Below are 61012 nucleotides of genomic sequence, written 5' to 3'. Positions count from 1 at the left end.
AGAAATGAGACGAACAGACTCATGGGTTCAAGAGAATGGGCTAAATTTTGGGTATTTAAATTGAGGGTATAATAGTCATTTTGGCCATGAGTAAAATTGTAATTTGGCATAAGGTGGCACTGAGGGTGGCCGAATAGCATAACTCTATTTCAAGGCTTCATATTCACTAAGAGAAATAGTTTGAAGAGTTGTCTCGAAAGCCCTAAAAGCCTTGGATGGAACAATATCCTGAAATCCTAAATTATGAGGGTTGTTAACATCAAAACCCAACTTGTAATATCTATTACCTATGACCTAAGACCTTGTGCAAACCATTTTTCTTAGGCTTTTTGATATGTTCCAACAAATAATTTTAATTGTTGTCACTATAACATAACACTAATTTATAATTACAAAATCCTTAATCAAGCTGTTTTGGTTCCTACAAGACATAACACAATCAAAGGACATAAGAAAATCATTGTGTGAACACTCCAATACTTAGTCTGACACTTAAATTTGTAAAACACTTGCAAGTAGTATTGAAACTAATGTGAAAGATATACTTTTTTTGAAATGAGAGTTAACTTATTTGTAGAAGAGAGTGAAAATTCGTGATAAGTATCATTGATATTACGAAATTAATTAAGATTAGGACTTTTACGAATAATGCCTATCCTTTACGAAATTCTCAAAGGAATTTTCGGATATCATAGTTTATTATGTTTGTATTTTACTATTGACCTTCTCGTTAGAAGAAAAGGTTTTTAAAAGATTGAAATGTCTCTTGTAACCTTTCTTATTGGTTTTCTCCTCAAGGTTGTTGACAATCTAAGAACAGCTGACAATCTATCTCTTGGAGATTGAATTGTTGATAGTCTTTTGGGACTATCCACAATCTCCAAGTTTTGAAGTGTATAAATATTTTCTTTCTTAGATTTGAATTTTGTCTTTAGTGACCTTGATCTTTGATAGATCACATCTCATTTAGTGTTCATTTGTCAACAATGCAAAAATTTTGCTACAACAAAATTACTTAATGTAAAAAAATAAATTTTTAATAATTAATTTAAAGAAAATAATTTAGCATTTGTTATATCCAATGAGAAATGATTTAAGTGTTGTTACACGTATTTAACATGTGATTAAAAAGGTGTTTTTCTTTTATCGTTTATTATTTACTTTAATTACAATATATAATTATATATGAAAATACAATTTGAAAATCTATATTATTATATAAGCAAATAATATATTTTAATAAAGTGACTTATAAGAATATCTTTTATGAATTTGTTTAAAAAATAAAAAAAGATTATTCATAAAATTTGAGCTCATAATCTTTAATTGTAGTATACTCAAATTTATCACCCCATTAAATTCAATTATTATTTAAATTTTATCTAAAAAATATAAAAAATAAATTATTAAATAAATCTTTATTTATTTATTTTTAAATTACACACACGCACATATATAGAGCACGAGTCATACTCCTAGTACAACTATATAAATATACTAGGGAATGCCCGTGCCTAAAGGCACGGCGTAAATAATATTAAGATTAAATTTTGAATAAAAATAAAAATTAAAGTTATTGTATAACGTTGTATAATAAAAAATAAAAAAATTGAATTAAAAAAAATGCTCTATAATCTAAAGAGAGAAACGCTCCAATCTCACTTCATTTGACAGAAACACTCAAATAAAAAGAGAAACGCTCATTAATTAAAAATTTGACATAAACGCCCATTAAGATTTGAAATGCTCATTTGACAGAAACGCTATATATATGCATTTCTGTTAATCTATATGGATTAAACATTATCTGCAAAATGAGTGAAATGGGAAGTGGAGTGAAAATCAATAGAAAATAAATCTTGCATTAAATATTAATGCAAATAGAGTTCATTTGAGATGAGAGCATTTCTCTCAAATAGATTAAACATTAAGATCTTGCATAAACATTAAACATTAGATTCCAAACGTAACTCGAATGAGCAACAAACACACAAAATATATTTACAAACATTAGATTCCAGAACACAAAATATATTTGCAAACACAAAATATAAAAAGGAAACATTATATTGCTTCTATGCATACATAAACATTAAACAAAGAACAACAAATAGAAATGTATACATAGATTTGCAAACATTAGATTCCAAACTGAAAACATTAAACATTTGACAACTTCTTTCACAATCTAATAATGAGCAACAAACACACAAAATATATTTAAACAACGAACATCGTCATTTCTGGCATACATTACATACATACACAGAAATACATACACATATGTGGCGTTGGCAGGGGCGACGGGGACGGCGAGGCGAACTGCACTGTGGCCGGGTGGCAGCGACGACATGTGTGAGCGACTGCAGGGGCGATGGCACACGTGTACAAAAAATTAATAATTTTAAAATATCAAATGTACAAAAAATACACTAAATTAATACACTAAATTAAATACACATAATTAACACATACACTAAATGAAATACACTAAATCAAATGTACATAATGAATAATCAAATACACATAATTAACACATACACTAAATGAAATATACTAAATTAATAAACAAAACTAAATTAAATTAACATTAAATTAATTTACACTAAACTAAATTAAATTAACACTAAATGAATTTACACTAAACTAAATTAACACACACACACACACACGTGTATATCTATATAATACACTAAATTAATACACTAACATTTTAAAATATCAAATGTACACCAAACGTAAAACAGTATAAAAATTACACAAAATAATAGGATAGAAATAATGAAATGTACATAAATTAACACACATATTTGTGTACATAAACAAAACTAAATTAAATTAACACTAAATTAATTTACACTAAACTAACACTAAATTAAATTAAATTAACACTAAATGAATTTACACTAAACTAAATTAACACACATAATCAAATATACATTAACACACACGCGCGTGTAATACACTAAATTAAAACATAAAACAGTGAACTAAACTAAATAAAACAGTAAATCTATATAATACACTAAATTAATAATTTTAAAATATTAAATGTACACAAAACATAAAACAGTAAATTAACACACACACGTGTTTATCTATATAATACACTAAATTAAACATAAAACACTATAAAAAATACACAAAATAATAGGATAGAAATAATGAAATGTACATAAATTAACACACATATTTGTTTACATAAACAAAACTAAATTAAATTAACACTAAATTAATTTACACTAAACTAACACTAAATTAAATTAAATTAACACTAAATGAATTTACACTAAACTAAATTAACACACATAATCAAATGTACATTAACACACACACACACACGTGTAATACACTAAATTAAAACATAAAACAGTCAACTAAACTAAATAATAAACTAAATAAAACAGTAAATCTATATAATACACTAAATTAAACATAAAACACTATAAAAAATACACAAAATAATAGGATAGAAATAATGAAATGTACATAAATTAACACACATATTTGTTTACATAAACTAAAATAAATTAAATTAACACTAAATTAAATTAAATTAACACTTAATGAATTTACACTAAACTAAATTAACACACATAATCAAATATACATTAACACACACGTGTAATACACTAAATTAAAACATAAAACAGTCAACTAAACTAAATCTGTATACGGAAAATAATCAAATATACACATAAACTAAACTAAATTAAATTAACACTAAATTAAAATAAAGACCTGGAAGTGAACACCAAATACAGAAATCTATATATATATATATATCTATATATAGAGAGAGAGAGGACCTTGGAAGTGGGCGGCGGCGGCGTGGCGGGGGGCGATGGTAGTGCGCAGACGCCACGGCGACGATGGCGTGGGTGGGCTACGTGGAGGCAAGAGAGGGAGAGAGACAGAGAGAAGGGGGCGGGCGAAAGGCGACGACGATGGGGTGGGTGCGTAGGGGCGGCGACGACGATGGCGGCGAGAGAGGGAGAGAGACAGAGAGAGAAAGATGGCGGCCACGATGGCCGCGGGCGAGGGGCGGGGACGATGGCCATGGGTGAGAGAGAGAAGAGAGAGGGAGAGAGCGGGCGAGGGGCGGGGACGATGGCCGCGGGCGAGGGGCGGCGACGATGGGGCGGGGTGAGAGAGAGAAAGAGAGAGGGAGACAGAGATGCAGGCGAGGGGCGGGGATGATGGCCGCGAGTGAGAGAGAGAAAGAGAGAGGGGAAAGAGGGGAAAGAGAGAGGGACGATGGCTGCGGGCGGGTGGGAAACAGAGAGTGAGAGAGAGAGAGACAGAGGGGGAAACAGAGAGAGAGGCGTGATGGGATGGTTTTGGGCGGGCAGCCACGCCGGTGGGGGGGGGGGGGGGGGGGAGGGAGACGTGGATGTCAGCCGTTGATTGATCTCAACCGTGGATCTCAGCCACACAAAGATAGATTGTCTCTACACATTTTCAAAAACAGTCTTACCTTATTATATAGATTCTTATATACGTGTGAACATATGATTAAAATAATTAAAATGTGAGAATTTAATAAACGCGTCTGAAATTTCGTCAGTAGAAAGTAAAAACACGCATTTAAAATGTAAACTATTCGGCCAAAATTATTCGAAATTAAAAGTGATAATTGTCTGGCATAAATGCGGAGGAGTAGATCCTGCCAACCTGTAACAACTTTCCCACAACCCTTTCCGTCAACGTATGGAGAGAGAATCAGAGATATAAATGTTTCTGTTCGCACTATCAAACCCTCGTATTTCCATCTCAATTCTCTCAATTACACCCCGCCAAATCCCTAACTTCGAATCCTCCAATTCACCGCCCAATCTCGCCCAAATCATCTCTTTTCACAACCCCCCCCCCCCCCCCCCCCCCCCCCACAAAAAAAACCAAATCTAGGGTTTTGCGATCCCCCAATTGTTAGATTCCTCCCCGTGTTATTGCATTAGTTGTTTATTTGATCTGGGTCTGGACCGTCTGGTTTGTTTTGGTTCCTTCTTGAAGAGCAGGGAAAATAAAGCTCTGATTTTAATTAATTAATGGTTGATGATTCAGGGCTCGTTTTCCAACTCGCTTTCGTCATCGAATTCGAATAGAAGGTAGTGTAAACGATGCTTTGTCTCATTGAATTTTTTTTTTTTTTATATTAACGGTTTCTAATATTTCTTTTTCACTCATGCTGCGCTGTGATGTGATCTGAATTTTCTAGGCCCTAATTTGTCCTTTCCTAAAATCCATGCAATATTTATTGTTGGTTTGGTTGTTGCTATTTTTTTAATCCACTGTAATGGTAGAATAGGTCAAGGGATTGATGGTTTGAGGAGTGAACAGCGGCCTGCATCTGTTCTTAAAACTGGAGTCATCGAGATGTCGGTATTGAATCGCAACAGCATTAATTTGATCAACTGTTTCTTTCACTTCGCTGAGTGGCATCCATTGGAATAGCGATGGTGCTTGAGCCCACAATCTCTGTGAACTAGGTGAGCACATATACAATCACTACATGTATGTAGTTAACAGACCCACCTCTCCAGAAACATATTTACAGACACAAATTACTAAAATTTTACTTGGTTCCATTTCAAAGTGGAATTTGCTGGGAAACCCTGATTACCCAGTCTTCTCTTTTTCAATTCTTATAGGTTTTTTGTGTTTGGGAAGACCGTTAGATATCGCAATTTGCATTTAATCAAGCTGGTTTTTTGTCTTTGAGGTTGTATTGATGTTGGGATATTGCTTTTATTTTTCTTCTTCTTTTTCAGGTTCTGAGATTGCAATTTTTATAGTAAATTGCGATTGTCACTTGAAGGCTGAAGCTTTTCATGTTTAACAAGAGCTATTTATTTGCAAGAGTGGCTGATATGGGCTGCTGTGGTTGTTTTGGATTTTCGTTTGCAAGAAAATTCAAAAGCCTGGCAAGGTTTAACATTCAGCGGGGCAATAATGCATCACAGGCGTACTTGCTGAATGAGGAACCTGAAGAAGAAGATGATTGTTCATATAATGGTGATGTAACTGAGACAGGACATGAAGAGGATGGAGAGCTGAGAAGCCCTACTAAACGTTCCGAAGAGATTATCACGTATAGAATTCAACATGGATTGATTTGTAGGGAATTTCCTGTTAAGGAAACCCACAAACTTACACGTTCAGAGGTAACTAGTGGATGCAATTTCTCTTTTAATTGTCTTTCTTTGAAGTTCTAATGCTCAATTCAACAATTTGTTGTCGTTGAGTGCATTTTACATGTCCTATTATATGCTGCATCTGCACTGAAGAATCTGTATCTACTAGTAAATTTGCCAATATTGAAGGTTTGGAAGTTTTGCTATTCTAGAAAACTTAAGTATACCAAGGGAGAGAATCTGGACGGTGCACAAGGGAAGTTTGGGGACTGGGAATCAGACCAGCAGAGAGTTTGGATTTTTGTTTCCTTAATTTGGCTGTGATGTCGCTTTGCCCTTAAATGTTGCCACCTGTGTAGAAGTTCTATTGTATTTGGTTTTTTTATTCCATTTTATATGTATAACAACTTCCATATGATTTTCTTACTGCTCTGTCTTATATAGATTCACTTTGAGGGGGACCTCATTCCTGATTACCATTGATCAATTTTCTGCCTAAATTATATATATATATATATATCTAATTACCTGACAAGAACGAGTCTTTGCCCCTGTATTTCTATCTTCTTGTTTGGGTCTTATACCATCCCCATGGATTAGTTTCACAAAGTTACACATAGAGAAGTTGGGGAACCATAGTCCCAGCTGTTTGGGCTTGTATTGAGGACAAGGGTGGAGTAGTGCCCCCATACCTCCATTAGTCCTTGCTTTGTGCCACAGCCTAGTTCTATCTCTACACAATTCCCTGTACGAACTGGGGTACCCCCCAGCCCTAGGGTTGGTTGTTTAGCCCCCTTGTGGGTAGTCAGCTTCTCAGGGGGTTTCATGGTGCCCCTGGGCGATTGACTTCCTTGAATTTAATGTTATTTTTAATTTTCTTGGGCATTAAATGGCTGGATTCTTGGCCATTAAATGGCCTCAAATTTCCAGGCTATTAACTGCTTGGCCACAAAACGGCCTTATATTTTACCTTTTTTTATTTTTCAAACTATTTATGAGATATCTTCTATTGCTTCCATCGACCTTACATTCCAACCCTTGGGCACCTATATGGCTACGTTTCTATTCCTATGATTCTTACACTCATCATCATTTGCCCCCTTGACGTGTACACACATGCCTTATACATCAACTTCAGGCCATGTCCATTAATGGAGGTGAGCTTGCACCTTCCATCAATCCCCTTTCTCACGTCTGTGGTCTGTAGGTAGCCGTGCCATGTCTACTTCACCTCCATGCCTTCATGCCCTTAGGTTTCCATGTGTCCTCACCCAAAGCACCTAACACAAACATACTTGCTTATATACTTAATTCATGTGTAGAAAAGCAAATGTCCAATTTGCCCGCTACAATAATCCTACTAATTTTTGACACTAAACAAATTTTCCACTTATAATTTAATTAATTTTAATTCAGAATTGTAATGCCACATGATCCTTAATTTTCATTAATTAAAGTCTAAATTTAGGTGTTCTGCATGTGCCGTTGCACACTTTTGTTAGTACTACTATAGGAACATTAGGGAATAGAAAAGTTTATTGCAACCTGTCATGTACCTAGGGTTTGAATTGGAAATTGGAAGAATCTAATGGAATTAGGACCAAGAATAGAAGGACTGGGGGAAGAATTGGACATAAAGAGGGAGATAATAGATAGAAATGAGGGAGAGTTGCAGACAGAATAGAGAAAGGGAGACATTAGAGAGAAAATTAGAGGGATCGAGAGAGAGATCAAAGGGAAATTGGGAGAGAATTGATGAGAGGGAAATAACTGAATTCAATTATCATTCAAACATGTCCTACAAATAGTCTTTAGTAGCTTTATATAGCTACTTTGTAGAAATAACAAAGTAACAGAAAAATACAACTAGAGGAAAATACAAGTAAAATTTAAAACAGGCTAATTACTGTTCTAGCCCTAGTAAACCCCCCCCCCCCCCCTATTGTCCTTAAGAAATGTCAAACGTCCATAGCTTCCAATATGCTTTTTCCTTCTCTTCCATAGCTTGGATGGAGAAATTTTGAAAAACCTTTGTATGCATAACAAATTTGCAATAGCTCTCATGTACACTTAGAATGGAATACAACCAAAATCAATCACTCTCCGTTAGTCATAGTGCGTAGCTAAAACTTGTAGACTACTATTCTCACCAACTTTCCCTATCGCAACTCCTTCAATGTGGGCTGGTTTGAGTCCAAAGGATTGGCTGACCGTGACCACCACTTCCTTTAATATTTCATCACCATTAGTGAAATTAAGGACGTCAGATACGCATCTTTAGCTGCAGTTAATGTGCTTGAACAACCCAATTGTCTCTTTGTTGCAAAAATATCTACAATAACCTCTGGATATTGCAATTGAGAAATGTAGACTCGCTTCGGGTACCCAGACAACAGCTGTTTGAGAGCATCAAAATTAAGAGTTGCTGCAACACCAATTCCAGTCATCAATCCATCCTTCAGTACAGTTGATAGAAATCCTAATTGGCTTGCTGGAGTAAGGACAAACACAACAGTAGGTGCTTTGTTCTCACTTCTCAACCACTAAACTTTTGACTTCTCCAACTATCTCCTGTAGCTTTCCTCCAGCTACAAACTGCCTCCAAAATTCTTTACAACTTTGAATATGCTCTTTACTGACAGGATTCTTGTTAGGTTCATAACTCTCAAAAGACTTCCCCAGGCTACTACACTGATTGTAGCTTCTGCTTCGACCTGTAATAGTCATCAATAAGGATTGCATACTAGGACATGCCTTGAATAATTGTGATTCTAGAGGTTGAGCAATCAAAGTTCTTATATTCAAAATCTTATCATGCAGAACACGGATGCTGTCCATCTCTCTTCTTGTCTCCATCTTATGATTGAAAGAGAAATCAAAATCTCTCTTTTTAGCGACTACATCCTACTCTATTAAGACATCTGTTTCAATTGCCTTTGTTAAAATCAACATCAAAAGCTGGGTTGCACCTTCTGAAATTTGACTTGCATCTTCTGAAATGACATCAACATTGTCACACTGCTTAGGATCAGTAAGATATCCTCTTACTGGTGTTGTCTTCACTTTCTCGTTGCCTGTTTTAATTGAAGCTAAGGAATCCTCAGCTTTCCCAAAAACCAAATCTTGTACATTAGCTGATTCTGCATATATTGGACTAGGCACCGGGGGTAATGCAAGGGACTTTGTTTCCTTGGTCAATCCATCCAATAATCCTTCATCTTTCTCTTGCCAGCTCTCATTAGGTACATCTTGATGTATTAGCTATTCTTCTGGTTGTGTAATGACTGTAACCGAATTCTTGTTAACTGGATTTTCCTTCAGTGGAGTTTCAATAATATTTGCAATAGGCAAACTGCCTTCCTTTGCAGCATTAATTGCAAATATATCTCCATCCACATCAACTCCATCATTTGAATCAACCTCATCCAATGGTGTCGCAGTGATTATTCCTACAACTTTCCTGTCTAGACATCCTGATTGCATAAGAAGAGATGAGAAAATTCTGCAAATTCCTCAATGGCTGAAACATTGCCTCCATTAGGACTTTCATCCCTAACATGATTTGTAGCTAGAATATCTGATGAATCAATATTCCTGTCCGGAATATCAGATGCATGAAATCTATTCTCCTCGCCAATCTCATCTCCAATCTGATTTATAGCCTGCATATCCACTGAATCATCAGCTTCTTGCAATTGTAAAATGTGGTCTACATGGATCTCCTTGTCTAATTTCTTGTCACTTCAGTTTGTTCCTCATATTCCTGTAAATCAGAATCCTGTGGGAGGACTCCAGCATCGACTTCCTCACCTTTGATTGATTTTTCAGTTTGAACTTTCCAATCCAATGTAGGTAATTCAACTTTTTCTTCTTTATGTTTGCCGAAATATTCCAGAGGCTCACTTTCAACAATTTTCTCCTCCAAAAGTTCTTTGTTACGATCGTTTGTTCCTAATGATTGATTGTCTGAATCAGTCATCTCTAGATTAAAACTTCTGAGGTAGTCATCTAAAACATCTCCTTCCGACTTATGGAGGAATTTAATAGCTAGAATACTGAAATGATACATCTTAGACAACATTATGAAAAACTCCTGCATCTGCTCACGCATCACACGGCCTGTTTCCTCACACATTTCGCGTATCACACTGTTTGTTTCCTCGCGCTTTTGACTGTACTTATTATCAAATTTCTTTCTCGTTTCTCGTGATTCAAGATGAACTCCCCATGATTTCTATTGTATCCAATTGAAATTGTTGCATTCTTTTGTTGCAGTTGAAACTCGAATTGTGTCGTGCATGCATTGTCAACCACAATAGAAATCTCACGAGCATGACAAGTTGAAAGCCAAAGAACAAGAGCTCTGTACATCCTGAATCCCACACTTTCCGTGACCTATTCGGCTTTAGATTAAAATCACCGCCGATCTGTCTCTGTCTTAGAATTTACCGAGAACCGATAGAAATTAGCAGCCTAGAGTGTCGAAAATCAACGAGCAGGAGAAGTCGGAGGAATCTGCCTCTCAAAATGGAATCTACCTATCATGACCGTAGGGGTAGTATGTAATATTGTAAAAATGATAGTGTCTAAATGGGGAAGTCAGTTGGTTAATAGGCGGGAATGGAGATTGTACAATGGCTACTTGTTAGGCAAGGTAGTTAGAAGAATTGTTGATGTAGCTAGAGGTCCTATGAGAGGCATCGTTGAGATAAATGATCAATTCCTCTCTTTTTCTCTCCCTCTCTCTCTCTCATTCTCACACTCATAAACTACAAATTTGCTAGCCCTAACTCAAAGGCTTGACAAAGTGGTATCAGAGTCGGTTGGTTCGGTGGTGAGAAGTGGTGATAGCAACGGTCAATTGCCGCTCTTGTGTGGAAGGAAAAGAGCCAACAATCGCGGGGCCCAGTGTGATTGAGGAGCAAGAAGCTATGGCTGAAGGAACACGTCTGAAGCAACTGGAGGTTAGGTTGGAAGCCATGGAATTCGATATGACCCATACCCAAGATGCCATGCGCTAAACGTGGGAAGAACTAGTCGATTGGAAGGAAGCCATGCAAGTGGCATTGGAAAAACAAGAAAATGGTCCAAAGATGCCAAGAATCGGTCCAAAGGTGTCAAGAAACGCTAAAGTAACAAGGGCAGAGGATCAACAATATGCTAAATATGTTGGCCTCTCTACCCCAATTTCGGTTGTCGCCAGTATTTTTGCCAAGGTTGGTGTCAGAGCTGATTTTGCCGCAATAGGGCAATCGATTGAGAATGGTAGGAGTTTGGAAGAAGTGGATCAGCAAATAGTTTAAGAAAATTTGGGAAGAAACTTGCAACAGCTTAAACACGACCATGCACCCATGCCAAAACTGGAGATACTCATGTTTGAGGGAAAGAACCCAAGGTGGTGGCTAAGGAGGTGCGGAAGATTCTTTCATTTCTACCGAATTTTCGAGGATCAGAAGGTGACTCTAGCGGCAACCTATCTGAATGAAGTAGCAGATTTTTGGTTCCAAGGGTGGGTCCAAGATGGAGGACTACAAGGGGGTTGGAGAGTTTTTTTGGAAGGGCTTTGTGAGCGTTTTGGAGAAAAGAAAATGACAGATGTTATCGAAGAATTTAGTAAGCTAAAGCAAGAAGGTACTGTCATGGAGTAGTTTGGTCGCTTCTCAGAGTTGAGATCGATGGTATGTGCCTTACAGCCCGGACTCACTGAATAGTACTTGGTATCAAGTTTTGTTAGCGGGTTGAAGGAGGAGTTACGACCCATGGTCAAGATGATGACACCAACGACCGTAGGGCAGGCTGTAGAAAAAGTAAGGCTTCAAGAAATGACCTTGGAGGGAGGACTGTATGGTGGAGGGAGTTCGAGGCCTTTGCTCACATGGCCTAACCAATCAGTTGCCTTAGGCAGTAGTGAATGGTAATGGGGGAAAAGGGAATTTGATAGAACAAAGAAGGCAATTGGGGTTGTGTTTCAAATGCGGTGACAAATATGGCCCTGGTCATTAGTGCAAAAGACAATTGATGAAGATAGAGGGAATTGATGGGGACGAAGAAGGAGAAGAAGAAGAAGAAGGGTTGCAAGGAGAAGAAGAAGTGCAAGGAGAGGAAGGAGGGGAAATTTCCTTACATGCGTTGAAAGGAAGTCCGATGGGGCAGATAATCAAGGTGAGGGGCCAGGTGGGAAAGCGGAAGCTAATGGTGCTAATTGACAATGGAAGCACTCACAACTTTCTTAGTGAAGCAACAACTACAGACCTGAAGTGTTCTCTGGCAGCCACGCCTCCTTTGTCTATCACTATAGCTAATGGTAGCCAAATGTACAACCACTACAAATGCTTGGGGTTCAAATGGATTATGCAAGGGCAAGAATTTGTGGCAGATCTAAAGATTCTAAAATTGGGGGTGTGTGACATCATCCTCGGTGTGGATTAGATGAGGACAGTGAATCCCCTAACTTTTGACTTCAATAAATTAGAAGTCATGGTGGTGATTGAAGGGAAGAAGTTGACCTTATTGGGCAGCCTAGAGTAGGGAGAATGCAAGCTAATTAAAGGTGAAAAGTTGCAGAAGATGATGTTGAAGAAGTGGGGGTAGATAGCACAACTCTATTCTATAAGAGTTGCGGAAATGGAAGATGACAAGAAACCCATAGAGGGGTCTCAGCCTATAGACTCTCTTGATGCACAGATCGCAAATAAGGTACAATTCTTGGATGACTTGCATTCAATTTTGGTAGAGATTAAGGATCTATTTGCGGAACCAAACTCTTTGCCACCCCAAAGACCCTTGGACCATTCAATTCATCTTAAACCTAACTCAGCTCCTGTCAACATAGTCTATAGGTATCCACCGATCTAGAAAACAGAAATCGAGAAACAAGTTAAAACTATGTTAGATTTAGCTATCATCCATCATATAGCCAAAGCCCCTATGCTTCTCCAGTCTCATAAAAAAAAGGATGGAAGTTGGAGGTTTTGCATAGATTACAAACAACTCAATTCCAACACCATAAAAAATAAGTTTTCCATACCCTTGATTGATGACCTATTGGATGAGTTGTATGGTGCAAAAGTGTTCTCTAAGCTGGACTACCACCAAATTCGTATGGCACCATCTGACATACTGTCATGAACCTAGGGTTCATAACGGGTTGAAATTGGCAATGGGAAGGATCCGATTGAATTAAGGTCAAGAACAGAATGTATAAAGGGAAAATTGAAGAAGAATGGAGGAGAAATTAGAGAGAATTGAGGGAGAGCAATAGAGAGAAACAAGAGGGAGAAGGGAGAGAATTGTAGAGAGAATCAGGATTTCATTTCATCAATTCATGCATATCCATCTCCTCTTACAATGGGCCTTTTTATAGGCATAGGTAGCTCCTTAACTAATTCCTAACAGCACCCATGTGCTCCTAACAAACAACCAAATATCTCCTAATAAACTAATATAAGCCTATTACAATATTACCCCTTTATTATATCCCTATCACAATATTATCCTTCTAATCCTCCTAGGAACAAGACAATCCCCCCCCTCTTGAAATGTTTCTTGTCCCCAAGAAACTTATTATCACTTAGCCATTGCTTTTTTATCCAATGCCCATCTTCACCTAGTGGTTTCTTGTTCGCCTTTTCTTTTTCTTATCTTGTTTTTCCCTTTTCTTTTGCCTTCTCTTTTCTTTCTCTTCAGCAACAACAACATTATGGCTTGCTGTAACATTAATGGAAACATGAATGAGCAAAACATCAAGGGTCTCTGTCCCTTCAACAAAGAAATTCTTCCCCTTCTTCCTTTCATCTTGTTTCGCTTTATCCTTCAACGTCCTCCATTGCTCAAGATGCGCCGTCAATCCTACAACCCCATCCTCCAACTCTTCGGGTTGCAATGTTAACTTTGCTTTGTCTTGTGTGCCCGTGCCAATAACATACATGTAGGATGTTCCAAGCAAAGTGCCCGGTGCAATCCTTTGTTCTTTCTCTTTAGACTCCTTATTTTGTCGTTTCAGGAGATCAATGGCATCAGGAGTCTCAACACTAGTGGCAGTGCTTAAGAGATTGCCAATTGATTGAATGTCATCCTCCACTTTCTCCTTCCTAATCTTTTATTTCCTTCTCCATAGCCAAGACCAAGGGAGTAGTATGTTTAGACCCTTTCATATTTTCAGCAGGGGCCTCCTCTAGCGGAAATACTTTTACTTGCTGGTAGCTGGAGTATACTAAGGATTTACTTTCAGCAAGGTTGTCCTCCTTCGGCTGCTTCACTTTAAGGAATTCCTCCTTGTTAAAACTCCCGAGATAATCATTGAAGTATTCAATGGGAAAGTTGTAATGATACTTCTTGATTAGTATCATTGCAAACTCCTGTAATTTCTCGCGGAACATGCGGCCAAATTTCTCGCACTCTTCATGAATCCCATTGCTTGTTCCTTTGTTCCTTCGGCTAGACTCATTCTCAAACTTCTTTCCCCATGTTTGATTCTTTCGGATACACTGCTGCTTATCCTTGTTGCTGTCAACTGAAAATGCAGCCTTCTTGGGCTGCCATTGAAGCTCCATTCCAGCTGAAAATGAATCATTCATCTGCTGGAATTGAGGCTCCAATGGTCTCCTACGTGCACTGCTTCCCAAGGCTTCACGAGCAGGGCATTCCATTGAAAATGCAGCATCCTTCGGCTGCAATTCAGACCCCATGGCTGACATCTCACGAACATGACACTTGGAAGACCAAGGGATAGGGGTTCTATACATACCGCTGTTCTTCAAACAAGCTAACCAAAATTCAAAGCCGAAATTAACCGTTGTTTTCCTTTGCCCACAACCTCAAGCACCAACAATCAATGAGCTGGATGAGCTGGAAGAATCCACTTCTCACATGGAATCCGCTGAATTTATTGCGCCATTCTGATTTCTTTGCCTTCCACTCAAATCAAAACTGTAGCCAAGAGCTGCCATTACCCAATCACCGTCCAACGCCTACTTCACTGGCCCCGAGAATCAATTGGATTCGAGAATCTGTTGCGGCTTCCGACGAGTTCTTTGAATTCTCAGAAATCACCTTGAATCTCTGCTTGATCAATCCCACAGAGTCATCGGAATTGATTCCGAGATTCAACAAAAAATCTCCTCAAAGCAGTTGGCAACCTATAATCTGCTTTTGTGGTTTACGGCTAATGAGCGCCACCTCACCCACTGCTTCAAGAAGTCGCCTAGACTTAATTCGCCTCAAATGGAATCCGCATGGATCTGGGTTTGCTTCGCCTTCAAGTCTGGAGTGTCACAACATCACTCCTAGTTGAAGTAGCTCTAGTACATGGTCAGATGAATAAACCGTCGGGAGCTCGTTTGAGAGTTGGTTTGACTGCTTTGCTCTCGTTTCGGTAATGGAGGAAGAAGGGTGAAGTAATTGAAGGCCACTCGATTAAATCAAGCAGAAGGAGTCGACGACCAAGGAACTGCTCTCGCCTGGTATTTTCGAAATCTCGTAGCAACTACAATGGGTTCAAGAAGTCACCCAGATCTGCTTCTTATCGTTTGGGTCGAAATCACTGACCAATCAAAGCGGCAGTACCCTACAGAACTGTGGTCGGAATTCTCGATCAAAATCGCAACACCCAGCTGCGCCTATGGGAAGCTTATCGGTCTGGACTTCCGGTCTGGTTGCAACTCTTTGGGCCGTCCGCTTCACCTGTGATGGACTCACGCTTCCTTGGACAATCGCAACCCTCTGGTTGTCTACATCAACACCTTCGACAGACTCCTTACTCACTGCAATCCTAACGACTGGCTGAGGATCATCAGTAGATTGTAGCTTCTTGAATTGGCTTGGGTCGCTGACCCTGCTCGTTGAATAGTTAATAGGGTTTGACAGAATTCCAGCGCTTTGCCTGGATCGTTTCTGGAAGATGGCTTGTTCAATTGCTAGAATTCTGATTCCGTTGAATTCACCAGGCCACTGGAATCGTCTGGGCTAAGTTGCCTTTTATGCAACGACTTGGATCTAGCCTTTAGAGAACAATCGCCCAATTCGCTCTGATCTGCTATGTGAATTTGTTTAGTTGGAATCAATAGAATCGCCTCAAGCCTCCTCAACCTGGGCCTCAATCGTCGGAAGTAATTTCACTGATCTTCAACTCGAATCACAACCACAACCAAGGATGGATTGCTTCGATACCATTTGTCATGAACCTAGGTTCATAACGGGTTGAAATTGGCAATCGGAAGGATCCGATTGAATTAAGGTCAAGAATAGAATGTATAGAGGGAAAATTGAAGAAGAATGGGGGAGAAATTAGAGAGAATTGAGGGAGAGCAATAGAGAGAAACAAGAGGGAGAAGGGAGAGAATTGTAGAGAGAATCGGGATTTCATTTCATCAATTCATGCATATCCATCTCCTCTTACAATGGGTCTTTTTATAGGTATAGGTAGTTCCTTAACTAATTTCTAACAGAACCCATGTGCCCCTAACAAATAACCAAATATCTCCTAACAAACTAATATAAGCCTATTACAATATTACCCCTTTATTGTATCCCTATCACAATATTACCCTTCTAATCCTCCTAACGCCTCTGTCACTTTTCAAGTCTTGATGAACTAGATTTTCTTACCCCATTTGAGGAAGTTCATCCTTGTTTTCTTTGATGACATCCTCGTCTATAGTTCCAACTTTGACCAGCATCTAACACACCTCCGCACTACATTTGAGATCCTTCAGTCTCACCACTTGTATGTTAAGCTCTCCAAATGTACTTTTGCTGCGAAGGAAGTTGAGTATTTGGGTCATATTATTTGTGGTGAAGGGGTGAGGACAGATCTAAAGAAAGTTGGAGCTGTGATGGAGTGGCGTAGGCCTAAAACAGTGAAGCAGTTGAGGGGTTTTTTGCGACTGACTGGTTATTACAAAAAATTTGTTCAGCACTATGGCTTGATCAGCAAGCCACTTACTGAGCTACTCAAGAAGGAGGGATTTCAGTGAAACCCCCGAGTAGAAGCAACTTTCCTAGCCCTCAAGAAAGCCATGTCTGGGGCCCTAGTCTTGGCCGTACCAGATTTTTTCAAGCCTTTTACAGTAGAAATAGATGCGTGTGACTCTAGAATTAGAGTTGTTTTGGTGCAGGAAGGGCAGCCTTTGTCTTTTATAAGTCAAGCCCTATCCCAAAAACACTTGGGATTAAGTGTCTACGACAAAGAATTGTTGTTTGTGCTCACTACTTAGAAGGAAGCCCATTTGTGATTAGAACGGACCACGAGAGCTTGCAATTCTTATCTCAACAGAGGCTGCATACACAACTCCAGTGGAAGGGAGTCTCCAAACTTTCAGGGTTGGATTTTACTATTTAGTACCGCAAGGGTAAGGAGAATGTGGTGGCTGACGCCCTCTCAAGACGAGATGAAAATGCACCCTGTCAATCTATTACAGTTGTGGCACCATAGTGGATGAAGGAGTTGGAAGAGAGCTATGAGCAATCTAAGTGGCTCAAGGAGATTTTGGCATAGCTGGTGGTTCATCCTACTGCAGTTCCTGGTTATACATTGATGAATGGATTGGTGAGATACAAAGGCTGGTTGGTGGGGGGGATGACACTCTAAAGGAGAAAATTCTTAAGGCCCTTCGTTGCTCTCCAGTGGGTGGTCATTTAGGAATACGTGCCACTTATCAAAAGGTAAAACAATTATTCTTTTGGCCAAGCCAAAAAACTGAAGTGTTGGAGTTTGTGATGGCATGTGCAATATGCCAGCAATGTAAACACGAGCAGGTGGCTTATCCCGGATTACTGCAGCCCTTGGCAATAGCACAAGCAGCATGGGAAGGCATTTCCATGGATTTTGTGGAGGGCCTCCCAAGATCAGAAGGTAAAGATGTGATTATGGTGATAGTTGATAGATTGACTAAGTTTGGGCACTTCCTCAGCTTGTCTCATTCGTTTACGGCCCAAGAGGTGGTCAGGACGTTTCTGGATAGGGTGGCCAGCATCCATGGTATTCCTAAAACCATCATCTCGGATAGGGATAAGGTTTTCACAAGCTCATTCTGGCAGGAGTTATTAAGGAAGGTGGGAGTTGGATTATGTATGTCAATGGCCTATCACCCTCAAACGAATGGCCAAATGAAAAGGGTCAACCAATGTTTGGAAGCGTATTTGAGGCGTATGTGCTTTACCCACCCCAAGAGTTGGAATAAGTGGCTACCGTTAGCACAATGGTGGTATAATTCCACCTATCACAGTGCTATCAAAAGAAGTCCTTTCGAAGCTATGTTTGGGTATAGACCTACTTTGCTGCCAGCACTATCAAGTTCCTCACCCACTATGGTTGCTGTGGAGTGGAGCACTACTTCTAATAGAGACAATAGTTGTTAAGGGTTTTAAAAAAAGAATTGGCTACTGCTCGTAACTGGATGAAGCAGGTGACAAATAAGAGACGCAGTTTCGAGGTCAGGGATATGGTCTACCTCAAGGTATGCTAGTTCTTACAGCAGCTCTATACTTCCCTACCATCTTCTAAGCAGAGTCCACAATATTTTGGACCTTATCCAATTGTGGCCAAGGTAGGTCCAGTGGCGTACAGGCTGCATCTATCCAAAGGAGTGACTCACCATCTGGGGTTCCATGTCTCCTTGCCCAAATGGCTAAAGGGGTTGTTGTTCCTACTTGGCAAGATTTGCCCCCCAGTGTAGAAGAGGTAGAGGAGGTGATTGAACCCCGCGTTTTGGAGAAAAGGGTGTTATACCAAGGGGAGCTACCTCACTGAAGTGCGGGTGCAGTGGTCTCATTTACCACCGGACCACACTACGTGGGAGTATCTCCCAAATCTTTTGAAGTAGTTTTCCTGGGCTGTAGGCCTTCTTTGAATTTTTTAGGACAAAAATTGTTTGAAGGGGTGGGGATTTGTCACGACTCTAGGGGCAGTATGTAATATTGTAAAAATGATAATGGGGAAGTCGGTTAATAGGCGGGAAGGGGGATTGTACAATGGCTACTTGTTAGGCTGTTAAGGCATTTAGAAGAATTGTTGATGTAGCTAGAGGACCCACGGCATTATGAGAGGCATAATTGAAATGAATGATCAATTCCTCTCTTTTTGATTCTCTCTTTCTCTCCCTCTTTCTTATGCTCATAAACTACAAATTTGCCAGCCCTAAGTCAAGGGCTTGACACTGCCTAGATCTACTGATTGTTGATCGCCTCCAAGTCAGCCAAATGTCTGCCTACGATAGCAATTGCCGATGACCAGCAATTGCTCAGGAATTTGTACTCCCCTCAATTGTAATGGCTGAGGATCACTTCTGGTTGTGATCGCAGGTGGAATCGATGACCTAGGAAAGCTCTGGTAGTGATTGTAGGCAAAATCGACGGTCAGAAATCGCTTGGTCTGCTTTGCCTTTCGATTTTGAGTAGGAATGACCATGATGCGTAGCTGAGAATTAACCTCCCACTTCGCCTTCACAATTTGAACCGAGAGTCAAGAGTGCTTCTTGTGACTTGATCTGTCTGTACTTACTTTAAATCAAACCGAAACCACATACAAGGCTCAACTTCTCTGATACCAAATAGTCATGTACCTAGGGGTTGAATTGGAAATTGGAAGAATCTTAGGGAATTAGGACCGAGAACAGAAGGATTGGGGGAAGAATTGGACAGAAAGAGGGAGATAATAGACATAAATGAGGAAGAGTTGCAGACATAATAGAGAAATGGAGAGATTAGAGAGAAAATAAGAGGGATTGAGAGAGATCAGAGGGAAATTGGGAGATAATTAATGAGAGGGAAATGACTCTATTCAATTATCATTCAAACATGTCCTACAAACAGTCTGTCACGGAACCATGCCAAGTTTTGCTGCGGATTTAATTGTTTTTGCTATGTCTCTACATTGCTTGCTATGTTCTTTTGTTATTCCATAGAATTCTCTTTTATTCCAGCTGCTAGTTAGTTAGAGAGAATATACAGCTGTAAAGGTATTTGGGATAGGACAAAATAGTTGGTTATGGGAGCTGCAATCTGCTGTGGCAGCCCCTAGGATAGCTATATAAGCCCAAACGGCTCCTAAGAATCATTATCGAGAATCAATCAACAAATTCCAGATTTACTCCTTGCTTTCTCTCTATCTCTCCCTCAATCTTCTTCTTCTCTCTAAACCTTTCTCTTCTACTACCATTCCCCATCCCATTCTAATACTCTTCGGACGGAAGTTGACAACAGTCCCAGCGACTGTGACACAGTCTTCAGTAGCTTTATATAGTTACTCTTCAGAAATAACAAACAGAATAATACAACTAGAGGAAAATACAAATAAAATGTAAAATAGGCTAATTGCTGTTCCAGCCCTAGTAAAACCCTTAGTCCTGACACAACCTTACTTGCCAGGGTTTTTAGCCATAGGATCTGCCTGGGATGTGGTTATTGATATTTAAATTTTCCAATAAATATCATAGGATCTGCCTGGGATGCGGACTTATTAGAATTCATGATGTTATTGAAGAATGTGATGACGTTATTGATATTTAAATGTTCCAACTTCTATAGTTAAAGAAGATGAACAAAATTTTACTTAAGCCTTCTAAATTGTATAATTTTATGTGCCTGCTACTTTGATTGCTAGTAGAACCATATTGTTTTTGCGGGTTAATATTATCTTCTTCATGGATACTTCCACCCAGTTATTTGTATGTTTATAGGACATGTTGCAGAGCTTCTAGAAATGTCATTGTATGAAATTTGGATTTCTTGTAACAGGATGAAGATGGGAACAAGATGGTTAATGAATATGTTCGTGAATGCAAGATTGGTTCTGGTAGCTACGGAAAAGTGGTGGGTAACATCTTTAGTGGTATTCTTAACTCCTTTGCTTCTTACATGAAGTTATTTTGACACTTACAGCCTTGGTAACACAACAGGTTCTTTATCGAAGCAATATTGATGGGAAACATTATGCGATTAAGGTATTGTTTTTGTTGTGCCACAGCTCTTATGCCATGGAATATATTGTTATCAAAGGTTTTTATAATATTTAATTTGGTCCATTTTTGGCTCCTTGTTTGAAATTACTCGCTAGTCACCACTTCTCCTTCTGTGAAGAAGATAAACCTTTTACTGTTTTATAGAGCCTGCTTTACGTATGATTGGTTATTAGGATCAGAGTAAAGGCCTTCTATTCCTTATTTCTTTTTGATGCTGAACCAAAGAGTGATGGGCCTATGTTTTGTGGCAAGTAATAATTTGGCAAAAACATTAGGTTTAAATAACAGATTTGTAAATTTTTCCCATTGACCTAAATTTGAAATGATTTTGACTTATTTGTTTGTATGTAGCTGGAGATTGGTCCCTGTTTAGCACCTGATTATATACCTAGATAGTCTCAGAAATTTAATGCCAAGTAGTTGGTAGATAATTTTTTGTTTGAATTTTAATTTGTAGCACAATGATAAAAAATTAATGGCATATATTGTCATTATTTACTAATATGTCTAATTTTAACTTGTAGTCCTTTCACAAGTCTCATTTGTTGAAACTTCGAGTGGCACCTTGTGAAACTGCTATGACTGATGTTCTACGGGAGGTATTTACTCATGTTCTATATAACGTATCAACTTGGATGTTCAATCCTTACAATATATGTTTCCCATGTACTGCAGCAATCGCTTTATCAACATGGATATTAATAATGTGAAATCTTTTGAAAAATGCTTTAATTGTTGAGAACTTGCTGCATCCGATAATTGTTATGCTATCCTTTGAAGACTTGCTTGTTACAACTCAGGTTGCAGTTGTCAGTCCACGTGGCTTCCTTTTCTCCATGACTTAATGTCAACTCCTTTGTGGTCTTTTAGTATTTTAATATTATTTATTTTCATGTAATCTGGTCTATGTTAATCATATGTTAATCCTTTCATTTTGCAGGTCTTAATTATGAAAATGCTGGACCATCCCAATATAGTTAATCTATTTGAGGTGATTGATGACCCTACCACTGATCACTTCTACATGGGTACTCTTTTCTGCTCTCTCCCCCTATGGGGGGCTTGTCTTTGCATCTTCATGTTGCATAATGCTTGTAATTCGTGAAATATGTGATTTTTTTTTTTCTGTGTTGCTTTTGAGTTTGATGGTAAATGCTTCATTTGCGTAGTTCTTGAATACGTCGAAGGCAAATGGGTCTGTGAAGGTTCTGGTCCACCAGGTGGCCTAGGAGAAAACAAAGCACGGAAGTACATGCGGGATGTAGTCTCTGGGCTGATGTATCTCCATTCTCATGTATGAGATTGACTTTTTGGTTATATTTTCTGTTTAACAAAATGGTTCTCAGTCCTCTTTTCTATTGCTATGCAATGCTCACATGCTCATACATATGAATAAATATTGTTCCTATGTTGACTATGGTTTTTTGCTTCGAAAGATGCATTTCCAAGATATAGAATTTCTTTATCGACTTATTTGTACATTCTTTGGTGTTTTAGCATAAGTGGGTATTGAATATTTTGATGTTACTATTCATGGTGATAAAAGTTCTCAACCCTGTAATTAATAGTTAATCAGCCAGGACGCAGGTTTGGTTATAAAAGTCAATGTTTAACTGTGTTGGTGTTTCATTGGCTTGTGTAATCAATTCAATGTAATTTCTGTTTTTTTCATTGTTTTTACTCTGCAAGGGTGAAACAGTGTTTTAATCCTCTTGTGTGTGATGTATGATTTTCTTTTAATAATTTGAATTGAGTGAATTGCACTTGACACCTTTTAGGTTTGGTATAAATACAGGTAGCACCCCTCATTTTCTAAAACTTGCATTAATTACTCCTCTTCAAAAGTTATATCAAATTACCCCCTGAAATTAGATTTATGTTACATGGGGTACCCTGTTAAAATTACATTAATTTCTTAACAGTTATTTGACTGAGGGGAGGTAAATGTATTTCCAGATTGTGGGGGATGCACATTATTTAGTTAAACCTCAGGGGCCCGAGTGTAATTGACTTTTTTTTTTTTTGAATTTTGATGTTAAAAGTGGTCACTGCGCATTTTTTTCTTCTCCATTGTTACTTGCACTGTCAAGTTTTAACAATTTTAGGTATCTTATGTGAGTATTCTACTGCTACCAAGTTTTCCTTTCCCTGTCTGGATCGCAGATTGCAGTAAGAAGTGGTTGTTTGGGTATGACCTCTTTACATTTGATCTTGTAAGGGTTCCTTTATCTTCTGGATGGCAATGCTGTTGCATTTGCTTCAGTATATGTGGTGTGAGAATTGATGTATAAGCTGACTTTTACCTTGATGTCATTTACTGTTTTATGGTGGGGCTGTCAAAATCGCTTTTCAGATGCAGAATTTATCACCAGAACTGATGGGCTCTGCTATTGAGTCTTCTGCTCTAATTATCCGGAGTTTTAGCATAGCTTGGCTGTCTTTGCAGTTATTGTCAGTAAAAAATCATATGAATTTTGTTTCTTTCCATCAGAATATTGTACATGGGGATATTAAACCTGATAATCTTTTGGTCACTGCTGATGGCATGGTGAAGATTGGGGACTTCAGTGTCAGCCAGGTCTTTGAGGTATTCATCTATTTCAACCGTGATTTGATTTGTTCAACTGTGCACAAGTAGCATAAAAAAATTTAGAATCAAAACCATTGTCTTCTTTTGCTTCTAGTTTTTTTCCACAGTATATCCTCTTTATCACCTTATGTTTACTAGAGTTACCATTATTATAATTTTTATTTTCGAAATAAGGATTAGGTTTACTAACTGACTGAACAATTTGAAGTTAGATCTAGTCAGCTTGGCATTCTTGCATGAGATTAGCTTGTCAGAATGATGGGCCTTTTGATCACATCTCGAGGCCATAATTTCAGAATATGCTATTAGGAAATATAGTGGGAGTCTTGTGCACTGGGGACACCCTTGGTTGTTTTTAATTAGGGGACTAATTGTCTTTCATGCTACTAACAAAGAGGTAAGAATGATTAAATTAACGTTAGACTTTCTTAAGAGTAGCTGAGTGACTGTAATTGCTCAGTCTGAATTTGACTACAGCAAGAGTAAGGATTTCCTCAGTTCCTACAAGGCAAAAATTTTATCCAAGTTCAATCATATTTTATAGATTCATTTTATTTTTTTCTTTTTCATCCAACTATTATATAGTACAATAACAACATTATAGTAGCCACAGATGCTTATTTTTCTTTTTTTATTTGCTAAGTAACAACAAAATGCTATAGATATATTTGAATCTCATTTCATGTATTGGTTTATATGAAAATATCTTGCATGGATTTGATTCTGAATGCCAAGAAATATTGGCGTTCTTTTGCACCTGCAACAAACATGCCGTAGATTTTCATTTTCTTCTTGTGCTTCACCAAGCAATGAAGTTATGTAACTGTTTGCGTATTCTTTCCCGCAAGTGAACGGAATCGTAACAAGTAATATAATGATAAATAGAGTATCGTTCCCACGAGGATTAGTTTTTGATCCCTACTTTAACCACTATTAACTTTAATAAGCCACACACAATTAAAAGAATACTCAATGGAAGTTTTATATTAACTAAAACCAACTCACTAAATGGAAAACACAAAATAATTATTTAGGTTTTGAATGTAGAAATCTAATGCACTAAGGTTCATGAATCCACTGTAGTTCTTTAATTGGTTTAATCTTTCAGTGATTGGGTTTTATAATTCTTGTTTTGAGCTGAAAATCGACGATCATAAGTTAATCAAAAGCCTCTCTTGATGGTCAATCGGATCTATGCTTACATATGAGCAGTGTTCGAAAATTCGGCCTAGGCGGCCGCCTAAGTGCCGCCTAGGCGCTGAGCGGCAACCGGCCGCATCGATTTAGGGCTACTCGGTAGCCCTATGCGCCATGGCCGACTAATCGGTTCGCGCCGCCGCCTAGGCGGACCAGGCGGCGCCTAACCGCCTGGGTCGCGCACGACCTGGGCCACCTAGGTCGTGCGCGTCTTGGGCCAACCTTTTTTCCCCCTCCCTTTCTCTATTTCCCAATCCCCTTTCCCTTTCTCTCTCTGGTTGTGTTCATCGCGGCTCCTCTCTCTCTCTCTCTCGCCTTCGATCTCTTCTTGGTTGTTCGCCACCGCCATTGATCTCTTCTCTTGGTCTTGCTCTCTCGTTGCTGCCGACCTCACCTGTTGCCTGTTGGTCGTTCTCTCTCGTCGCCGTTCGCGTCTTGCTGCGGTATGTATCCAACCATCCATCTTCCTCCGCCAACGCAAGCTTGCCTTTCTGCAGCAACTCAGCAGCAAGCAGCAACGCAAAGCTACTCATGGCTCGCTTGCATATTGCTTGCTTGCTGCTTCAACGAGCAGCAAGTTGCTGCTGCTTGCTGCTCGTTGAAGCAGCAAGCAAGCAATATGCAAGCTTGCTGCTTCAAGCAGCAGCTGATTTCATTTCATTTGATGAGTTTTAGTTAAATTTTAATGTATATTATTGAAATTATTCAATACTCAGGGAAAAACAGGAGTCAGGAAGTGAAATGAATGATTCGGATAGGACTGGAAGTACGGGAGCATCGTCCGAGGCCTCCTCAATTCTTAAAAGGAAGTCAAATGATGTCGGATGGGAGTATGGAATGTTAATTGATCCGAAAAATATGGATAAAATTAAATGTAAGTTGTGTGGTAAAATTATGTCTGGAGGTGTTTACAGAGTAAAAGAACACATTAGCCACATTTCTGGAAATGTTTCTGCATGTCCAAAATCTTCTCCAACAGATCAAGCCAAATGTAAGAATGCTATTGCCGAGGCAAAGAATAAGAGGAAAAATAAGAAGAAGGAGGAAGATTTGATGAGATCAACTGTTAATATCTCCGAAAGAGTGGAAGGGGATGATGAAGATGAATTGCAAGAGTTAGGTAGCAGAAAAACGTCCCATACTCTTGGCCCTATCGATAAGTTTGCAAGCTCCATCAGCCCTGAAACTTGTTTGAGTGCGAGAATGAGCCAAAGGCAACAAACTATTAGTGAAGCACTATTTAAAGAGAGAACACAGTCTGTTCGTGAATATTGTGCTAGATGGGTGTATGAAGCTAGTATACCTTTCAATGCGATTGACAATGATAGCTTCAAATTGTTTGTTGAGGCGGTTGGTCAATTTGGGCCGGGCTTCAAACCTCCCAGTCAATACCAATTGAAGGAACCACTATTAAAGGGGGAAGTTGACAGAATAAAAGAGTTATTGAAGAAGCATGAAGAAGAGTGGGCACGAACTGGGTGCTCCATTATGACAGATGCTTGGACAGATAGAAAAAGGAGGAGCATCATGAACCTATGTGTTAATTCTAATGCAGGTACTGCTTTCCTTTCTTCTAGAGAGTCTTCAGATGAAGCACATACAAGTGAACTTATCTTTGAGTATGTGGATAAATGCATTGAGCAAGTTGGGCCACAAAACGTCATCCAAGTAGTAACCGACAATGTTGCCAATAATATGGGAGCGGCAAAATTATTGAAGGTGAAGAGGCCAAATATCTTTTGGACCTCATGTGCTACTCACACCATCAATTTGATGCTTGAAAGTATTGGAAAACTGCCGAAGTATAAGAAAGTCATTGATCAGGCCAAGAGTTTCACAATCTTCATTTATGCACACCATAAGACCTTGTCCTTAATGAGGTCATTTACGAAGAAGAGGGATATAGTGAGACCAGGAGTTACTAGATTCGCTTCTGCTTTCTTGACTTTACAGAGTTTGATGGAGAAAAAGGCCCAATTGAGGGCAATGTTTACCAGCTCCGAATGGGAGGAGTGTAAATGGTCAAAGATTGTTAAAGGGAAAGCAGCCTATGCTACTATGATGAGCATTGCTTTTTGGAATGGTGTGACTATATGCCTTAAAGTTTTTGCACCTTTGGTGAAGGTGCTTCGAATTGTTGATGCGGATAGAAAGCCTTCTATGGGCTTTTTATGTGGAGAGATTAAGCAAGCAAAGGAAGATATTAAGGAGGCTTTAAATAATCTTGAAAAGAACTATAAGTCTATTATGGAGATTATTGAAGCAAGGGTAAAAGATAGGCTAGATAGTCCACTATATTTTGCAGCTTACCTTTTGAATCCCTACTACTTTTTCAAGGATATGGATATACAACTTGATAATGAAGTGATGGATGGGCTTTTTAACTGTGTGGAGATGTTTTATCATTATGATGGTGAATTGCAAGGCCATGTTATAAATGTTGAGTTGCCAAAGTATACTCGTAAAGATGGAGCTTTTGGAAAATCGTGGGCAACTCAAGGGTGTGCCAAAAATGATGACAATTATAATCCAGGTATAAAATTCTTTTAATCCTTTCTATTGTGTATTAGTGTATAAATTAAATTTGTTTACTTTATATTTGTTTGACCTATGTAGTTACATGGTGGATGACTTATGGAAATCAAACTCCAAACTTGCAACGAATGGCGAGAAAGATTCTCTCGTTAACCACTAGTTCATCCGGTTGTGAAAGAAATTAGAGCACTTTTGAAGGGGTTAGTGTATATATGAATTATATTTATTTACTATCAATTAGTTATCCTTATTCAGTTATCATTTATATTGATATTGCTTTTATTTTATTTATGTAGATACATACGAAGAAAAGAAATAGACTAGACGTGAATCGATTGAACAATCTAGTCTATGTTCAATTTAATGCGAAATTGATGAACAAGCACAAAAGGGAGAAGGAAAGGAATGTTGATGTGCTACTTGCTAGTGATGCTAGTAATGCACAAGGATGGATCGTTAATGGAGAAGATGATGAAGAAGTTGAGCCTGGTACGGGACTCACTTGGGAAGTGGTTGGTGAAGCATCGGGAGCAGACGAGATGCTTCAAGCTCGAAGAAGTTCTAGGATGAGAGAGCTTCATGAAGATGATTTTCAATCAGAAGAAGAAGATGAGCAAGAAATCAATGAATTTGATTTTGAGTCCGACGAAGATCGTGTATTGGAAGAATATGGAGAGGAAGAAGACCAATTAGATAGTTAGACTTAGATTCTTCGGATATGGTTTATGTTGTATTATTGCTACTTCTACCTTCTTGAACTTATAACTAATATAATAGTTTATTTTTTGAGTCTTAATTCCATTATTTCACTTGTCTTTTCAACTTTGATTTACCTGAAAATAATATCAAATTACATCAAAAGGTTTTTAGAAAAAAAAAAAAAAATCATTTTTCCTAGTCGCCGCCTAGGCCCCGCCTAGGCGCCCTAGGCGCTAGGCCCCAGCCTGGCGCCCGACTAGCGCCTAGCGCGTTTTTGAACACTGCATATGAGATTAAGTATCTCTAATTAATCTGCAAATATACAAACATGCATTTATCCACACTGATCATCTAAATAAGATTTCACAAGGCATAACGGTATCTCTACCTACCATTGAACCTTATGTCATTTATTATCAAGTGCTAATCTATATTGAATCTCTCAAAAGCAATATAAATCACAAACACGTTCTAAGGGCGGTCAAGCATCAAAATGGAATTAGTGCATAACAAACGATCAACCCGAAGGACAAGAATATAATAAAACCCAAATACTTTTAATTAAACTATCATTGAACTAGGTTTCATCAATCATCCTAGCCACAAAGTACTTATCCTAACATAGTTTCAACCAATGAAAGAATAATAAAAACAGAGTTCATGATGTTGGAGAGAAGAAAGAACAGAAAAATACAACTAAAACCGAAGATTTTCAAGAAAATCTCCTTCTTCCTCGACTTGCTGTCTTCTCCTTCTCCAAAAAGCTCCTAAATCTATCAAGAATCCTTCCTTATATAGTGCTTTTTAGGTCTCCAAAGTCGTGCCCCTTGAGAGAGCCCATTTCCACTTGATTTGAAAGGAAATGGGCTCAAAACGGCCTTTTCGCGAAGCTTAGAGCCTTACCGCGGCCTTATCACGGAACGCTTTCCGCGGTAAGGTCGTGAGCCACATAATGAAAATCTTGTCACGGGCTTACCACAGAATGCTTTCCGCGGTAAGATCGTGAGCCACATAATACTTCTTCAACCACGGCTTTATCACGAAATGCTTTCCGCGATAAGGCCGTGAGCCACAGAAAACAATTCTTTCAACCCTACCATGCAATGCTTTGCGTGACAGCACCGTGAGCCGTTTTTCTTTGATTTCCAACACTTCACCAATGACGTCATTCTTTCGGTGCTTTGAGACGTCATCATCCTCGACCCCGAATGGACCTTTGACCTTGCCTTTACTGCCATTTTAGCTCCAAAAATGCGACATCATCATCACTTTTTGCTCCAATTGTCTTCAACACATGCTCCACATAACCATATATATACATAACCATATATAGAACCAAATCAAGTAGAAATCATGCTCATTGAATGTATAAATGCTAAGTTTATAGACTAAAATAAGTGTATAAAAGACACTTATCATTAACCATAGTGTATCTGCTTGTTTTAATTTTAATACAATATTTTAATGGATGGGCATGTTTACCAATCTTAGAAACATCAGTTAGAGCTAAAAAGACATGAGCTTAAGGAAGGGATCTGCTTAGGTTGTGTATTGGCAGGGCAGTTGAGCTTAATTTTACTTCTTGTGCCATCTGACTTGCTTGGTGGGCTGGTAGTTCTATTTGAGTCCTATTTTGTTGGACAGTCTTTTAGAATGTGCAAAATTTGGGAAAGTTGAACCAGAAAAGGGAGAGGATCAAGGGCTCTTGGTTTAACTAGTCAAACTAAATTTGGGCTTCCAGAATAATTAATAAATACAAGTAATTATAACTTATACTTGCATATTGAAGTACATCAAACAATATACTTGCAAAGTGTTGCACTTAATAAATTAACAATGTATATTAGAAAAATATATGTATTCACAGCAATTATAATCTGAAGATTTTAAGTTAAATAGAGTAAAAACTGAATATATGTAATGTAAGTTCAGTAAAAAATAAAAATGTGTGGATGATATTATGGTAAAATTGGAAGATCAAATCATACCCAAGAAAAGACCAATTTAGGTATCTTGGATCAATCATCCAAAAAGATGGGTAGATTAATGAGAATGTTGTTGTTACCTATATAATTAAATTAACTCGGGATGGTTAAAATGGAAATGTGCCTATAGTGTCTTATGTGATAATAATGTTCCATTAAAGGCTTAGTATGTTGTTTTTTTTATTTTGTTCCTACTTTAATTATAATTCCTAGTTGATATTATTATGTGAGTATCACCATATAAATACCTCTCAACTGCAAGAATTATTCAGATTTTGATATTGATCTTTGAACACAATTACTAGATTCCTACTCAGTTGCTCTCTTCAATCTGGTTCTTTCTTCCACTGTTCTTTGTTGCTATTTCATTATTCTGTCATACTTTTCTGTACCTATTGTAAATCCGGAGCTTTCTCTCCACCTCCGTTTCTATTTCTTCTTCAGCTTTCTGGTACTGCCAAATTTGTTGTCATCCTTGAGTTGATTCAATCTGAAAATTATGATGTAATTCTTTCAAGTCATTGTAGACCTGTCATCAATGCATCTAGTTCGAGTCTTGCAGTATAGCTGGTTACAAGACCTTTCACCGTTGTGTGAAGGTTTTTGTACAACTACGACATAGTAGACCAAAGCCAGAGCTTTCTCCCTTGCTCTTCTTCTTTATCTTTTGGGTCCAACACCAATCTTATTTCTATCTTGATCCAAAATTCTTCGATTTCCTGCTATAGTAAGTGCGACCTGTCAGGATTTATTATGAACGGACTGAATCCCTTACATTTGGTTTGTATGTACGCAGGATGATAATGATGAGCTTCGCCGATCTCCCGGAACACCTGTTTTCACTGCACCAGAGTGCTGTCTAGGTTGGAGATCTCCGTTCACGTTGAATCTTATGCTTTTTTACAATTTAAATGGTGAGCCATGCAGAATTTATCCACAGCTGAACTTGTGGATTCTTATCTTGATTAAACCAGGTCTAACATACCATGGCAAGGCTGCTGATACGTGGGCAGTAGGAGTTACTTTGTATTGTATGATATTTGGTAAATATCCATTTCTTGGAGACACTCTTCAGGATACATATGATAAGGTGCGGTTTTAGATGTCTATCGTTGTGTTCGTATTGCAACATCATTTCTTTTCATTTTCAACTATGTGATCTTTCTTCAGTCTGATAAGGGGGAACTTTGATTTTCCCAGATTGTTAACGATCCTTTGTCCCTCCCTGATCGTATGGATCCTCTGCTGAAGAACGTACTGGAAGGGTTACTCTGCAAAGGTCAGTAGTCTGTGAGAGGTAAATGTGTTTTGTTTTATCTTTTTAGTGGGCGCATAATTGTGGAATGAAATTTAGTTTTCTCTCCGTGGTATGTTTTTTGTTTGAATACTTTTGGGCAGATCCAAGAGAGAGGATGACTTTGCGGGCAGTTGCGGAGCATGCCTGGGTAATTGGAGAAGATGGGCCTATCCCTCAGTATGTATGCTGGTGCAAGCGCAGAAAGTTGCAGCAGAGGGAAGAAGAAGAAGAATCCTGTGGCATTGGCGACGGCAGCTGCTGCATAGATAATCAGGCACTTGCCGATGACGACCACTAACTTTTTCTGGATTTTTTTGTTACTTGTATAGTGGTGGTACAAGACTAGTGCATTTATTTGGTTCTTTTTATCCAATCAATTGGGGGGGGGGGGGGGGGGTTGTAAAAATGCAAAGCGCTGAACAAAGAAATGGAAGCTTGTCTCTGTAAACTATAACACGGTGCGGTGTTTTAATCAATGGGGGGAGAGAGAGTTGATGTGTGGATTTCTGTGTAGTAGTAGTAGTGTGGAAGTGTTGGGTGTTAGGAGGCCCCATTTGCTTCAATCACGCCTCTCTGTTTTGATCTGAGTGGATCCCAATAAAATTAATTAGCAAATGGGTTGGGAGAAGCCAGCAGCCGACATCTTCCAACTACCAATGAATGATTGACCTTTCAGTTTATTTTGGACCACTACTGAATGCGGTCGCGCCTCAAAATCAGATTGCTCATCAAATACGTGCAAACACATGCACGATTGGTGATGGAGGGGTGAACTTATGAGTAGATGGAAATTGTCTTTATCGAGAAAGATAACGCTTTGGACAGAAACCATCAGTCAATTTTTTGGTGAAATAATAAAATTGTAAAAACCAGCTGATTTTGATTGGTGTATTGACTACCACATCTCCATTATTGAACTGAACTGGCTTGGTTTCTGCGAGTGCTAGTTCGTGTTCCAACCAACCTGTTCTACCCCATTTTAATAACTAGGGAGAAACGAGGAGGAGAAGACGAAGAAGACAGACAGACAGGCATAAAGACTCATCAGCCTACTCCATTGCCTGCGGTGGCAGACAAGCTCCGGTTCAAAATTAGCTTGGTGGCCGGCAAGTGACCTACCAACTTCTTGCATATCAAGTGATACATCCAAAACCAAGCAAATGGCAGAGTTGGTGCAACTGAAGTAATGACCTCTGTTGTTTACAAAATAGCTTGGAATAAGAGAAAATTTGATGGTACTAAAAGGTAGAAAGTGACTTTCTCTTCTCTTGATTAGTAACAATCACGTGAGAAACCATTAAAAAGAAAACAAATGGCCTCAACAAATTCCAGAAGAAAGAGAAGCATTATGTGCTTATTCTAAGCCGAGGAGCTGAACTTGAAGAAAGTCCATCCGCTTGGCGAAATTATTGTCAAGAGAACACAGCTAGAGAAGCAGCTTGCAACCAGAGTTTAAAAAATTCATACAACCCCAATGCCAGTTTTTCATCCAGGTGTTTTTGGATCACACTAAGTTATTGTGTTTAATAGAAAAGACGTCAGATCATTTATTAATAAGACGTTTGTTAAAATAAGTAAGATAAAGAGATATCAAGATAATGTTGGAATGCTTCTTGGATCAAAATATGGAATGATCAATATAATATTAAAAAATATTTCAAGATTTTTATCAGAATATTTGTTAAATATTTTAAAATTTACTAATAATTATACTTTTTCTTTTTATGTGTTTGTTAATGCATATGATAAAGTATTAAGATAAGAATTTTTTTAAATAAAATATCCCTATTATCAAATTCATTCAAAATTGTTTGTTAACATCAATAATAAATTTATGATTAAAATAATATTTTATGATGAATATAAATTGTCAAAAAAATAAAAATAATATTTTATTTTCTAAATTCATATTTAAAAATAGATTTAAAAAGAGTGGAGGGGTGAAAATAGTTATTGTTGGAATTACAATAATTTCACCTAGATAATTAAAAATAGCCAAAATATATTTTTATAATAAATAATAAAATATAAAATTAAATAAAATAATTTAAAAATTAGTGAAAGAAATTATATTAGTTAATAAAATATATAGAGAGAGGAATTTAAATTTTAAAAATTAATTAAAAAAATAATGTCATTTAAATTTTAAAAATTATCAAAATATATAATAATTTAAAAATATATTAAATAATATTAATTATAAGACTTAAATAAATAAATTCTTTTAATAAATTTACATATTTAAAACACATTAAATGATGATATATAAGTAATTGAAACTTATTTTAAAAGAGTTGGATAAATTTATCCGAAATGAGAGGTCAGATAAATCCATTTTGAAAAAGAGAGAAGAGATCATGTAATGACTTTTTCGAAAATAATCATATAAATTTAACAAATACGTACAAAAAAACAAAGAGGTTGAGTTCACACCAGACAAGTAATTACTGCATAATAGACGTGACAGTAAAGGCATACAATGCAACTCCATACTTAAAACAAACAGGTTCAAACACAGAAGCACAGACACAATTCAGACACAGTTCATGAGAGGTACATCTGAGCTACCTCATTTATTAAGAGTACAAAATGACACCGAAAACAAGAGACTGAGTTCACACTTGCCATGGAGCTCAGTTCTCCAACCAGCGATGGACAAAGATCCCGCTGTTCCTTAGACCCTTGAAGAGGCTCATGCAATCACCACAGGCAGAACTTTTGCAGTCTACGTTGTCTGAACAGCGAAGGAAGATTTCGTCAACATGGCATATTGCTCCACTTTCAAATAATTCAAACAGAATTTTAAGCTCCATCGTTCTTGCGTTCATCATAATAACAACAAAGTCTCCAACAGAAACTGTTCTTTCGAACCAACCAATAAAATCAAATTCTTCTTCATCGAATGGTGCACTCAAATACTCATCAGAACTGAGACTGCTCATATAATTTTCTCCAGCAAGGCCTGGATAATAAACAAAAGAGACACCAGGGTTTTTCACGTAAAATGAGAGGGCAGAAGCATCGCCATCAATGAGATAGACATTGAAAGTTCGAGGGTCAATGGGATAATAGGGCTTGAACAGTTCTGAAATGGTGGAGTTCATGACTTCCCCTGCACCTATGTTAATGTAGATCAACCTGTTCCTTGAGGAAATGTTCACGAGTTTGGGTAGATATGAAATTTTCGTTCCAAGTGGTCCTGAATTATACTCTTCCAGAGGTTCCAAGTGCTTTATAAAAGGCTTATTGTTTGTGACTGACTGGCACTCACTAGGAAGCCGGTAATGCTCTAACAAAGCAACTTGATCAAGTTTTTTCTCGAAAGTAACCAGCGTGAAAGAGCCAATACCGCATACATGCACAATATTAGAACTTCTCAGGAATGATGAAACCGGGGTGGCAGCCCTAACCAAGCCACCAGAATAGAAATTGCTGGTACCTACAATCATTGCGCCAGTGCCCCCAGGCCTCAAAACACGCTCAATCTCATGCACGAGAAGAGCGGGCACGGAAACTCTATCAAGAGCTTTAGAGAAGACAAAATCGAAATAATTATCCTTGAATCCGAGCTCGTACACAAAACGTTTCCGTGACAGAGAGAAAAAGGGGTGGGTATCAATACCAAGGGCGTTGGAGAATCCGAATTCCCGCAATGCCGTGACTGCCTTGGAAGATCCCTCCCCGACACAAAGAGCTCTTGCACTAGTCTCTAACAGATTATTCTCCACAAGCTCTTTGAACACATTAATGGTCAAATTCCCAGTTTCCTTGCAAGGTGTCAAGATTGACGACCTATCAAGCGGAATTCCAAAGGCAGCTAGGGGTTTTACAACCCAGGAGAGATTGACGCATGCATTGGACCCAAAATTCAGAGGGCATTCATCGAAATCCATAGAGAGAGGCTCCAATGTCCGAACATCATGGGCAATTTCCAAGAAGGGAAATATAGCCATGGCCAAGCCAAACAAGAACAATTTCAGAATCAAGCGCCTCATTATTGACCCACGAAGGATCTGCCATTTAAGCACCTTGAAATCCATTTCCGCGGAATTTTTCTATTGACGTTCTAGCCTTTCAATTAACAGATCCAATAGGATTGAAACGTGCACAGTTCCGATTTTTTTTTAACTCAAATCGGATGAAATAGTGAAATCGAATAGCACAACAACTAGAGAGAAGGAGGCGATTAGCGAGTACAAAACCTGGAGGAAGTGTGATTCCCACCCACGAGGAGACCCATTGATTTTTGAAACCCTAGCCAGACCCTCATCGTAATCCGTCTCGGCGACGGCTCGTACCACTTCTGTTCCATCATCTCCACTACCCACTGTACATTTCCGAAAACGAATTCTACATCGGAATCAGATCTACAGATCTACAAGGATATACAAATAAATGTGAATAAGAAGGATTTGGATTCTTATTAGGGTTTGGGTAAGATCTGAGAGAGAAGCAAAGGTGAGTGAATGAGTGAGCGAGTGATGATATGCGTTGAGATCCGACTGCGAAGGTTCTTATCATCGTCGGTCCATCAAGGACAGAGTGGAAGGGGCCTATCATGTCGGTGCATTATGGCGGTAGGTGGGCTCGTGGAAACCCGTTTCCGTTTCCAGGTTAGGGCTTCCGGACTAGACAAAAATGGAGGCCCAATTAATTTTGGACACTCATATTTGGTCTTATTAAATTGGCCCATTAAGTAATATATATATATATATATATTTGTTTCTGATGAACCCATTAGGTAAGGTGATCCGGTGAACTTACATTTTTGCTCTTAATCATTTTTAACTATCAATTAAATTTTAGAAATAAGAAAAAAATAAAAGTGTAAATTCCCCTTATCAGCAGCCAATATAATAAGACAAAATTATTGTCCATCAATTTTTTAGGCTGCTGGGCTTAACACAAATTAGGCAAAATCCACATGAGGACCTAATCCCTGAACTTAGCTATTCATAATGTTGGTAGCTAGCTTCATTGGGCTTTGGGTTTTCAAAGGTGGGTATAATAGTTTTGTGTAATGTTAATTATTATCTTTAAAATTTAATAAATTAATAATAAATATATTTAATTTTTAGATAAAATATATTTATTATCTTTTATTTTTTAATATCTAAATATTTTTATTAGTTGATAATTAATGTTTTGTGTTTTTAACCATTTAATCAAACAAAAGAATTGTCTAATTATTAAAAACAATCAAAATAAGATATTTAACTATTTAACTCTTATTTTTATCATCATGTAATAAAATTATTTAGATATTAAAAATAAAATAGAATAAATACATCTCATCTAAAAATAATATGCATTTGTCACCGCTTAGCCATTACCCTAAGAACAATGGTTAATATTATCCATACAATTAATACAAAAAAATAATATATTTTTTCCGATAAGTAAATAAATGATGGTTATTATTATTGAAATATCACATTGTATATTGATTTGAAATTTTCTGGTATTAAACTTATAATATTATGAATATAATTAATTAATTGATATAACGACATATTATCAATGAAGACATAATATTAGTAATATCATTTTATATCAATATTATTAATTTGATAATATTTATATATTTAGTAATATTTTAATATCATAATAATAGTATTATAGAACACTTGAATACTTGCCGTGTATAATCGTTTTGGATTCTTTTATGATTATACTCCAAACCCTTTTGACATAAACTTCTTTAACTTAAAAAATTTGAAAATAATTAGCGTTAAACTCGTGCCATGCATGCATGAAAAATATAATTACAATAGATAATTTCAATAATTATTTATGAATATTAATTAATTATAATAAATTAAATATTAAATCATCATATAAATAATATTTTATTAGATATTGTTACTTAAAATTTTAAAAACAACATAATTAATCTAAGTATATATAATTATTTTTTATAATTATTAAAAATTTATATATTTTTATAATGCTCTCCCTTTTCTCCAAAACATTGAATAAATAATACTCTTCAAATTTAATTTCTACAATTATAATAAAACTTTGAAAATGTATATATTCTGATTTGGGAAAAGAGCATTTCAAACTTTAGTGATTAATGAGTAATTAATTAATGAATACTTAAACTGACTACTTATGTAAGCACCCCCGCCCGGATATCCCCAACCACCAGGACTACCCGAACGGGAGCGCCTACGGGAGGAGAAAAGTAATAAACACAGAGACCAAGACCACCCCGGCATGCATACGCGAAAAAAAGAACAGCGGAAGCAAAGCTCAAGACATGCATGCACTATGGGTACCCCGCTAACACAACGGTCACAAGATAAATAAATAAACACAAACTCCTGTGCCGACATACACAAGACTCGAGAAAACACCTGGCACAGTACGAAATAATAGAGTAAATTCTACTTAGACATCAGAATGGATAGGGATTGACGAGACTGCCTATACACCACACCGACTCTGCCGTTAAAGCTGACTCCCTTGCCATGGCTCACGCCGCCACTACCTGGAATGATGGAAAGCAAGGTGAGTCGAGAGACCCAGCAAGCATAAGAAAGAAAAGGCTGAAGGCTACACAAAACCAGAAATCTCACCCCAGAATAAACCCCCAGGTACACACAAGCCATGAGACGCAACAACACCAAAGCTCAATAGCATAACAAAATAAAAGCACATACCGGTCCTTGGAGCCCACATAAGACACTTGGCACCCAAGTCCCATACCAACCTGCCGCTGCCCTGAAAGGCAACAAATGTCTCCACAAACCTGCGCGCGCTGTCCCAGGCCGGTACTCCTGTCACCTGTATCCGTCGGTACTCCCGACAACCGAGCCATAGGCTCCCTCTGAACGGTACTCCCGTCTGAGAACTAAATACTACCAGTAGCCATGCAATGCACATAAAAATGCAATGGCATAGTGAGCATCAACGTGATACAAGGCGCCCATACATCCAGGCATCAGGCCATGCTCCGCCCACATAGTAAACCACACGCCATGCATATGCCGCGCTGGATGCAACCTAACCAAGCTAGAATGTCCGTGTCCAAGCATACTCAATAAATGAATATCCCAACATGCATCCCGTACCCATGTGCATATCAAATCATGAACAATAATACAAGGTATCTAATCATGCAGTAAATCACATACCGGCAAAGCTAGTCAGCAGTGCTCGGCACCGGTCAACAGTCAGTGACAAGGAGTGTCCACCCGACGGTCCACATCAGGGCCGTACAATAGACTACCCCAATGTCACCAACAACCGACCCCTGCCCTACTGCTCGATAGCTTTAACCAAACCATAAATAAATTTGAGAAAAACTGTAAATAATTCTGATAAAATCATAAATAAACCCGCCCGTCTAGGAACCTAGTTCCCAACTGGGTTCAGCATCATTCCGAAAGGAATGGGGGCGGTACAAACCCCCGTAGGCACTCAACAAATAATACTCTAGAAGTCTCGGATTTAATTTAAATTAAAACAAATGATTAATAATAACAAATAAGGTTAGGAGCCGAATTAGAGTAGGGGAGGTGATAAAATACAAGGAATCACGGGATCTTTCATGGGAATTAACGATTAGGAAGAGAGGGTTAGGAGCTTGCCTTTACACAGCCGTTTCTTGCATTTCTTGCACTCCTGCTGCGAAGTAAACGTTTAATAACGTTTAATAGCGATTAATAAAACCCGAGGTTCACATTAATTAAATCTAACCGTATAATATAATTAATTTAGCCATCTAAATTCCACATAGGCACCTCGTAAATAAAATCCCAATAAATCTCATATTTCTTTTAAATTAAATCATGCCCAAAACATCCCTAATTCGTATAATTAATACGTAAAACCAAACCGAATTAAGGGAAGACAAGGGGTTCACCAAATGGAAATAGATCGCAAGGGTAGAGAAGAACTTGCCTCGTTCAGCTGATTACAACGTTTTCACGCTTAAACATCACCAGATTAATATACGCTGTAAATTAGATTAAACTCCTAAAATTAACAAAATTAGGCCCAAAATTAAATTCCAACCGTACAAAATGATTTATACACATTTATTTACTTACCCGAATAATTAAACTGCGATTAAACTTCTTTTAATCTGAGATTTCTCCCACAAAAATAGCCCTGCGCGCTGCTTCTTCTTCTTCCTATTTTTTTTCCTCTGTGATTCTGCTTCGAATTTGGCCGAAATCGGCCTTAAAATCGCAGCAAAAATGCTGCTGGCAAATTGGGCGACCCACAGCGCGCCACGTGGCGCGCTCAGCAGCCGCACATGGCTGCCACCGCCTTGCCCCAAACGACGCCGTTTTGGGCAAGGATTTTGGCTGAAAAATCAGCCAAAATTCACCAGCGCGCGCGCACACCCGACGGGGCTCGAACCCGCGACCTCACCCAGCACACGAGCACTCGCGAGCGCCTGCGCTAGCCGACTCCTTTAACCATATAATGCCTTCACTTATATTTAAGGTGATTTTCGGCCACTTCGGCAAATAACATTTCAGCACGCAGAACTTTCATTATTGGCACACACACCCCAGACTCCAATTTCCTTTATTGCACTTACACCCGAAAACTTTCAAAAATCCATTAAATTAATTTATTTTTCTTATATCTCCAAATTCCCAAATAAATTAATAATTTCCATAAATGCAAGAATTAATAATTATCTTATTTACTTATTTTCTCAAAATAACATAAGTAAATATTTTCTCTTAATTTCTCTAATACTCCAAAATGACATCAAATGCCAAAATTATTAATCATTATTTATTTCTCAAATTTTCGGGATGTTACAGCTTAATTACTTTTTATAAACTAATAACTTTACAATAGACAATAGACTAAAAATAAGTCGTTGGTGCATCCCACTTGAAGCACCACACATTTGCCAAAGATGATAAATGAAAATGGTGATTAATAATTCAAAACTCACATATTAGTATATGCAGATAAAATTATTATTTAAATAAAAAATCAAGGGTAAAACATATTCTAGATCCTCATGAACAATGAACAATATCGATGAATGAAGCATATTAAAAAAATTATTATAGTATATGCAAATAAAATTATCATTTAACATCTAAACAAATTATGAATGAAACATATTTTAGGTCTTTAAACACAATATCAATGAGCTTGTTTGTCATTCCACAAGATTCTTGCCATTTAACACTATCTTTGCTAACAACCTCTCCAATTATATTTTTAATAAAATTAAAAAATATATATAAGTTATAAGAGCATAAATAATTGCATAATTAACTTTATACTTACCAAATAATTCCTTTTTGTTAAGTTCAACTATACTCAAAATATTAGTAAAATGATTTGAAGATAAAATTTGTATTAGAAAACTTTTATCAATAACATCTATAATATTAGTTTTTGGCATAAAGTTTAGTTTGTACTTCTGACTTGTAGTCTTATATTTTATATTATTGTATCAAACTATAAAATATCACATAAAATACAATTGTCCTTCACAAATTAATGTTTTGAAAGACCAAACCAATGAACGCTTGATTGTTGCATGAATCCCTTCACCCTATAAATTTGATGGCAAAATATTAAATAATTTATACAAAACAAAAGATATTATATAAATAATTAACAATAAATTTATAAGAGAAAAAAATATCTATTCGTCCATGAAAATCATCTCTAACTTATCTTCAAAGCCTCACAACTTGAACTTTCAATCACTTTTGCATCTTGTTAGCATTGATTTGATTAACAAAATAAACTATTTCATCCAAATTTTAAAAAGTTAATTACTTTAAAAAGACTTTTATTAAATTATAACATATTATATAAAATGAAAAATTTTGACATAAATTTTCTATTTATACACAAAAGCTATTACATCGGAACAATAAATCATTAAAGGAAGTGATTCATTAATTATTAAAATAAAATTATTTATTATATTATAGATTTATTTATAAATTATAAATATAAATAAATTGAAACGCTTAAACGTGAGAAAGTATGGACTTTTCTAATACTAATTATAATTTCTCTTGAAATTTTTAATTTTTGCTTTTGAAATTTAATTTTTGCAATGATAACAAAACATTGAAAATATGAATTTTGACTTATTTTTTTATTATGTATTAATTTTATTCCATAACCTTAAAAGTATGATATATTAAATCTTAATTAGTATTGAAAAATCATGCATTAATCTTGAAAATGTGATATCTTAAATTTTAATATTGAAAAATTCATGCATTAGTTTTGCATTAAATTAAAGGTAGTGATTAATTAATTATTAAAATAAATTATTTATTATATTATATATTTATTTATAAATTATAAATATAAATTAAAACTTCTAAACGTGAGGAAGCATGGATTTTCTAATGTTAATTAAAAATTTTCTTAAAATTTTTAATTTTTTGATCTTGAAATTTAATTTTTACAATGATAACAAAATATTGAAAATATGGATTTTGACTTATTTTTATTTTATTATGCATTAATTTTATTCTAATCTTGAAAATAAGATATATTAAATCTTAATTAGTATTAGAAAACTCATGAATTAGTTCTGAAAATGTGTTATCTTAAATCTTAATTAGCATTTTGAAAATTTATGCATTAGTCTTGCATTAAATTAAAGGTAATGATTAATTTAATTATTAAAGTAAAATTATTTATTATATTATATATTTATTTATAAATTATAAATATAAATTAATACTCCTAAATGTGAGAAAGTATGAATTTTTCAATACTAATTAAAATTTTTTTTTGAAATTCTTAATTTCTGATCTTGAAATTTAAGTTCTATAATGATAACAAAATATTGAAAATATGAATTTTAACTTATTTTTATTTCACTATGCATTAATTTTATTGTCTAGTCTTGAAAATATGATATATTGAATCTTAATTAGTATTAAAAAATTCATTGCATTAGTCTTGAAAATATGATATCTTAAATATTAATTAACATTAAGAAACTCATGCATTAAATTAAAAATAGTGTTTAATTAATTATTAAAGTAAAATTATTTATTATAATATATATTTATTTATAAATTATAAATATAAATATAAATTAAAACTTCTAAATGTGAGGAAGCATGAATTTTTCAATACTAAATAAAACTTCTCTTGAAATTTTTAATTTTTGTTCGTGAAATTTAATTTCTTCAATAATAACAAAACATTAAAAATATAAATTTTAACATATTTTTATTTCACTACACATTAATTTTAATTCATAATCTTGAAAATATGATATATTAAATCTTAATTAATATTAAAAAACTCATGCATTAGTCTTGCATTAAATTAGATGTACATTTATTATTATTTAACTATTACTTTTATCATCATGTAATAAAATTATTTAGATATTAAAAATAAAATACAATAAATACATCTCACCTAAAAATAATATGTATTTGTCACCACTTAGCCATTAGCCTAAGAGCAATGGTTAATATTATCTATACAATTAATATAAAAAATGATATATTTTTTTCTGATAAGTAAATTGTTGGTCCCTTAGGGTATGGCCACTCAAGAGGGGAGGGAGGTGAATTGAGTGATTAAAATATTTTTTATTTTTAATAAATATTATTGATTAATGATTTTATTGAAAAATATATATTTAATAAATATAATAAATTATATTTGAGATTAATAATAAATGTAAGTCACAAGATATAACAAAAATAAATACAATAAGGCACAAGATAATTTATAGTGGTTCGATGTCTTCACATACATCTAGTCTACTCTCCCAAAGTCTTAACCACCGAGTTTCACTAAATCAAAATCACCAAAATTTTCACACTATCTCACATTGAAAACTAGATACACATCTAAATTACAATGGGTTCTAGAAAATCATTATACCAAGGTTTTCTTCCTAGCTTACTTTAAAAACTAGATTCACCTATATTTTAACAAATTTAGGAAATCTATACAATTCTTAATAATAATTTAAATGTTTACAAATAATTTATCCACAGTTGCACACAAATAAGCAATTAAGAACAAATTATACAAAGTAATAATATTTAAATAAATAAATAAATTTGTAACCTCAAATGGAAAAGTTTAGATTTGTCGTCGAAGACTTAAAGAACTTTTTTGCTTTTGCCTTGTGACTCTTCGGTGGATGAACAATGAATCTTTGAGGGTCTTGGAATACTTGAAAATTAGCTTGAGAGATTTTGGGAGCTTTGGATGTGCAATATGTGCGATGGATATTCAAAAAATGAGTTTGGGAGGTATTTATAAGTATTTTAGTCATTTAAGAAATGATTAATATGAAATTTAAAATTCAAAAAATATTTAGACTTTTTTAAACAATAAGAAAACACGTTTCACCTTTAATTTAAAATAAATTTATTTTTTACATAAGAAATAAAAGCATTTATCAATAAATAAAAATTTAAATATAAATTTTTTTTGAAACATAAATGATTATAAAAAGGAAACATGTCTAAAGACAATCCATCTTTAATTCAAAATAAATTTATTCTTTGTACCCACTTTTAATTCAAAATAAATTTATTTTTTATATGACAAAAATATATTTATATCATAAAAATATTTTTGTTAATTATCAAAATTTAATTAATATGAACAAGTTGGTTCAACATAAATAAATGATGGTTATTATTATTGAAATATCACATTGTATATTGATTTGAAATTTTCTGGTATTAAACTTATAATACTATGAATATAATTAATTAATTGATATAACAACATATTATCAATAAAGACATAATATTAGTAATATCATTTTATATCAATATTATTAATTTGATAATATTTATATATTTAGTAATATTTTAATATCATAATAATAGTATTATAGAACACTTGAATACTTGCCGTGTATAATCATTTTGGATTCTTTTATGATTATACTCCAGAACCCTTTTGACATAAACTTCTTTTACTTAAAAAATTTGAAAATAATTTGACCAGCCGAATCCTAGTCCACAGACCATTGACTGCCTTTTCCTCTGAATAAATAAATAGTTAAAAAGACCGCTACAGGCTGCAATGGCTTTATTAAAATATTCAATTTTAAAAATAAGGTATGTGATTCTTATTACCGCGCAGAACTGATAGATTACTTATGGCCAACATTTTATCCATCTCAGCCCCTTCTCTGATCCCGCCCTCCAAACACTCAGCCTTAAAGCAACTAAAGTTGGTTCCTTAGGCTCGTGATTGGTTCATGATTATTACTAACTTTTCTTTTTTGTAAATTATTTAATGCAAATTTAACTCAAACTCAAAGAAGCGGGCTTAACGGTGCTTTAGAGATGATATGATGTGACCACTATCCACTATTGTGCTGTCCCATCCCCATTCTCCACTAACCAAAGCTGAGGACGTAACAGTGACACTCATTTTTATCTCTTTTCCATGCTCTGCTTGGAGTCTGGACCAATTGTTTATTCAAAATTAAAATGATCAAAGTAATACAATGATAATATTTTGCAAATATCAGTCACACACACATATATCAAATTTTAATTTAGAGAATATTTTGGTTTCATTCTTTGTATTGTGGGTTCAAACAATTTAAGTAAAAAAATTGAACAAGGAGTGGGCATTAATTAGGAAAACCTGTCACTGTCCTGATATGGAGTGAAAATTAAAAGGCTTTATCAGGATGGATGGATCAATTCAAAGCTTGAAATCTCCAAGAATTTGGCCATGACCAAAAGTGGAGCTCTATTGAGTCTACCACTTTAGAGAGTGGTCAGTGAATGGTAGGCCAGAGCCAGACCTTCCTCTCAGCTTTATCCATCCATAAATGATAAAAAACCAAATAAGCCATAAAACTCTTCTTCATCTTTACTCACTCTTCTTCTTCTTATCTCAGTCTTCTTCTCCTTGTTTATTTTTCTTTTTAAGTTTGTTGGAAAACTTGCTAGTTTGCCGAGTTTTTGAGGCCTGAAGTTGATGACGGGAACTGAGGACTCAAACTCCTCAATCAAGGGGCAGGAGCATGAAGCGAATGCATGTGAAAAGGAAGAAGCTATCCCAGTTCAGAAGGTAATTTCTTGTTTGTTTTTGCTTTTCTATTCTGTCTTCCGTCTGTTTGTCATTTGGCTTCACTTTCTTCTTTCTTGGCTTTTCTCTCCCCACCCCCCGTCTCTGTGGAAATTTGGTTGTCTTCTATGCAATTTGGTTATTTGATTGATGATCTTTGATGGGTTCCTTTAAGTTTGTGTAAGTTCTGGTTTATTTGTCTTTGCCCGGGGAATATGGAGATCTTCAGTTCTCTGTCACGTTCTTCTCTAACTTCTCTTATTTGCTTTGGTAATCCTAAGTATGATATTTTAGCTTACCCAAAAAAATGTGTTATCTCAATACAAATTTGCACCTTAGAATAGGCAATTGGATAAAATCTTCTGTATTAGCAGTTGTGCTGTCTGCTGTATTTGCAATTAGAGATTACTCGGGAAAACATCAACAATAGTTTGAAGAAAAATACAAACGTACTTAAAATGTTTTTAGTGGAATATTTGATCTGTATGCTTGAATAAGAGGGAGAGGGAAAAATATCAATTTGGAAATTGAAAAGAATATGCCTGAGAAGTCTAAGAATGGGGAAAATCTGATAGAAATTCCAATACTATTACTACTATAACTACAACAAAAACAACGATGACAATATATGATGCCCTAATCCTATTAGGTAGGGTTGACTATGGAACTCAAATACAAGAAGAAGAAAAATTTAAGGAAAAGAAAATGTAGTGTTCAAGAAACCTGTGCTTCCGAAGAAGAAAGTAAACAACTGAAACTGATAATCTCTCAGTTGAAAGAGAGCTAAATTCTTGCTTTAGGAGTAGAACCTTTCCCCTTCTGGTCTAGAGGATATCGCAACGACAAGCCATCAATGGAAGCAGAAATATGTAAGAAGCTACATAATGCAAGTTCAAATTTTCTTCCCCCACTTTGCAAGTTGAGCAGTTCAATGATGTGTTTCTGGTGCTATTTCAGGCAGAAAATTCCTGTGCTACAATTGAAAAAACACCGCGTAAGCACTTGAGGAGACAGAATTTGTCACTGGATATATTACCCTCAAGAACATTATTGGACTCTCCTCAGGAGTTTGTTCAAATCAAAATGCCTCCAACTCCAAAGAAAGTAAATTTTCTCTTGACTCCAAGCCCTTCTGATGTGAGGACAAGTGGGAATCTTGGCCCCTCCTTATACAGGAGCAAGTCATCCATTAAAAGCCTTTTACCAAAACTGAACTTCAAGTCGAGGAATTCCCAGTCAGACATAGCCATAGAAGCAACTACTTCTCCGGTGCCACAGGAGAAGCCGTCAATGGCAAGGTCATGGTCACTTACAAAAATGTTCACTCCTCGTATCAAAAGGACATCGTCTCTGCCTGTTACCTCAGTTGTGCATTCAATTCCTGAATCTGTTGCTGGAGGAAACTCTGGTGGTTCAGTCAGTTCACATGTAAGGCCTTTTTTACAAATTTTTAAGATAAAGATAGCTGAAGAAAGAGAAGGAAATTAGAAGACACGCACATTTCATTTATATTTTCAGTCGTACTAAAATCTGAGCATTTGCATGGTTATTTGTAGAGAAAGGAAGCAAATCGATTTATATCTCGCTCGCTTTCAGTCCCTGTCATCAACAAAGAGAGAAGAATAAAGAGGACGGACTCATTTTTCCGTGTCATATCCTTGATTCCCCAAGTGAAGGAAGGGGATACTCCAGTGTCAAATTCAAATCCAACCTGTGATGCTGGTATGTTCCCCCCCTCTCCTTTTGTATTCATGGTACCATGTTAGTTCTGAATCTTGTGAGGTAATTAGGACTTAAAAAATTTGTTGATTATGCATGTTACATGCCTTACCCAGTTGAACATATCAGGTTGAGTAAAGTTGTCGCAGGCCTGCACATTCATTTCCTTTATAATCATAAAAACATCTGAAAAATATTAGCCCGAGTCATATGTTGTGCTTGAAGTCAGCTCTGCTTACCTATGTTTTAAGATTATGTCCAGAAAGCAATGAAGCTGATGCCCAAGATATACCTGAAGAGGAGGCAGTTTGTAGAATTTGTTTGGTTGAGTTATGTGAAGGTGGCGAGACCCTGAAGATGGAGTGCAGCTGCAAAGGTGAGCTTGCTTTGGCTCACCAAGAATGTGCAGTGAAGTGGTTTAGCATTAAAGGCAACAAGAACTGCGATGTGTGCAAGCAAGAGGTTCAAAATTTACCCGTCACACTTTTACGGATACAAAGTGTTAAAAATCAAACTACACGGCCAAATAGAGACCCGCAGATGGAACTTCACGCACACAGGCGAGTGCATCATATCATATCATCACAGTCAAGATTTCTGGGTACTGATTTATGGGTCGGGGTCATCTGAAGTCTTTTTGTAATTGTTATCAGGGTTTGGCAGGAAGTGCCAATTCTTGTGATTGTCAGCACACTCGCATACTTCTGTTTTCTTGAGCAGCTTTTGGTAAGCTCAAAGTCTTTATTCCAGTTCAAACAGAACATATACTTCTCCTTGTAATTGTTAATATTAGAATTAAATCAAATTTGAATTGGGCATCTCTCTATCTAGGATTTTTTTTGAGTTCGACACTAGATTGCATCTGTACGAGAGCCATAAAGTTCATTAAAGCAATACAAAATTCATTATTTCAAGTCTCTTGCTTCTTCTAACAGATGATTTTGTTTTCATTCAGGTTGGAAAAATGGGTGCTAGTGCAGTTGCCATATCTCTTCCATTTTCTTGTGTGCTGGGCCTCCTTTCATCCATGACCTCATCAACCATGGGTAAGCTTTGATCTCCTAAAGAAATGTACTTTACACACTGATCAAGTGTCACTGATCCGGCAAAGAGATACTTCAAAATTGTGCAGCAAAAATTTAATCAGAGAAGTGTCAAATTCCCAAGTTGCTCTCGTGAACTATGAATTCTTGTTTATATCGAAACTTTTTCTGTTTTGGTAATTCTGGTTGAGTTCTCTCTCTCAATACCTCCAGTTTTTCTATGACAGTGAATCGACGATTCGTCTGGTTTTATGCATCAGTCCAATTCGCTCTTGTGGTTGTGTTTGCCCATATTTTCTATTCATTGGTAAGAGATTTTCTACTTCCAAATGCAGTGACAAGAAACGAAAATAATTAGTGCATTGTTTTGGCTAGTACTGGATCATACGAAACATCAGCCATTGTTTAAATATATGATAAGATGGTTTCTTATGTTTGAAAAATTTTCCTTGGCGTTTCACCGAGTTTTACAGATTCATGTGCAAGCAGTCCTATCGATTCTCTTCTCAACGTTCGCAGGATTTGGAATCGCCATGAGTGGCAGTTCCATTTACATCGAAATTTTGAGATGGAGACGCCGACGGCGCGATGCATCAGATCAGCACCACCAGCACTCCCAAATCGTGGCGGTGCACCCACAAGGAAGAAGGCCTGCTCCGGCCGCAACTTCTCCTTCTTCTTTTTCGCCACATCTGCCGGATCCTCATCCACTGCAAGCCGGAACAGAGAGCCCAGAAACATTTTGGGTGCTGAATTAAGACTTGGAGTGGCTGAAGTTAAAAGATTGGATCTTTAGATCGTTTCCCAGCATGGAATAGAAAAGAGAAAACAGTAGTTTGATTTGCGGCTTCTCAGCTTCGAGTTACCCGGATAACAAGGACGTGGCAGTCTGCCAGAGGCTCAGGCTCAGGCTCAGGCTCAGGCTCGTAGTTTTGGGAAAATTGTTGTTGCATCTTATGAGAGGGGTGCATCAAACATTTTGATTCACATAATTTTAATCAAATTCTGGTTACAAATAATGATTTTTTCTTCACGTCATAGTCCAAGGTGGTGTTAGTTCCGTCGGTGCTGCTACTTCTTGTCCAATTAAGGTTTTAAGGCTGCATGATGACTGGCAATTACTTGGTGGCCCACCCCCACCAATCCAATCCAAGGGTTTAAGGATGGATTGAAAGGTAATATACTGCGTCCTTAGTAACTTGAACGTTCCTTTATCACCCCAGTGTTATATCTTGTTAATATTTGAGGCTTTTAAGTTTAAGTGTGGAGTGTAATGGTCAATTTGAGTAATTTAGAAAGTGTTATTTAGACTAAATTTATATTACTGGTTTACATTAATAATTAAATGATCACATGACATATGAAGTTAGATTAACTTCCATGTTACTTTAGATTGAAAATGTTGACTTAGCCTAAATAAATATATTTTAGAAAATGCAAACTAATATATAAATTAAAAAAAAATACACTGTGTCATAGAAGTAATCACACTTGATAAGAAGCTTAACACAATTGAGATCTTACCAAATTTAACCCTAAAGATTAAAGTTGAAGTTGTCAATCATAGTTGATGTTGGTGGAAGATAGGGCCCATAGCGTCACTTGTTAATCTCTTGTAAATTTGAGGCTTTTATCTCTCAATATAGATTTTGACAATCAAGTTAGTGTTTGATAACAAAATGATAAGTAATGAGAAAGAATGGAGTAAATGATCACCAAGACCTTATGTAGAATGTAATTTAGACAAGGTAAAGACATAGCGTTAAAGTCTCAAACCATACTAGTTTAGCCATACTCATTAGTGACTAAGGCATCAAATCTTATCATGTGACAAGTATAGATACTTTTCAAGTGACATTTAAATTAATTTATTAAAATCGTGTCACGTGTTAATTCTTAGTTAATTTAATTATCTCATCAAAATTAGGCCACATGATATTTTGGGATCGGTGGATAAGTTGATTATTCATCTCCATAAGTCATAAATTGTAATAAATAGGCATCACCCCTAAAGATGCTTGAGAAAATCTCTTCTTTTTGAAAAATAAAAATTAATCTCTTTATAAAAGATGTTATAATATTTTTGAAGAAATTATCAATCTCTCTGTAAAATAGTAGTTTCTTAAGCAACTCTAAACACCTAAATAAAATAGCTACAAGAAAAAGAGAACCCGAAATGAGCAATTTCGCATCCCTAATTTCAAATGCAAGAGGAGAAAAAAAGAGTTGAAGAATAAAAACAACTTTGCATCTCCCTCTCTCTCAAGTTTGGCTAAATGTAAATAGAGGAGTGGTGGTTATGTGAAAAAATTAAATAAAAGTTGATAACATTTGATGGTTACAATTTATTTTTGAATTTGTTGAAAAAAATTAAATAAGATAATCTTTGTGAGTTATTTAAAAAATTAGTTATTATTTAAAGACCATAAATTCAAATTTTGTTGACGTATGCCAAAATATAATATTTGTTTATATAATAATATAGACAATTAAACTATCATTTGTGCAAAAAACTAACTGAATTGATGTTTGAGCAAAAATATAAATAATAAGAGTTTTAAGGATAATTTTAAATTATGTAGAATATGCATGCAAATAATCCAAATATCACATGAAATCTAGGGATAATTTACCTTTAAAATTGAATGCTATTATTGATAAAATTAAAGGTCAGATCTAAATTAAAAAAGGATAAAGGTTACTTATTTTTTGATAATTTACCCCAAACATTTTGTATTTGTGCATATAATTTTCTAAAACTATATTTAGTTGGTCATAAAGTATTTATTGGCAATTTTTTTATTATTTTATACTAATTACAACTTTGGATAATTGTTGGTCCCTTAGATATATCCATTCAAGAGGGATGAATTGAGTAATTAAAATTTTTCTTAATTTTAATAAATATTATTGATTACTAATTTTATTGAAAAATATATATTTAATAAATATAATAAATTATATTTGAGATTAATAATAAATATAATATTTCGAGAGTCTCGGATAGTTTGGATGGTTTGCTTGAGAGTGTTTGAGAGCTTTCGGGTGCTTTGGATATACAATGGAAGTACTTGAATTATCAAAAAATAAATTTGGGGGTATTTATAAACATTTTAGTTATTAAAGAAATGGTTAATATGAAATTTGAAATTCAAAACATATTTAGACTTTCTTAAAGAATAAGAAAACATGTATTATTTTTAATTTAAAATAAATTTACTTTTTGTATGAGAAATCAAGATTTGAAAATTCAAACATAAGCTTTTGAAATATAAATGATTAAAACAAAAAAATATGTCTAAAAGTAATGTTCTTTAATTCAAAATAAATCTACTTTTGATACGAGTGAGAGAAAATATGTTTAAAAATAATTATTCTTTAATTCAAAATTTGAAAATTCAAATATAAACATTTGAGACATAAATGATTAAAATAAAAAAATATGTCTAAAAATAATTCTCTTTTAATTCAAAATAAATTTAATTTTTACATGTGTAAGAGAAAACATTTATATCATAAAAATATTTTTTTTAATCATCAAAATTTAATTAATACGAGCAAGTTGGCTCAACAATAATAAAATAAAATAATTTTTTTTTTTTACAAGAGGTTGATTATTTTCAATTCAAACTACAATTATTTTTTGTAATTCCATCTATGAAATATTTACAGTTTGGACCCAAAATAATTTTACTTTATTTCACAATACCAAAATATGAAAAAAGACTGAAAAAGTTTTTGTTAAGACTTTTTTTTATATATATATTTTGAGAGTAAATTAAAAGTAAACCTTTATTACGATTTTTTTTTAACACGAAATGTTTTATTTTTTAATATATACATATATTTTAACATAAACATTTTTCCAGCCAATATATTTTTATAAATTGTTAAGAGTTATGCATCTCATATGAAATATTTTATAACTAGCTAGTGCAAATCAAATTTTATGAGATTTATGGGAATCAATTAGAATCGAATACACATCTAATATAATTTAAATGGAGACCACAGTCGAGCTTAAATCCTAATCCATGCACGACCATATATATATATATTTTTTAGTTTTTGTTTTTATGAGAATATACAAAAATAAGACAACAAATAGTTCCCAAAGGATTGCTCTAGCTTCCATTGTTGCTGCTGCTACTCTTCTTCCCCCTTCCATTCACTGCAACTCCTCTTCCTCTTACTCTTCCACCCTTCCTGTCTTCCTCATCCTCCTCCTCTCAACCAACAACATGCCTAGGCATGCATACAAAGGGCGCAAGTGCATGGGGGAAAAAAATGGACAACTCAGTATTGGTTGTCCCGCCTGTAAAAGTAAAAGCATCGGGGCTTTCAACAAATCCCCGTACGTATTACTCTCTTATGTTGTGGTCCGGTCCGGGAAATATATATATATATATGTATGTATGATGTATCTTTGTGTACGTAACCGTATATATGTATGTATGATGTGGATCAAGTCCTGTTTGGAGCTTTTATAAGGATTTGGACTTGTAGTAGTAGTTGTTGCGGCAGTAACCATACTTAGTTTTTGTTATCGCGGTTGTGTGGCTGTGATTTTCATTTATTGTTCGATTATTTAATAAATAAAAATATCATGGAAATATAATCTTTTAATTTAAATCTATTATTAACTTATATCATTTAGGGGTCTTGAGTTGTTATGATTAATTTTATATGTATAATAATGAATTAAATTCATATGGCTTGTGGGCTTACCGCTTACTAAAATGTTTGGATAATAAATAAGGGCTCAAACCATAACAAAGTCATTATTAACATTTAAGCAAGCAAGTTGCAATTAAATAAGGATAACAGTCAACAAAATTCATTAACAAAACAAAAGGCCCAGAGAAAACATAAAAGACCAGGGGCCAACCCAAACAGGACTTGATCCACATCGATCTTTGGCAAGCCATGTTGATTATATATGTTGGTAATTGAAGTTAAGGAGGCTGTGGAGGAGGAGGAGGATGAAATTTATAATAAAATATAAATTAAAATGCCTATACTTTAAGTGTTTAAAAAACAATTTTATTTTTCAAAATATTCTATGGAGACGAGGCCGCGGAGCAGAAATTGGAACAGAGCGATGGGGAAGACTAATTCTATATATCAACCAATTCATGGGATGGGAATAATCAAGTGTGAACGTTTATTGATCAACCAATTTGTGGAGATATAAATACAATATTATTGTTTAAATTTAATATAGAAAGTTGTTTAGAGGATTCATTTTTGACATAATTTATTGATATTTTATAATAATAATATTAGTCAATATATGAGAGTCATATAGAAATATAAAATTTATTATCATAATTATAAAACTTAAGTGACAATAGATCATTTATTATTTAATACCAAGTTGGCCTCCTTAATTTTATTAATTATTGTTGCTGTAAGCACCCCCGCCCGGATATCCCCAACCACCAGGACTACCCGAACGGGAGCGCCTACCGGAGGAGAAAAGTAATAAACACAGAGACAAAGACCACCCCAGCATGCATACGCGAAAAAAAAGAACAGCGGAAGCAAAGCTCAAGACATGCATGCACTATAGGTAACCCCGCTAACACAGCGGTCTCAACATAAGTAAAAGAATACAAACTCCTGTGCCGACACACACGAGGCTCGAGAAAACACCTGGCACAGTACGAAATAATAGAGTAAATTCTACTAGACATCAGAGTGGATAGGGATTGACGAGACTGCTTGTACACCACACCGACTCTGCCGTTAAAGCTGATTCCCTTGCTATGGCCCACGCCGCCACTACCTGGAATGATGGAAAGCAAGGTGAGTCGAGAGACTCAGCAAGCATAAGGAAAAGAAAGGCTGTAGGCTGAGTATAACCAAAAAAAAAACTCTTCCCAAAATAAACCCCCAGGTACACACAAGCCATGAGACGCTACAACACAACAGCTCAATAGCATAACAAAATAAAAGCACATACCGGTCCTTGGGGCCCACATAAGACACTTGGCACCCAAGTCCCATACCAACCTGCCGCTGCCCTGAAAGGCAACAAATGTCTCCACAAACCTGCGCGCGCTGTCCCAGGCCGGTACTCCCGTCACCTGTATCCGTCGGTACTCCCGACAACCGAGCCATAGGCTCCCTCGGAACGGTACTCCCGTCCGAGAACTAAATACTACTAGTATCCATGCAATGCACATAAAAATGCAATGGCGTAGTGAGCATCAACGTGATACAAGGCGCCCATACATCCAGGCATCAGGCCATGCTCCACCCACATAGTAAACCACACGCCATGCATATGCTCGCGGTGGATGCAACCTAACCAAACTAGAATGTCCGTGTCCAAGCATACTCAATAAATGAATATCCCAACATGCATCCCGCACCCATGTGCATATCAAATCATGAACAGTAATACAAGAAATCTAATCATGCAGTAAATTACATACCGGTAGAGCTAGTCAGCAGTGCCCGGCACCGGTCAACGGCCAGTGACTAGGGGTGTCCATCCGACGGTCCACATCAGGGCCGTACCATAGTCTACCCCAACGTCACCAACAACCAACCCCTGCCCTACTGCTCGATAGCTCTAACCGAACCATAAATAAATCTAAGAAAAACTGTAAATAAACCCAATAAAATCGTAATTAAACCCTCACGTCTAGGAACCTAGTCCCCAAACTGGTTCAGCATCATTCCCGAAAGGAGTGGGGGCGGTACAAACCCCCGTAGGCTCACAACGGATAAAATTATAGAAGCCTCGAATTTAATATAAATTAGAACAAATGAATAATAATTTAACAAATAAGGTTAGGAGCCGAATTAAAGTAAGGGAGAGAATAAAGTACAGGAAATCACGGGGTGTTTCACGGGAATTAAAGATCAAGAAGAGGGGGTTAAGAACTTGCCTTTACACGGCCGTTCCTTACTTTTCTTACGCACCCGCTGCGAAGTAAAACGTTCGCTGGCAATAAATAAAATCGCGACTTTAATTAAATAAATCTACCGTGTAATATAATTAATTTAACCGTCTAAAATCCCTCGTAAGCGCACCACAATTAATATCTCAACGAGTCTCATATTTATTTTAAATTAAATCACGCTAATAAAGCCAGCTTAATAAATTAAATTTAAATCAAACGACTCCAAATTCCATAATTAATAAACGAGTCGAAACAGACGAAGGGAGGGTATAAAATACGAGAAATCACAGGGTTTCTCACGGGAATTAAAGAATACGAGGAAATGATTAGGAACTTGCCTGAAACTAGCTGATTCCGACCTCTCTCAAGCTCCCGATGCAAATTAAATCATTTCCTAACAAATAACACAATCGGGACCCAAATTAATTAATTTTAATCGCGTAAAATTTATAATTTAAACACGTAATACTTCTACTAATTTTTACCCACGTACCTGATCACTTCTCATGCCGAAAAATCCTGAAATTATTTTATTTTCCTTTATTTTCTTCATTTTATTTTCTTTCTTTCCTCTTCTTTCTTCTTCTTCTTTTCTTCTTCCTCCCTGCATCTCCCGCGCCTGCAACTCCATTTCTTCTTCTCCTTTTCTTTCCTTCTTCTTCTTTTCTTCTTCCTTTTCCTCTTCTTCATTTCTTCTTCTTCCTTTCTTCTTCTTCTTCTTCTTCTTCCCCGCGCTGCTGCCTCCTTCTTCTCCTCCCACGCGTCCGGCCGCCTGCAACCACGCATGGCTGCAGCCAGCCTTCGCTGTCCGGCCCTCCGCTGGTCGCCGGGCCTACCTCCGGCCATCACCGCGCGCCACCGCGTCGCCTCGACTGCCGCTGCTTCACATCGCCATGGCCGCGACTTCTTCAAGCTGTGGCTGCTCCTCGTCGCTGCCATGGCCGAGCTTTGCTCGGCCAGCCTCCCATGGCCTCCACCTCTTTCTCTCTCCCTAGTTCAATCTCTCTCTCTCTCTCCCTCTATCGATCACTCCCTTCCTCCCAATCTCTCGGCCTACCTTGCTCTCTCTCACCCGATCTCTATCTCTCACTCTCTACTCACTGTTCTTCTCTGTTTCCATTTGACAGAAAAGTGGCCACTTTGCTTAACCCCTACGCACACGCGCACAGCCACAAAATTTTAACAAATTAATTAATTTAATTTATTAGTTTATTATTATTTTAGTTATATTATTATTCTTATTATTATTATTATTTTTTTTGGGATATTACAATTCTCCCCTCCTTAATAGAATTTCGTCCTCGAAATTCGCGTTCGATCCTTATCCTCAAGATATGCTCACAACTCTCATGAGATTACCTAACATCTCTTTCAGGATATTCCATATCATCATTTTCCAGTTCTCACAAGTCTGAGTCTACTACTAGACTTAATACACTAGCATATCTCCCATAATCCATCACCTCATTGGGACCACGTTATGACCACTAATATCTTAACCGACGTAAGGAACGTCGTCAACCATAACTCAACATGGTTCTTCTATTACGATATCGTAATCCAACTGTTCCTCAAAGCTATCTCACATATCATCCTGAGGCAAACTCAAAGGTCAGAGATATTAAATCTCAATGATTAACTAGTTTGCAACACAAACCTCAATGCAACTGCAGCTAACTTTAAGTGCATTCGGTAACGATAGGAGTGGGGCCACCCTCGAGAAGCTAATATTCGATAACGCGACCTAAACCTGCCACGTACTTACGACGCACTGGAACACGAAAACGATACGACATCCTCAATCAAGAATTCAGCAGTAATATCCTTTAGTCTGACTTTTGCCAACTGATTCTTAACCAGATACACATCATTTTCTCGGCAGTACTTTCTCCCACAATTTGTCGCGTACGTTCGGGGTCCTGTTAATAAACATGAGTAGCCATTTAATCAGGACTATCAAGGGATATACAGTCTCCACTCATTACATCTTGAGATCTAAATGTCACCAGATCTCCCCTCCTTAAAGGAATTGGCACTCCTCAAAGACTCAATAGGCTAGCTAGAACATAAGCTTTAAAACCAACGTTATCCGCTCTGTAGCCTACTAGACTGAAAGCACCTCACCGTGTCAGTAACTATCTAATCTCCAAGGCATCTTATAAGTCTCATCAACCACGAAAAGTAACTGAAGTGGGTTAAGCATTCTTTTGGCTGGCATAATAGACCATCTCATGTTTTTGCCGATGTACCACTTGACCAGCACCCAAAGAAGTCTCATCTCCTCTCTCGGTCAATAATCCGACCCTAGGGCATGTGGTCCGTGATTAGCACCGCGCGTACTCATAGCAACTACTATCCTTGCAGCAGAACCCAATAGTTACTTAGACCTGTATCCAATTTCGGCCGTGGCCATACACCGGGGTATCTCCCACAACACCAAACGTAGAGGGGTTTTCCTTACTTCTAATTCACATTATCACGGATGCACCACGATAGCCTAAAACACCTGTTACCACCTTTACTTTACCCTATTTGTTACAGAACCTCACAGCCTTAGCTCTTCGTCACGCCAACCGCGACGTCACCTGTACTCCGCTCCACTTGTGAAGACTAAACACCTACACACCATAGCCAGGTCGTGATGCTAAATCTCCAAACAGCATAACCACTGTAAACTCCAAGTTCATAAGTCCATAATAATCCCTCAATAAATTCCCATCACAGATCTCTCTTGGGACTTCGTATTAATGTTCCAATTTATCCTTCTAGATTCGATTAAACTTAGGGTGGATGCCCTAAACCTCCAAGGAAATGCAAACCCCTCAGAACCTCAATTTACCTCCATACCTCATCATATAACACATCTCTCGACCAAATAAGTACAGACAATTTAACTGTTACACACGAGTGACCGCACTACCCAACCTTCAGTTTCCCATCTCAGTACACCCTATACACATCTCGGTACCTACGGATCTACTAGTAACCATTGGACTCCTATAGCACATTCCCATCCTTACAAAACTCGTAATTTACAACCACACATTTGCATTACAGCCCCCCTACCAATCATACTAACTAAAACTCCCCTCGTCACCCCTGGCAACCGAGGTAACTTCATCTTCCAAGTAGGCTAAGTCCTCATTGCTAGCTATGCTAGAGTCGGGTTCAACAGGTCCCTCTAGTGGCTATGACGACACCCTCACAGTGGCTTTGACTGAGTGCCAGGTAGTGCTTCAATCCCGAGCACATCCTATATCGCCCCCTGATAAGGTTCCCAAATGACAACTTGTTACCTTACAGCCCTAGCAAAATATCATAATGGGAACAAAGTCTCACATCATTCATCACTACTTTAGTCAGTCGCCTCCACATGTCCTTCATGTGCTCACGGGCGAACATGACTTGTCTCTCCGACAATCTCCAAAAATCTCGTGAATCGTCTCTTGAAACACCTCGTCAAACTGATATATACAACTCACTAAGTACTCATTTTCGTCTTGCCCGCCTCCTCATCCAGAAGCAAACTCCTGTTCCCACTGACACCATATACAATGCAATTCAGGGAAGGCATCCGAATTGGGAAGGGGTACATCGAGATCTGGGCCTCCGGGTCCCATTGGGAATACTCAAAATCCACATATATCACCCAACATTAGGCAGCTATATTAAGGCGAAACCACCATCTTACCCAAACACCTAGGGGCAGGCACGTGTCCTAAATAAATCCCATTTATGAGATCTCATGGTCCCATCCCTACGTGCACTTATCACCCCTGCACGAATATAAATTGGGACACAACCAAACCCTATTCAATTCACCTAGACCTCTCTAACTCTAACCGACAACCTTGGTGTACAGGAACTCGTCCCTCAAAACTGACTCCAACTACGCTCTGATACCAACATTGTAAGCACCCCCGCCCGGATATCCCCAACCACCAGGACTACCCGAACGGGAGCGCCTACGGGAGGAGAAAAGTAATAAACACAGAGACAAAGACCACCCCGGCATGCATACGCGAAAAAAAAGAACAGCGGAAGCAAAGCTCAAGACATGCATGCACTATAGGTAACCCCGCTAACACAGCGGTCTCAACATAAGTAAAAGAATACAAACTCCTGTGCCGACACACACGAGGCTCGAGAAAACACCTGGCACAGTACGAAATAATAGAGTAAATTCTACTAGACATCAGAGTGGATAGGGATTGACGAGACTGCCTGTACACCACACCGACTCTGCCGTTAAAGCTGATTCCCTTGCTATGGCCCACGCCGCCACTACCTGGAATGATGGAAAGCAAGGTGAGTCGAGAGACTCAGCAAGCATAAGGAAAAGAAAGGCTGTAGGCTGAGTATAACCAAAAAAAAAACTCTTCCCAAAATAAACCCCCAGGTACACACAAGCCATGAGACGCTACAACACAACAGCTCAATAGCATAACAAAATAAAAGCACATACCGGTCCTTGGGGCCCACATAAGACACTTGGCACCCAAGTCCCATACCAACCTGCCGCTGCCCTGAAAGGCAACAAATGTCTCCACAAACCTGCGCGCGCTGTCCCAGGCCGGTACTCCCGTCACCTGTATCCGTCGGTACTCCCGACAACCGAGCCATAGGCTCCCTCGGAACGGTACTCCCGTCCGAGAACTAAATACTACTAGTATCCATGCAATGCACATAAAAATGCAATGGCGTAGTGAGCATCAACGTGATACAAGGCGCCCATACATCCAGGCATCAGGCCATGCTCCACCCACATAGTAAACCACACGCCATGCATATGCTCGCGGTGGATGCAACCTAACCAAACTAGAATGTCCGTGTCCAAGCATACTCAATAAATGAATATCCCAACATGCATCCCGCACCCATGTGCATATCAAATCATGAACAGTAATACAAGAAATCTAATCATGCAGTAAATTACATACCGGTAGAGCTAGTCAGCAGTGCCCGGCACCGGTCAACGGCCAGTGACTAGGGGTGTCCATCCGACGGTCCACATCAGGGCCGTACCATAGTCTACCCCAACGTCACCAACAACCAACCCCTGCCCTACTGCTCGATAGCTCTAACCGAACCATAAATAAATCTAAGAAAAACTGTAAATAAACCCAATAAAATCGTAATTAAACCCTCACGTCTAGGAACCTAGTCCCCAAACTGGTTCAGCATCATTCCCGAAAGGAGTGGGGGCGGTACAAACCCCCGTAGGCTCACAACGGATAAAATTATAGAAGCCTCGAATTTAATATAAATTAGAACAAATGAATAATAATTTAACAAATAAGGTTAGGAGCCGAATTAAAGTAAGGGAGAGAATAAAGTACAGGAAATCACGGGGTGTTTCACGGGAATTAAAGATCAAGAAGAGGGGGTTAAGAACTTGCCTTTACACGGCCGTTCCTTACTTTTCTTACGCACCCGCTGCGAAGTAAAACGTTCGCTGGCAATAAATAAAATCGCGACTTTAATTAAATAAATCTACCGTGTAATATAATTAATTTAACCGTCTAAAATCCCTCGTAAGCGCACCACAATTAATATCTCAACGAGTCTCATATTTATTTTAAATTAAATCACGCTAATAAAGCCAGCTTAATAAATTAAATTTAAATCAAACGACTCCAAATTCCATAATTAATAAACGAGTCGAAACAGACGAATGGAGGGTATAAAATACGAGAAATCACAGGGTTTCTCACGGGAATTAAAGAATACGAGGAAATGATTAGGAACTTGCCTGAAACTAGCTGATTCCGACCTCTCTCAAGCTCCCGATGCAAATTAAATCATTTCCTAACAAATAACACAATCGGGACCCAAATTAATTAATTTTAATCGCGTAAAATTTATAATTTAAACACGTAATACTTCTACTAATTTTTACCCACGTACCTGA

The 61012-nt window shown here is 36.8% G+C and overlaps 4 protein-coding genes across 9 annotated transcripts; 3 read left to right on the top strand and 1 right to left on the bottom strand.

Annotated features, from left to right (window-relative positions):
- The first annotated feature begins 4657 nt into the window (after positions 1 to 4657).
- On the top strand, positions 4658 to 31895 carry LOC127797048 (serine/threonine-protein kinase GRIK2-like). 3 transcript variants are annotated; one of them, XM_052329532.1, is made up of 13 exons: positions 4659 to 5108; positions 5309 to 5489; positions 5772 to 6164; positions 20868 to 20942; positions 21029 to 21073; positions 21616 to 21690; positions 22032 to 22119; positions 22261 to 22385; positions 23583 to 23678; positions 30894 to 30960; positions 31072 to 31187; positions 31298 to 31376; positions 31496 to 31895. In XM_052329532.1, exons 3-13 carry the CDS (start codon positions 5832 to 5834, stop codon positions 31690 to 31692), a joined length of 1296 nt encoding a protein of 431 aa, XP_052185492.1. In that variant the 5' UTR covers positions 4659 to 5108; positions 5309 to 5489; positions 5772 to 5831; the 3' UTR covers positions 31693 to 31895. The 3 variants fall into 3 exon arrangements, with proteins under 3 accessions (XP_052185493.1, XP_052185492.1, XP_052185494.1); XM_052329534.1 differs by having other exon boundaries at positions 31298 to 31394; positions 31496 to 31644; XM_052329533.1 differs by lacking the exon at positions 21616 to 21690 and having other exon boundaries at positions 4658 to 5108.
- On the top strand, positions 23687 to 30887 carry LOC127797047 (uncharacterized). 2 transcript variants are annotated; one of them, XM_052329531.1, is made up of 3 exons: positions 23687 to 27411; positions 27495 to 27613; positions 27710 to 30887. In XM_052329531.1, exons 1-2 carry the CDS (start codon positions 25620 to 25622, stop codon positions 27596 to 27598), a joined length of 1896 nt encoding a protein of 631 aa, XP_052185491.1. In that variant the 5' UTR covers positions 23687 to 25619; the 3' UTR covers positions 27599 to 27613; positions 27710 to 30887. The 2 variants fall into 2 exon arrangements, with proteins under 2 accessions (XP_052185491.1, XP_052185489.1); XM_052329529.1 differs by having other exon boundaries at positions 27495 to 30887.
- A 2132-nt stretch (positions 31896 to 34027) lies between the features above and the next one.
- On the bottom strand, positions 34028 to 35434 carry LOC127796908 (uncharacterized). Its single transcript, XM_052329313.1, has one exon. It carries the CDS (start codon positions 35432 to 35434, stop codon positions 34028 to 34030), a length of 1407 nt encoding a protein of 468 aa, XP_052185273.1.
- A 9661-nt stretch (positions 35435 to 45095) lies between these two features.
- On the top strand, positions 45096 to 49476 carry LOC127796370 (uncharacterized). Of its 3 annotated transcripts, none has more exons than XM_052328465.1 (8): positions 45096 to 45428; positions 46383 to 46853; positions 46982 to 47147; positions 47407 to 47704; positions 47798 to 47870; positions 48100 to 48190; positions 48415 to 48494; positions 48661 to 49474. In XM_052328465.1, exons 1-8 carry the CDS (start codon positions 45336 to 45338, stop codon positions 48943 to 48945), a joined length of 1557 nt encoding a protein of 518 aa, XP_052184425.1. In that variant the 5' UTR covers positions 45096 to 45335; the 3' UTR covers positions 48946 to 49474. The 3 variants fall into 3 exon arrangements, with proteins under 3 accessions (XP_052184425.1, XP_052184428.1, XP_052184426.1); XM_052328468.1 differs by having other exon boundaries at positions 48707 to 48871; XM_052328466.1 differs by lacking the exon at positions 45096 to 45428 and adding an exon at positions 45440 to 46294 and having other exon boundaries at positions 48661 to 49476.
- Positions 49477 to 61012: the final 11536 nt, after the last annotated feature.

The sequence above is a fragment of the Diospyros lotus genome, chromosome 3 (genome assembly GCF_014633365.1).
Source record: "Diospyros lotus cultivar Yz01 chromosome 3, ASM1463336v1, whole genome shotgun sequence".
Taxonomy (NCBI): domain Eukaryota; kingdom Viridiplantae; phylum Streptophyta; class Magnoliopsida; order Ericales; family Ebenaceae; genus Diospyros; species Diospyros lotus.
Note: the sequence above shows the minus strand (reverse complement) of the source record. Positions and strands in the feature narration are given on the sequence as shown.

Bases quoted from the DNA above. Each gene is read 5' to 3' on its own strand.
- LOC127797047 (XM_052329531.1), top strand. From the start codon at position 25,620: ATGAATGATTCGGATAGGACTGGAAGTACGGGAGCATCGTCCGAGGCC. The intron at 27,412-27,494 runs GTATAAAATTCT...TGACCTATGTAG, and splicing joins TGATGACAATTATAATCCAG to TTACATGGTGGATGACTTAT.
- LOC127796908 (XM_052329313.1), bottom strand. From the start codon at position 35,434: ATGGATTTCAAGGTGCTTAAATGGCAGATCCTTCGTGGGTCAATAATG.
- LOC127796370 (XM_052328465.1), top strand. From the start codon at position 45,336: ATGACGGGAACTGAGGACTCAAACTCCTCAATCAAGGGGCAGGAGCAT. The intron at 47,148-47,406 runs GTATGTTCCCCC...GATTATGTCCAG, and splicing joins AAATCCAACCTGTGATGCTG to AAAGCAATGAAGCTGATGCC. The intron at 48,495-48,660 runs GTAAGAGATTTT...CGAGTTTTACAG, and splicing joins CCCATATTTTCTATTCATTG to ATTCATGTGCAAGCAGTCCT.
- LOC127797048 (XM_052329532.1), top strand. From the start codon at position 5,832: ATGTTTAACAAGAGCTATTTATTTGCAAGAGTGGCTGATATGGGCTGC. The intron at 23,679-30,893 runs GTATTCATCTAT...GTATGTACGCAG, and splicing joins GTGTCAGCCAGGTCTTTGAG to GATGATAATGATGAGCTTCG. The intron at 31,377-31,495 runs GTCAGTAGTCTG...ACTTTTGGGCAG, and splicing joins GGAAGGGTTACTCTGCAAAG to ATCCAAGAGAGAGGATGACT.